The following is a 72,089-nucleotide window of genomic DNA, read 5'->3' as shown; positions in this document are numbered from 1 at the left end:
TTGTTCATTGTCTCACTGAGGAATTTCTGTTTACCATAAATATCAGGAAATTAATATTATTATTTGCATACGACTTACTTAGAAACTATAGCTTTAATATTTGGAGATGGTTGCCATAGGAGATTTATCAAAGAGGAGAGAACAGAAAATGGATGCTTCATCATGAAGCAGCAACTGGATTCAGCAAGAACGTCTAATTACGATTCCTGTATCTGAGAAAGATGCCTATAATGCACTTTAAGCCTTCATCATGAATTTATGAAATGCCCATTGTTACTCTTGTGATCCAAGCAAGTACTCATATTCACCACCAAGACAAGTGATGATGATGATGATGATGGGTTCTTGTAAAGCGTCTGTATCCGCCTCAGCTGGGCGCTCATGGCGCTTGCTCAAAAATAGGAAATATCTCATAAATTTCAATGTCGTCAAACAGTGCTTAGGATCATCATTCAGTTCAAGCACTGTCCTAGTAATGCTACAATTGAGTTATTATTGTCTTTGGATAATGTTGGAGTGGGGAACAGAAAGGTCTTCAGGTAAGACTCAAAAGTTGATTGGGTCTCTGCTCTCCTGATAAATTGGGGAAGGCTATTCCACAGCTTTGGTCCAGAGATGTAGAAGGCTCTGTCACCCCAGGTTGTGTGGCTGAGAGATTCCCTCAGCAATGCTTGAGCTGCTGATCTGAGACTGCGTGTTGGTCTATGCTGAGATAAGAGCTCTGAGATGTAGGGTGGAGATTTATCGTTCAGCGCTTTAAATACAAGGACCCCAAGTTTATAAGCTAATTGGTGTGCTACAAGGACCAAATATTCGAAGCTAATGGGCTTTTATTTGTACGGGTGTGACATCTTGTGCTGATCACTTGGCAATCCAGGAGTTGCTAGCGTGGACTATACTCGCAAGAAACGCAAAGTCTCTATACAAAGTCAAGAAGAGAGCAAGACTTGGATGGAAATAATGAAACATTCAAGCAGTGGGATCCATGTAGAATTGACTCATCATTGTACAATATGAGTGGGGTAACTGCTCGTGACAAAACTCAATATCAACCAAGCAAGAAGTGTAGGGAAGGTCATCATGGTTAATACACATAATCTACATGGAATTTTAGAGGAAAGTATCACTTATGTGTTTCCTTGAATATTTATAAAATGTCGGATGCTTATTTGCATAATATGTAAATTACACTTCAGATATTAAGCTGATTATTAATGTATTTGCCATTCTTAGTGATCAAATCATATTGATCTAGACTGAAATGTTTTCATAACTGTTTTTGTGAGAAAAATCAAAATTTCTGGATTTTTTCTATATAAAGATGCTCATATATATGCAAATGAGGTAGATTTATTTACGATTTTTTTATTTAAAACATAAATAAATTTGTACAACTTGTCATGGGCTTCAGTTCAATTCGTATTGATTGCACTTGATTTCCAATATTTGGATTATTTTTCTTATTTGTAATTTATTATGGCTAATTTGCATAAAATGCAAATTTTGTGATTTTCCCAAATGCTTGTATATTTAAGGACTTTTAATATGGTGTTTAGGAAACCTTCCTGTAAGGTATTGCCATATTCCAAATTCAATAGATAATCTACTTGCAATTTTTGAGGGATGTATCACCAGTGTGTTTTCTTGAATATTTATAATTTATATTATGTTAGATACTTTTATTTGCATAATATGCAAATTACACTACAGACACTAAGCTGAATACAAATGTATATAACGTCCTTAGTGATAGCAGCATGTAAATTCCAACATTAATGAAATTTTCAAGCAGATAATGAGAGAAAAATCACAATACCTACACATTTTTCCATATAAGGATGCTTATTTGCATATTATGCAAATGAGGTAGATTTTTTTGCACTTTTGACAAAAAACATTGAATACAGTTATTTATCATGAATTTTCGCTCAAATTAAATTGTTTTGGACACTCAATTTGCAATCTTTGGGCTATTTTCCTTATTTTTCTTACTTTTTATGGCTAATTTGCATAATATGCAAATTTCATAAATTTCCACTGCTTGGATTTCTTGGGACTTTTAGTATGTTGTTTAGGGGACCTTCCTTGAAAGCATTGCAGTGGAATATCTCGTGTTGCAATTAGTGGTGGGTCAAACCCTATATTGACTGGACTATTTGTAAGATTAAAGGTTTAAATGATAGCCCAATGCAATTCACATTATAAGCAATAATTTAGACCTTTAAACAGAAGGGCTAGTACGCTCACTGGGGACGATTGCGCTACTTTGTCAACTGGAACGAAATTGGGTTCACAATACATTTGATTACTAAATAAGAAAATATTCACCATATATTTTTAGCAAATTGGGTCGAGAAAATGGCTAAACTATTACAAAGACATGTCTCACATGAAGACATCATCCATTTGAGTTCAATTACCAGTAAAACGTAAACACAGTAGGAATTCTATTTTCCCGCGTATTTAAGAAGCCTTGTTGCTTCCAAGGCTGAGTTTGAAGCCGTGGAGGCATCTCATATTGTTAATTTTGACCGTTATATTGCATTCCTCTTGGACAAACACAAGACATGTAAATGTGCCAGAATTCACGGAAGGACTGTTACAAATTCACAAACTTATATAATTTTATGCATGCAGAGTAATATACTACTTTCAGTAGGATTTATTCGCCAATCCCACTACTATCCTATCTCTTTAAGTATATTTTCCAAAAAAGCAGATGTCATCGAATTCCCGAGGGATCCTGAATCAGTCAGAGCAGAACCAGATCGACAAACCATCTTAGTCTCAAAATTTAATGAATTGTGGATAGGCGTCCTTACCTGATACACGTTTCATGGTCTATGTTTTAAAAGTAAACAAAAAATTATTCTCAGTGGCATATCTAAAACGACGCCCCCCCCCCCTCGAATAAAAATGAAAAAAAAAAGTAAAATGACTCTACCGTCTTTCTTGTAAATTTTCAATCCGCCGTTGCTTGTCATGTATACTCTCTAAATGCAAAGGAGCTTATCTGGTCTCTAATCACACTCCTATAAGAGTGAGATGAGGAACCAATCCTGATGGAATGACATTTCAATCTTTCAAGAGTGAATTTCTTCCTTTTTCGGAGTGAAAGTGTAAAAAGATGCACATGTGCGGGTGCATGCATGTGTAAACACCTCCGTTGTAATTATAAGGTCACACCAACAGAACTTACTCTAAACCAAGTGATGATATATAATTGGTAATAACGTTAGACCTATTGTCGGTCTTGGTCCGGTTTCGCATGTGTGACTGTATATTCAGTTAAAAGCCTGATTCAAGAGCAAGGTGTAAATCTTGAGATTATCCCATTTTTAGGAGAAAGAAATCCTCTCAGAGTGGCAGACATCCATGGGGCACAGTACGAGCGGATTAATAATAATGAAAGCAAATATTCAGCTTCATAGATACTCTATCAGATGAAAATATCTAAAAATATGGTCAATTGTGTAAATATGGGTATTAGGCTGGCGTTAGATAACTTTCAACTCTTTCGAGGTAGACCATTCTAGCGTTATAGTCACACCAACGAAACCGACTCTAAACCGACCGATGGTATGTCATTGGAAAAATAGTGTTTGTTAGTCGGTTTCAATGCTGTGAATACTGCCTTGGCATTAAACAATTATCTGGAATTTCAAAAAGAGTTAATCATCACATGGTGAGGGAATGGATTGCTCTAAACTCTAGGGATCCCACAGGGAAGAACGTAAAGCAATTTTGCTTCTTGGAATTTAATTGGTTTTTAAAAGCTTTTCATAGGTGAGTAAGTAGGCGTGAGTCATTTTATTTTATTTCTATTCAAACATAATGCACATAAATCAGAGACAAATTAACATATGAATATTATTTCAATAACAAAAATCATGATAATCGATGATTGAAGACAGACTTAGGCATAATAATCAATATAACAGTATAAAGTAGAACAGTGTGGATATCGAATGAGAAAAGCAATGCTTGTGTCGATCCCAATTGTAACTGTAAAGATAAGTAATTGAGTATTTAATGTAGACCTATATGCGAATACAAGAAAGAAAAAGAATGAACGAAAAGGGTGGAAATCATATCGAGGTTAACAGTGTTATGAACTACAGGCCAGATTCAGGCTAAGCCATGCATGCATACCAAGAGGTCACTGCCGTGAAGGATATGTTGGGCATTTAGGGGAGAAAGAAGGGAATATGAAAAAGGAAGGAAAATAAAAAGAAAACGAGATAATTCACCCCACCTCGGGGGGGGGGGCAGGGGACATTCAAAGGTTGCTTTACACCTGGCATACACTGCAGTCGAGCTTTGTTCATAACCGCAATGACATGTTATTAAGTGACCGTAACGACCGTTGTGAACCGCAGTACTGCCATAATACAGTCGCATCAGACCGCAGTACAGTCGTTGGAGTAGACTGAACAAGAACCGTTCCCAGTATTTCTGAGCAGAACGGTCTTGACAGTCACTTTACCGTCACTGATCATCTCCGACCGTCTCAGTAGTGAATAGGCCTTATCTGTATGGCAATTGCTATAGCATGATTGTAGTTTTCAATGTTGCGCATGTCTGGTACTCGGAATGTAACTTACGTAAACATCGGTATTAACAGGTGCACAGAGTATTTTATAATATACGACCGTGGATCGACGCATTCGTGATGATGTATTGGAATGTTTCGTATTTTACATAAATTTTTGATAGCGTTGGCGTGAATAAATTATGTCGGAAAGAGAGATGGCGAAATGAATGCATTAAGTTTCAGCATTTCGGTTGTATTCTGCACTGGTTGTTGTTGATGGTTAGCTTGTTACCTGCAGATTTTTTCTGGGTCAAATCGCGATGTTTATCGAAAATAAAGTGTTTTAATTTCTTTCTTTTTTCATAAACTATTATTCAAATTCATTCACCATCTTTGTGTTTTATCTAACATAAGCCACAAAATTCTCCAAGAAGGTGCTTATAAATGACATGCATACCATCGTGTGATATATAATATACTCAGTGGCGTAATGAGCCAAAAAAAATAGGTGGCCATATGCCATATCGGGAAAAATTTCTAAAAAGTTGTGAGCGAACGAGCAAAAATTTCGACAATTTTCATTACAAAATCCAATTTTGTGATAGACTTTGACATAATATTCAGAAAATAATATATGTTACCCTTCTCTCTTTAATTTAATCTTCTTTCCTTTTCTCTTTTTTTTTCTTTGTCATGTAAATTTTTGGGGGTAAGAGCCCCCCACCCGTCATCCTGTAGATATGCATGGCCAATATAAATCTTTACCATGAAATATCAACTTTCATCTTTTATTTTAAGTTGACCCACATTTCGTTTGCTATGTTATCTCTGAATTATTATTGTTTAGTATGAGGTTTATGTATACATGTGTTTTTATTCTTGTGTACGTCACCTTACAAGTCCAAGTTTATAGGGGGAGAAAGCCTGGGGACCACAATACTTTTATTTTACTTTTTCCTTTCCCGGGCAACCTGGAGTGGTATTGTAGGCATTATTGTTCCCTCCCTCTTTGTTCTCATGTATTTGTTTTGTACTTCCATTTGTGTTCAAACGCTGAATAAAATAATGATCACAATGACAGAGAAAGCTACTCGCATGTGACGTCACAAAATGAAATACTTAAAATGAGCAACTCTCTCAATTTTTCAATTAATATTTTTTCTATATTTTACTGCTCTCATTAAAGAAACTTATCGGTATGGTGTACAACCCCTTTGGAAGTACTTGGTGATCATGAAAGTGCATACCGCCCCCCCCCCCACACACACACACTCATCATAACACCCACAGACGCACACATACCTTTTTTAACTCAACGTTGGGAGATCAGCCAAAGACCCATTCGGTATGAGTGCTGTTTTAATTGCAATTGCTTACTTGGGAGGTTTCACGCATGCAAAACAAATGATAATCTATGCACGACATAGCAACGCACCTGGCTAGCTCATTGCATAATCCATTTCAAGTGTTTTGTTCTATTTTGGAAACGCCCCCCCCCCTCTCTCTCTCTCACTCTCTTTCTCTCTCTCTCTCTCTCTTTATGGCCGCCATTCATCTTTAAAGGAATTAATGACAGTGAATTAATCGCAAATCCATTTTTAATGGGATATCCTTTTAGAAACCAAATCTTTTTAGTGGTTTGTATCCAAATGGTCCCCTATAGTAAATGGTCTGATTGCCATTTGGTCCAGCCATCAATTGGTCTAATACTCGCCCGGGCTAATTGCCATTAGGTCTAATGCCCACTAGGTCTAATTTCCACTTTGTCTACTAACATTTTCGCACTCTGGTTCATAAAGAGCTCATTCTGGTGGTACTAGGCCTAAGTAATGAATATTAGACAAAATATGTATAGCCTAAGTGCAAATTATACAAAATGGGGCTTAGACCGAAATTGTTATCAGGAGAACAGGTTGTAGACTAAGATTAGATCATGAGATGAAACTAGATCAAATAGGTATAGCCTAACTCTGATGTATAGCCTAACTGATCATGAGCAGGCACTCAACTCAAGCCTAAAGCATCGTGGACTTAAAATAAAGTAAAGTAAGAGATGGTATTAGGTGTCTAGCCTAACTTCAAAGAACACAAAATGGCACTACTAAAGTAAGTGGGACTTAGACCAAACTGGTTAGTAGAAGAACAAGTTGTAAGAACTAAGATTAGATACTGTGATGAGACCAAATGGAAATTTGATAGACGGGGTTGGTGTAGATTAAGAAGCATTTACCTTTTTACAGTTGCTAGGATATATAGGCACGCTAATGACTCGTTAAGTTGATTGTTGTTCCTCGAATAGAAGCGATTTCATTTCGCTCTTTTCCGGGTTTATTCGACCACAAAAGATAACAGCAACAACCAATGTTAATCTTATTGATAACAGTCGTATTGGCTGTTTCGGGATTTCATAGGGTCTTTCTATTTCTTTAATATAAGCCTAAATCATCAATAGTTCGCAAACTATTTGCACGACATCGTATCCAGTGCGAATATTTACCTGTTGAAAAACAAACAAATTATCTATTAGATCTAAAGGAAACGTTGTTCTCGCATGTTACAATGACATTCCGTTCATTTTTAAGTATTGCACGAATACAATGCGTTAAAAAAAATAAGAATTTACAAAAAGAACAATTGCATCTTACCTTATCTCGAAAGGCCAGCAACTTTAAGTATCAATGTTAGGGTACCGCGGCTTGATGATTGATAGAAGATCTTAAACCAAATGCAGCGATCAGTCAATCAATGGAAATGTGCGTGTAATGTATTAAAGCCTTCGGGTCCCGATGTCGCTGCAGCCCATTCAAATGCCGAATAAAACATGCGATCATTAATCCGTACACTCCTTCGGCAATGTCGGCTAAATTTTCAAGTGCAGACTGTTCTAAACGTGCAATCTCAATTGAGAAGATGATAAACAAGTTTGTAGAAGAGCCTGGTGATTAAAGCTGCCTGCCTATCAACGATGTCAAACAGCTCCTTATCTCTCCTAAATACACCCAACCGGCGACAAATCACATGTAAGTCGGTGATTGCAAATGTTTGGCGTTGCCCCCGCGATCAACGATATTCCCTCTCTGATTCCGAGGACAAATGTCGTCTGCTACTTTTTTATTCAGAGCGATACACACAATAAGCATTAGAACTCTACATACACACGTATTGTGCACATGCAGACGGTATTGTAGCGATAACCAACAATCATTATCGAAATGAACTTGAAATCGACCGGGCTTTTATTTCTATTTCCCCTCCAGCGATATGGTCTATTGTTTATGAGCCAAGTTTATATCAAGTCATGCTTTTATTGCGGGTTGATTAAAATGGCCTTCAAAATGCATCGCCGTTTTCATATATTGCGATAATTTGATATCGGGTGTAGATGTTGAGTTGTAATTGAGTTTCGTTCTGCCGGTGAGCATGCGCATTTAACGCACTGCTGGGTCAGAAAGGTTTTTAAATTATCACAGCCAAGAAACAGGTACCTGCTTGCGAAGTGCATCTCCCCCTTCTCCATTTCTTTTTCTTTCTTTCTTTTTTCTTCTAAAAACTGCTCTTTTCAACAACAACAACAAAATCCGAATTTAGATTAACTTTATTGCATACACCCTTTTTTGTTATCTAAAATGATGTATAAATTCTTCTTCTTTGTCATAAATTTACAAAACAAAAAAATACGAAAAGTCATGTATCAGAGAAAACCAAAAAAAAATGAACAAAGAGTTCTCGAAATTTCTTTTAAATAAGTGATCTTAGAAGTAATACGTTATCATTTTGGTTTTTTTTTTATCCTTGTCCATTTCCTTTTACCACAAATACGTAATTAAATCATATTGAAAGAAATCTTAATTTCTTTGATTTATCATATTTTTTTCTTCTAAAAACTGCTCTTTTCTACGAAACAAAACAAAATCCGAATTTAGATGAACTTTATTGCATACGCATTATTTCTGTTATCTCAAATGATGTCTAAAGTCTTATTCTTTGTCATAAATTTACAGAACAAAAATACGAACAGTCATGTATCAGAGAGAAAAAAAAATGAACACAGAGTTCTCGAAAATATAAAATACAGATGTACTTTTTTTCTTTGAAGTAACGACAGTTGGTAATGACGACATACTGTAGCCATTTATCTTGTATCAGTTGCACAATTACCGTTCTAACTACAATTCCAACTTATTCTGATTTTTTATCCAATGGCATAAATTTAGATTTCAGAGCTGTGAAAACGAATGATTGAATAATACTAAAACCCACAAAACAATTTATATAATTCATGTAATTAGAAACTTTAACAATCACTATCCACCAATCGCAAGAAAATTAAAAAAGAGAATCATTATGTTCTGTATGTTTTTCGATTATTCTATCATTACAAAATATTACAATCGTTTACATACGTAATTAAATCATATAAAAAAAATATCATGAATGCAAGCTACAATCATAAACTGAATCATGTTTAATATTCTGTTAATCCATGAAGAGAAAACAATTATGTATTTCGATCATCTCGAGTTATGTATCTTATATATTTTTATTTATTGAAACAAACCAGCTTATATACTGTACAACCCCCCCCCCTTTTTTTTTCTCTCTCTCTCTCTTTCCCTTTCTCTCTCTCTCTCTCATTCTTTCTCTTAACTTTCCTCTGTTCCATTCGTTTTACTTTTTCGCATGTAATTATGTCCAAAGTAAGCCTAAAGACCAATCCGCTTCTCGTACCTCTCTTTTCTGTCCTTTATATCTACCACCAGCCCTTACTGATAATGACTTGGCATGTCTTTACATACACAATGTTTTAGATAGAATAGTCATAGGGGTGTTTACCATATTTGTTGTGTGGTTCAAACTGTGTAGACAACCTGATATGAAAGGGGAAATTTGGAGGGAAAAGATCATAAGCTACGGTGCACTAACCACCATGATTTAATATCATTTTTCGTATTACTTATGTTAGGGAAATTGGCGAACAAAGAAGAATACTTCCATCCATGTCTGGGCCCCGTCTTACAAAGAGCTGCGATTGATCTGATCAATCTCAACTATGGAAAGCCAGCAACGCCCATATCTAAAATGCATGTTTCTTCAAATTTTCCAGATATGATGTATATTACATAAAATCATTGCTTTCTTGACAATTTGGTGTGTTTGCCTTTGTAAACAACGGACATTTTGCAGATTTCACGTAGAAAAAAAAACATTACACTGATGAATTTCCATAGAGTTACGATCGAATGGATCTATCGTAACTCTTCGTAAGACGGGCCCTGATGAATGAATTTCACCGTTTTTCTTGTGACATGTTTTTCCTTTATACCCCTTTAAAACATCCAACCTCTCATTCCTATCCTGAATAAAGATTTTTTTTTTATATTAGGATGAACTCCACTATTGGTCAAGACTCTAGTGTTCACACAAGCGATGGCACCCTCTCCCATAAACACATATTGCTTTTAAATTGAATTACCCATTACATTGCTCATAATATCCACTACTATATCGCCTCATCATTATGAGCACGCGTAATGGATGTTGCCTATTCCGCGAAGAAGCTACAAATGGGTGTCGGGATACATGTCCACCCACAATTCCGTCCCCGTGCGTGATGCATTCTGACATGAAATTTCGTCAAAGTCTAATAGATTCTTGCACTTTCTGAATTGCTTTAACCAATTAGGCCCTAAGTTAGTACAAACAGAACAAACACAAACTTGCATGAAACAAATCTGCATGTATGTAAATGGAGCTGGGATTTTCTTCTTTTTTTTACCAGCAATTAGTATATTTCTATTTTAACCATTTGGTTAAAATATTTTCAGGGAGTGTGGATTCCACGTCACGGTTACTCACTTTTTATCCTGATCAACACTGAGATACAAATGGGGGGTGCTCGATGCACTGGACTCCAGTGGTGTAATGAGCTAAGAAAATTTGAGGGGGCTAGATATAGCATATCGCGTAAAATGTATTTTTTTTAAGTTACGAGCGAATGAAGCGAGAGAACAAAAAATCAGACATTTTTATCACAGCAATCCAATTTTGTGACAGATTTTGACATATTATTTAGAAAATGATATCCTAGTTTACCCTTCTCTCTTTTTTTCTTTGGGGGTGGGGGGCAAGAGCCCCCAATATCCCCCTTCCTCCTACCCCCATCTGTACGCCATTGCTTGGTTCACGACCAAGAAAAAAGGAGCTATGGGAAGAAAGAAAAATGGTTGAATATATAATTTTCGGAATAATCTGTCACAAGAGTAGATATATAGATATACTGCATATAGATATATATTTGAAAAGGGTAACAAATTTGGTTTGCAGGCAATCTTTTTTTTGGACTCCAGTGGTGTAATGAGCTAAGAAAATTTGAGGGGGCTAGATATAGCATATCGCGTAAAATGTATTTTTTTAAGTTACGAGCGAATGAAGCGAGAGAACAAAAAATCAGACATTTTTATCACAGCAATCCAATTTTGTGACAGATTTTGACATATTATTTAGAAAATGATATCCTAGTTTACCCTTCTCTCTTTTTTTCTTTGGGGGTGGGGGGCAAGAGCCCCCAATATCCCCCTTCCTCCTACCCCCATCTGTACGCCATTGCTTGGTTCACGACCAAGAAAAAAAGAAGCTATGGGAAGAAAGAAAAATGGTTGAACATATAATTTTCGGAATAATCTGTCACAAGAGTAGATATATAGATATACTGCATATAGATATATATTTGAAAAGGGTAACAAATTTCGTTTGCAGGCAATCTTTTTTTATTTCACCCCCCCCCCCCATCCGCCATGTTGTACCCCTCAGACTGGTCGAAGAATAAGTTGCGAATGATTTTTGTTTACAGTTGTCTTCAACTGCAAGACTTTCTGAATCGGTTTACCTGTCCACAAAATCTTGCAACTCAAGACCACCAGCCCGCCCGCGCGTTTCCGTTTTACACCCTGGCGAAGGCATTTTCCGCAAAAATAGCCACAAAGCGACTAGTGAAGAGTCTACACACGTCGCTGGTTGCAGCGTGCGACACAGGCGAGTCCCACACCACCGCATGCAATCTGCACAGTTTCTGATCAGAGCATTTCATGTACAGAGAGCAGTCATATGAGTGAAATCCGAACATGCTTTTGCAGTTAGGTTTTTTCTATGAAAAGTTAAGAAAAAGGTTTTTTTCTAAATATAAATTATTAACTTAATGAATAGAATGACAGACAAAATAAAAATAAACAGATACATACAATAGAAAGAAAATTGAACTTTGATGGATTGATACACTTAGATGCCGAAAGATAGATATAGAAGACTGATAAATAGATAGAGACATAGATAGATAGATAGAAGTAGAGAGAGAGAGATAAAGACAGAGAGATGGATAGATAGATAGATGGGGGGGGAGAACTTGAGAGATGGAGAGATGTTATAGATAGATAGATATAGATAGATTGATAGATAGATAGATGGATAGATATAGATATATGGACGGATAAAGAGAAATAGATAGAGAGAGAAAAAGACAGACAGATGGATAGATAGAGAGAGGGAGAGAGAGAGAGAATCTGAGAGATAGATATTAGATAGATAGATAAAGAATGAGAGAGACAGAGAAGATGGGCAAATTAACAGATAGATAGATATTGTAGTTACATAGATAGATATATAAATAGATAGATAGATAGATAGATAGATAGATAGATAGATAGATAGATAGATAGATAGATAGATAGAGAGAAATAGAGAAAGACAGACAGATGGATAGATAGATAGAGAGAGGGGGGGAGAGATAGAGAATTTGAGAGATAGGTAGATGTTAGATAGATAGATAAATAGATAAAGAATGAGAGAGACAGAGAAGATAGACAAATTAACAGATAGATAGATACTGTAGTTACATAGATAGAAGATAGATAGATAGATAGATAGATAGATAGATAGATAGATAGATAGATAGATAGATAGATAGATGGGGGAGAGACCTTGAGAGAGGGAGAGATGATATAGATAGATAGATATATATATGGACGGAAAAAGAGAAATAGAGAAAGAGAGAAAACAAGACAGAATGATGGATAGATAGATAGATAAAGAATGAGAGAGACAGAGAAGATTAACAGATAGATAGATAGATACTGTAGTTACATAGATTGATAGAGATAGAATTTGAGAGATAGATTTAAAAATAGATAGATAGAAGATATACAGATAGAGAGAGAAAGACAGAAAGATGGATAGATAGATAGAGAGAGGGGGAGAGAGAGATAGAGAATTGAGAGATAGATAGATACTGCAGTTACATATAGATAGAAGATAGATAGATAGATTGATAGAGAGAGAACTAGAGAACTAGAGAAAGACAGATGGATAGATAGAGAGATATATAGATGTTAGATAGATAAAGAATGAGAGAGACAGAGAAGAGCGACAAATTAACAGATAGATAGATACTGCAGTTACATATAGAAAGAAGATAGATAGATAGATTGATAGAGAGAGAACTAGAGAACTAGAGAAAGACAGATGGATAGATAGAGAGATATATATATATATGTTAGATAGATAAAGAATGAGAGACAGAGAAGATTAACAGATAGATAGATACTGTAGTTACATAGATAGATAGATAGATCTATATAGATATAATTTGAGAGATAGATATATAGACGGATAGAGAGAAAAAGACAGACAGATGGATAGATAGAGAGAATTTGAGATCAAAGACTGAAATAAGTGAATGTTTACATACAAATAGAATCATAACAAAATATAAAGTAAACATTATAAATAAATATCAAATACAATACAAAGTCATACAGATGAAAAAGAAATGTATCATAAATAAATACAAAAGGCCAAAAGTACTACAAAGTGTCACCAAAGAAAAAAAAAAGCGGAATGAAAGATTAAGAAGAAAGAGGTGAGAGAAGGGAAAGAAATTGGGATAAGACAAAGAGAAGGGAAAGCAAGAGGGGGGATTTGAAAGAGAATAGGAGGCAACCCTCAGAAAAAAAAAACTCATTATGCAATACAAGACATTTAACAATGGTAACAAGTAAATAAAGTAGTAATTGAATCGAATCGAGCACAAAAAAGGGAAAAGTAGAGCTGAGGAAATAGACTCCCGAAGGAAGTCGAGGCAGTGTTGATATTGCACATGAGTAGATTAATAGATGGATAAAGAGAAATAAAAGAGAGACAGATTGATAGATAGAGAATTTGAGGGATAGATGTTAGATGGATAGATATAGATAGACAGATAGATATGTAGATAGAGAATGAGAGAGACAGAGTAGATAGACAAATTAACAGATAGATATTTCATGTAGTTCCATAGATTGATTTATAAGATAGATAGTGGATAGACAGATATGATAGATATAAGGATAGATATAATATGAAAAAAAGGTAATTATGTGTTTTATTTTTCAATATTTTAGCTATTATTCGTTTTCATTCATATAAACGATCATGTGCGATAAAGTAAAAAAAAAAATCATGAAGCCAACGTATATACACTACTCAAAAAAAGTTAAGGACCACTTTTTAATGTGTGTATACAATTTTCAAACCGTGTGTTGTATTTCTAGAAATACCCGAATATGGCTGTCTTGAATCTCCTTAAACACCCTGTAACAATTTCACACATGGGTGGTTTCAGTTGTTGCATGATGTCTCTCGCATTATTGCATATCCTGAAAAGTGGGCCCATTGTGAAGTGGTACAAATGTGGATTCAAATGCATTTTCTGTCTTTAGTCTCTACAATCAACAAATTGCTGACAACAGCAATGCCAAGATACAGCTGTCCAGGATGCCATCAAACACAATGAAATCAATTTCACACATGCAGTTCTTTCATGTCTCTTGCATCATTGCAATGTGCCCGTACAAAAGTGGCTTCCAAAGCATTTTCTGTCTTTAGTCTCTGCAATCAACAACTTGCTGACAATAGCAATGCCAAGATACAGCTGTCCAGAATGCCATCAAACACAATGACATCAATTTCACACATGCAGTTCTTTCATGATGTCTCTGGCATCATTGCAGTGGGCCATAAGACAAGTGTCTTCCAAAGCATTTTCCGTCTTTAGTCTGTACAATCAACAACTTGCCTACAACAGCAATGCCAAGACACCACCTAAGTGAAACAGATGTAGCCAGAGCCCTAGGGATGCTGGAAGCTGGCCTCAGTCAGCGAAGAGTAGCCAGAATGATGGGCGTGTCACACAGTGTCATTAGCAGAGCACATCAAAGACACCGAGAGACAGGGCTATACTCCGAGAGACCCCGCAGTGGCCGACCAGTTTCGACAACCCCTAGAGATGATCGCTACTTGACGAATCTCAGCCTCCGCAACCGCTTTCACAGTGCACGCCGCCTCAACAATGACTTCGCTGCAGCAACTGGAGTGATTGTTTCCACTCAAACAATCCGTAACCGACTTCACAGAGCCAATATGCATGCCAGACGGCCAGCTCAGTGTGTCCCACTCACCCCTGCTCACAGAAGAATTCGTCTCAACTGGGCCCGGGAGCATGTCAGATGGACCAGACAGCAATGGCGTAGAGTTCTGTTCACAGATGAGAGCAGATTTTCCCTTGACCACAATGATGGACGTTCGAGAGTCTGGAGGCGACCAGGAGAGAGATTTGCAGACCCCTGTATTGCAGAACATGACCGTTATGGGGGAGGCAGCGTCATGGTGTGGGGAGGCATCACCTACGCCAACCGTACTCGTCTCTACGTGGTCCCAGGGGGAGCAATGACAGGAGTGAGGTACAGGGATGAGGTCCTTGAACCTATAGTGGTGCCATTTGCAGAAAATGTGGGACAAAACATCATTTTCATGGATGACAATGCCCGTGCCCACCGAGCTAGGGTGGTGACCGAGTTCCTTGAGGGCCAGGGGATTGAGCGTATGGAGTGGCCAGCGAGGTCCCCGGACTTAAACCCGATAGAGCACGTCTGGGACATGATGGGGAGGAGTCTCGAGCAGCTCGAAGCCCATCCACTTGGACTGCAGCAGCTGGGTGTGGCTCTGGAGGCTGCATGGGATGCACTGGACGTCAGAGACATCAATCGCCTCATCAGCTCCACGAGACAGCGCTGTGAAGCCGTTATTGCTGCAGGAGGTGGTCACACTCGTTACTGAACTGCCTGAAAGACACTCAGACATTCGTTTTTACCACTTCATGTCGGTAGCTGATACCCCCTCGGGGCCCACTTTTCAGGATGTGCAGTGATGCGAGAGACATTGTGCAACAACTGAAACCACCCATGCGTGAAATTGATTACAGCGTGTTTAAGGACATTTAGGACAGTTGTACTGAGGTATTTCCAGAAATAAAACACCTTGTATAAAATCTTTATGTACGTTTTAAAAAGTGGTCCTTAACTTTTTTTGAGTAGTGTATATAGTTCAGCGGAACAACCAAAATACAGAGACTGAAGCTTTTGGTCTATAAGCTCAGCTGCATTTGCACGTATGTTCTGCGGATATCTTCGGTGCGGACTTTTGGATTGCACGCCCAGCTGATTATGTAAACAAACGTAGACGTAGACTCTTCACTAGTCGCTTTGTGGCTATTTTTCCGGAAAATGCCTTCGCCAGGGTGTAAAACGGAAACGCGCGGCCCGCCCCCCCCCCCCCCTCCGGTACGCTTATGCTATGTCACACCAACGAAACAGACTCCAAACCGACCGATGATATGTAATTCGAAATAATGAAATAGCTTTGATTGGTCTTGAATCGGCTTCATCGGTGTGACTGCGGCATTTATATTATTCGGAATACGTGATAGCTGTGATCGGCCTGGATTCGGATTCGTTGGTGTGACTAAAGCAGTGGGATAGATACATGTACATGAAGTCCCTATGCTTGCACCATAAGGGCAGGCAGGACACACTACATTGTGTTATTTCACTTTCAATAAATAAAGAGGGCATGAACCCTGTTTAGAAGCGGGAGTCTCATCGCATCTTACTTGATCACGTGATAGCTTTAAAGCTTTCAAGAGATGGTTTCAAAGTAAAGGCATTCTAGTTTAATCCTGTTCACAGCTATATATTGCTGTCGCTGCCTCTGGCGACGGTATTAGATGTTTATCTGCACCGATTGGAAATAATAACATAAAACAAACAAGCAAATAAATGAATATATACATGACTGGGCAAGAGGGATCGAGATGATCTTGTAGAGATTAGATCAGAGGGTATTTCTCAACGATTTAAAGCCCGTCGCATGCATACAACGCGATTCCTCTAGGACGCGATTTTTGAACAAATCGCGCTTTGCATTTTGCATTTTCCATTTGTGCATTTTCCCAGAAGTATTTTTTTTTAAGTTTGGCATAATGCTCAGAATACTAAAATCTCAATTCTGCTGTGTTGCAAGACTTGTGGTCGGAAAAAATCCAAATTGACTTCAAGTCGCAGCCGGGGATGACGTCATTACGCTTTTGATTTACATGAGCTTTTATTTCTACTTGCAGGGAGGCTCGAAATAGGCGAGAATTTCGAAATAAGTATTCATACCACTTTTAGGATCATTAAGATTTTCTAGGTTAGAATTAAGGCCTTCATATCAAATGCTATTAATTTTTTTTTTATCGGATCGTAACGGATCGTGTGCTGTGTGCCGGGCCTATACGTTGATCCCACTGTCGTGCGACCCTAATGAAAGCCACGATCATGACGATAGGCCTTTCGTAACTGATCGCGAAAATTTTGAACCATTCAAATTTTTTTCTACGATCAATATTATTACCATGACTGATCTGATACGATCTGACAAGATCACTACGATTACTCCATGATTAATTACGCCGATTAAATCGTGACAGTGGGAACTAGGTATTACGTGTGACTTAAATTCGCACTTAAATTCCCAGTGGGTTTTGGTATTAGACGCATCCCCGCATTGGTCAGATCAAGCTCAGATAGTACGCGCCCAGTGTATCAATCAATGATCGTGTGCAAGTTGGCACTTAAGCATGACTTAAGTCACACTTATGAGAGGTGGTCTTGCACGATTTTCTAAGAACTCTTCTTTCCTCTCTTTACTTTTTCTAACTCATATAGATTCAACAACAACAAAATTATGTTTTGGAAAAAAAGAAGGAAAGCAAATTAACAAGGCAACAATAGTCAAAACTGACTAGTTTGTCTATTCAAAATAACAACAACAACAACATCTCTTATTGAAACACCGCGAGAACTGTCGTGATTGACGTGACTCCTGAAATGGAATGAGATACAGATCCAATAAATGATTCAGTGGAAACGCACCTGACAGAGACTGAAAGTCAAGAGAAAGGTGTTGAAATCAATGTTGAATGATGGAAGAATGGCTCGTGCGGATTTGAAATGCCATTCAATGAGATAAACTCAAACAAATCCACCCACCAGCGTCACCATGGTAACTAAAAAGGCGGCAGTCAAAAGACACACGAGAGTCCTTCTGCTAACATAAGAAAAACACTGTCCCGATAATGCCAAGTGTTACCGTAAACATCACGCTGATTGCGTGGCGCGGCAATGGGAACATACTTACCCCGGACTTGTTCCAATACGGTCATTGTCATATGTGTATTTTAGGTTACTCAACCAAGTAACATTATTGAGATGCACCTAGGTAAAGGCGAACATTTCACTGAATCAAATAAAAACGTCATGTCTTATTTCTCTCCTCTAGGCTCCAGTAGGCATTCGATAAGCCATATTGGCTTTATTCTGCTTATGTATTTCATCATCCCTCTATATTTCTTCGTTTTTGTCTATCTATCGCAAGGTTTGCTTTCGTAACAATATGCCATCCTACTTCCCAGCCAAGCGTTTTATATTTCTTGATTTCGCGCCCTTTTCTCATCTCCCAGAGTGCACGTCAAGACACACTTACTTATCTACTGATCGATCGCTTTATCCATTGACCGTGATCGCGACATCGGCAGGAAATAAACTGCGCTATCGAAGAACAATGTGACAAAGGGTTTCTCTCCATCATTTTTAAAAAGAAGATAAAAAGTGCTACCATTGGGTAAAAAGATCTCTGGATACGTGACGGTCAGAAACTACATCACTGCACTATAAGCTTACACGTGGGGGCAGTATAGCGTACCCATGATTTTTTAAGGGGGTTCAAGCTGAATGAAATGTGGGGTATCAATATATCAATATATCAAATATAATTTTAAAAAAAATTGGTTTAAACAAATTAAGGGGGGTTTTAACCCCTGTAACCACCCTCTTTGTACGCTACTGTGTGGGGGTGTCGATCTTGACACTACACTGTGTGGGGGTGTCGATCTTGACATTACAAAAGAGAGATTCGAAAGGTGATAATTCACTACTTACAACCACAAAATGTACGAAATACTTATATCCTCAGCAGATGAGGCGTGTATAGTATACGTCAACCATTTTTAGGGTGATTTTTTTCATAATTTTAAGCAGAGCGTGAATAGTGAAAACTGAGCGAGCGAGGCAAGCAAGATATTCAAAGAAAAATCAACGTATTAGCATTTTTAAATAAGAGTAATATTCTCTTAGGTTTGGTAAGTAGGCCTATACTTTGATTTCAATACGTAATTTTCCGAGAGAAAAGAGGGTAGAAGCAAAGTATCAGCCAGCCAGAATGAGGTCCGTTCGGACACATAATGAAATTCGATGCAAATTATAAGTCATATGCTAGAAATAGATATTTTATTTATTATTCACATAATTATTTTATCAACAAAAATACCATATGGCCTACTCGCCGATATTTTGTGGTATCCAAAACCCCTCGCCCACAAATACCGGTATTTTGGCAGATATTCCAAAACCCTTCTAGACTGTGGTCCTTGGCGACTAGTAAACTGTTGATTTACTCATCAAGTCCAGGCCTGGTTTCGTGTTAAAACTTTGCATCGGTCAGTTGGCACCGCTCTAGAAGTAGCAATCCGTGTTTGATCTTCAAATATTAATACCAGACAAAAAAGAGATAAATATTTGATTCCAGTAAACTTTGTATTAAAAAGTTCAATACACGACCTAGCTTTTGAGATGTACATGTATAAACACATTATCATATGAATGCCGAGGGAAGCACTGGATGTCCATAGAACTGATCTGAAACGGCAAATGCATTAGTGTCCTCTTCGAAGGTTTTTATGAATTCAGGGAATCAGAGTTGCACTTGCCAAATCACGTATTTTAATTGAATGAATTTAATACATTATAAAAGTCATAATCTCATAGGTAGGCCAATACTATGAAGCGACTCTTGAAAGCATGGACTAATGTATCGAAAAGAAAATTCAGCTCTTTTACCCCCCTCACAATCTTGAATGTAATGCATCGACTCGTAATTATATACCAAAATCTAAAACAATATTTGTTTACATACATGTACAGATTAAACATTAGGCTTAACAACAGTTGTTTCTTGAAAAAGCTTTCGTTATGCAACTCTCTTTCCCTTTTTAAAATATTAAAACAATACTTTACTTAATTTTAGCAGCTTTGTTACCCAGCTATTGACCCCCTCAAACATCTGTTACTTATCTTATTTTTGCATAAATTCTTCATACCTTACTTATGTCACCTATGAGGGTTTTTGTGTGTTTTCCTTTGCTTTTATCATAATATGTAAAGTAGCCTCCACATAAGCATTTCATATTTTATGAGACTTTATCTCACAAGGTCACTATTAGCTTTGTTTTAAGTCCTCCTATTTCATTTATTATATTATCATACAGGCTTAATTTATTCGAATGTCATTTGTATTAGGTTTCGTTTTTGTATGATTTATTTGCTTTATTATTAGTCGATATACTTGATGTGTATATTTGATGTATATTTAGGTACTCATTGTTTATAGAGATGAAATTAATAAATGGGCTGAACTGAAATGATCTGGGCCCCGTAACACAAAAGTTAGCGATTAATCGCTAATTTGAAAGAGCAATTCTGATTGGTTCCTAGCCAGTCTACTGAGCAAAATGCGCATGCAACGATGAACTTGATAGGCCATTTTATTGAGCGATTAATCGCTGATCTTCGAGTCACGGGGCCCTGAAAAATACTCTCAACTTACGATAGCGACACACACCATCAACATGCTAAGGTTTTACGGGGGGGAAAAAAGGAAACCAACCAAAAAAATATGTGAACATATGTGAATGTAAACTGTCTGCTAATTGCTGAAAACAAATAAAATTTTCAATTGAAGAAAATAATGAAATTGAGGAAACTAGGACAGGAAAGCAAATCATCAAAATCATCTCGAACATCTCGAAATCGACCTTGATCGCCCGCAGACAAATAGGTCTATAATACAATAGCAATGATTACCCTACATTTGAAGATTAGCAGATTGATTGTGATCAGTTTGATAATGAAGTAGGAAATGTCTTTCGCAACAGACAATTAATTTCAACGACCTTGTACGACGCCCACGATATATATTAATGTAGACCTTTATACCAACTTCTTTCTTGTCTGAAAATATTTTGTTTTTTTTTCCATCTATCTTCTTCTTTCTGTCATAATTTATTTTCCTTTGTTTCCTCGGCTGTTTCTTATATTTCATAATTATTTTAATCATTACCCTCTGTCTTCTTTATCTCAATCAACATTTTGTCTTCATTCTCTGTTGTTTCCTCTTTTCGCTTTTCCCATTTTTGATAATCATTAAAATCCTCCTTTCTGTACTTTTACTTAACCTACATGTTGTCTTCATTCTCAATTTTTTCTCTTTTTCTTTTCCCCCAGTTTTTTATTATTATCAAAATCCTCCGGCTTTCAATACTTTTTTAAATCTACACTTTGTCTTCATCCCCTATTGTTTCTTCTTTTCTCTTTCCTATTCTTTTTTGAAATAATTATTGTAATCATTGTTCTTTATCTTAATCATCTTTTCTTCTGTTTACATTGGTTTCATCTGCATTACTGTAGTGTTACCTATATTTACTGTTTGTGTTTTGTTCCCAGTGTCCTATTTTATTGTTATCTTTGTTTCATTTTCTCTCCCTCCTCCTGTTATTTTTATTGTCCTCTTTCTATTTTGTCTTAATATTATTGTCTTTTTTCTCTTCCTTCTTTCCTTACTCCCTCTTCTTTTCTTCTTCTTCTACTACTACTACTAATAATAATTCTTCTTGCTCTTGTTCTTCTTCTCTTTCCCTTTTCCTTCTCCTTCTTCTCCTGTTCCTTCTTCTTTTTCTTCTTCTTCTCCCCTCCTTCTTTTTCCCTTTCATTTTTTTCCTTCTCCACTTCTTCTCCTTCATCTTCTTCAGTTTCTACTCACCCCACCCCTTTCCGAACCAACAAATATAATTTATATTATTCAAACTGTCGGGTAACGAAGCAACACCGCACTAAGCATGGCGCTGCGGCTCTAATGATGTTAACAAGGAAATTAAGGTAAAATTAAAAATACATTATGAAGGCAAATTTATAAATATTCAATACTTATAACCTGGTCGTCATAATGTAAAATGATAATGATAATAATAATAATATATAGTAATAATATGTATAATAAATTCTACTGACTGAACCCTACACAAAATGAATATGATCGGATAGGATATTTTCATCTAACTATGAATACACTCTAGTAAAAGATTCGGAGCGTAATGAAAATAAAATCGGAAAATGTCTGACTACACATACATGTAGGTAGAAAATATCTCGATATTGTGGTTGCCATAGAAATATGTATAGATTGTGCGTGGTTCTGTCAATATCAACTCAAGACGAAATTCTGCTTCCAGACGAAAGGGTAAATCGTTTTTATTTCGGGACATGGGCAGACGAAAGATAACTTTACATAATCTCTTTTAAAATGGAAAGTTAAAAATGGAATACACTAAGAGGGTGTGCGTGGGTGGTTATCTTATATACATAATTCTATATGTATGACCCCACGGAAGACCAGCATTACGGTGCCAGTCGAGCATATATGTATGTTTTATTTTTAATACGGAAATAAATACTATTTCTACTAATATTACTACTACTACTACTACTACTACTACTACTATACTACTACTACTACTACTTCTACTACTACTGCTGCTGCTACTACTACTACTACTACTACTACAACAACTACCACCTTACTACTACTACTACTACTACTACTACTACTACTACTACTACTACTACTACTTACTACTTCTACTACTACGACTACTACTACTACAACTACCACCTTACTACTACTACTACTACTACTATACTACTACAACTACCACCTTACTACTACTACTTCTACTTACTACTACTACTACTACTACAGTGATTATCTATTATTCATATGATCATCTATATACAATGCAAATGTTAGAGAAAGAATATCATCATACAGAATATACATAATAGACGTGATCTATTCAGCACGTTAATTTGTATATGATTAAAAATATTGAAATATGACAGTGAAGTAAAGTGAATTAAGCATTGAACAAAATATATATATCATCCTTTTCCACTTGTTCACATATTCATTAATTTGATTTAATTTTATTAATATGTTTCATTTTTCTATTCAACGAAATGACAGTGAGATTGTTTTTGTTTCTAAGTCTCTTTATTCATTTTTATATATTTATTCATTCTATTCAGTGTTAAAAAGACAAATTTTTATTTTTATTCTCTTTACTAAAGTATTAATATGTTTATGTATTAATTTATTCAGGTTTCCATGTCGTCCTGTCTATTTGTGTCATTTTGTTTTTTTTATTTATTTCTCAATTTTTTTATTCACGGACTTATGTTTTTTTTTTTCATCCATATTCACCTTATCTATGTCTTAAAATCATTTTTTCTGTAATATCTCTCCTTCTATTGCTGCTAAATATTAACCTTTAATATACGGAGTACTTTTCTCATACATCCACTGCAACTATAGCATAACCTTGACTTTCAAGGCAAGTTAATCGAATGTATTGAATAATTGCTAGCGAGCCACTTTTCACAACCAGGTATTGAATTAAACAAAAATCAATAACGAAGCCTATACAGATCGGAATGCGTGGATATAATGACCAATGATTATAAAAACGGTACAATTTTCCCACCTGATAATTCATGATTTAGCTGTTGCATCCCTTAATTACATGGCATTTCGGACGTTCGGATTGTTCCAAAATGCCTTCTTGCCGACGATAATTGCTTATATCATCAAGCGTAAATTAGTGAAATATGGTGACATTTAGAATGACATCACACGCAAATCAAGTTTAAGGTATGAGAAAGGTTATGGCATCATTGCTGGTAGTGCAGGAGAGAAACAGAGAAAGAGAGAGAGTTGGTGGGGAGGGAGGGAGGGAGGGGGAGAGAGAGGGGGGGGGGCAGAGAGTGTGTCCAGAAATTGACAGAGGGAGGACGAAAGGAATGAGAAAGAGAGAAAATGTGAGAGAAGGAGAAAGGAGGGAAATCAACGAAAGAAGGAGAGCTGGAATAATATATTTTTGGATGACAGTTAATAACATAAAAAAACATTTTCAAATGAAAAGAGGGCAGGAGAGAAGAAAGGAGTAAAACAAAACTTAAATCTCAGATGAATAAAATGATGAACGAGTGGTTAAAAAGAAAGGTCGTGAATTTTATTGTGAGATAAGTTTATTACCATCATAATCCTGACAGAAACTTTATCAAAACGATTGGTACAGAAACAGTATTAATAAATCTGAATGAACATTTGACTATCTTTCATAGTTTGCGAAAATGATTTACATTATTATATTTTAATTTTTTGTCCGTCGCATGAGATCTTGCACGTTCTATAGGTGATGTTGTTATATTTTGCTTAACAAAAAGATTTTGAAACATTTTTTTCTAAATATTTAATTATGTATTGTGAATCAGTATGTTATTTTACCCTTAAAAATTACATGTGAAATGATTTAAAAACCGAAAAGAAGAAAATTTAGGGTATTAATCATCAGGAACCCATTTTTCGCTATTTTACCCACAAATGTTTTGATTGGCAGACATATCTTTAAAGCTAACATTTTAGATAACAATAATGATAATAATTATACTGATTTGTATAAGCGCAGAAACTATGTGCATATATTCTACTGCGCTGTAATTGATACCTTATGAAATACTTGAGAACTAATTTAGAAAAGAGGAAAAAGAATGTAAGGGAATTAATTGAAAAGGTAGGTTTTTGTCTAAATTTGATTTTTTTTTTATGCTGATGGAGCGGATCTTATTACATATGGCAAACCAATCCATAATTTTGGGGCTGCGCAGGCGAAAGCACCATCTCCCAAAGTTATCTTTGTATTACGAGTGGGGATGTGAAGGAGCAATAAGCCAGTTCGTAGTTCCTTTCTGCGCATGATCAAAATATTCTACGCATGATCAGAGGAAGGTCATTTGTACTAAAGTGACATGGTGGTTTAAAATCTAATGAGATAAGCACCAACTTATAATGTCTTGATTATTCATATATTCTTTTGAATTGTGGTTTTCATTTACATCCACAAAAAACAATAATGCTTCCACGAACGACTGGTATTCCACAATTTGCCAAGTACATTGTGCAACATGCTATGATATGCATTCAAAGTAGGAATGCAACAAATGCCTTCATAAAGTGTTCATTGGTGTGCTATTCTAGTCACCTGGTCTATTCAATTTCTTCATAATGCTATGTAAGGCAAGCTTACGTGATATCTTGCTTTGAAATCTGCATATCATAATGAAAGAAATGAAAGGTCATTTGACCAAAATTGTCCATGAAGTAACTACGAACTGGTCTATTATTGTGCAGGCTGTTGAGTGTGTCTGTGAACTTTTCTTTGTAAAAGCACAGAAATATATATAGCTGGGGGCTTGGCCACTTCGCACCTTGTATACAATTAACAACATCTTGAAAGATATTCGCTGGCGAACTGGAAGCCAGTGCAGATCTTTTAAGATAGGCGCGATCCTTAAAAAATCTAGGTTAGCTACAAATCAGCCTTGCACACGCGTTCTGTACTCGCTGAAGACGCCCGATTTGAGACGAGGGGAGCCCATACGGCAAACTGTTACAATAATCTAGCTTACTAATAATACATGCATGGACAATTGTTTTCATGCTTTCATCATCAAAGTATTTTTGTATATGTATGAGGTTGTATATCATATAAAATGACGATTTACACACATTGGTAATATGTGTTTTCTTATTCAGTTGCGAGAATAAAAAAAAATACTCCAAGATATCTTACATTAGAATTTGGTTCTATTACTAGCTGAACTGCCAATTGATATCCCGTCAAAATTAAGCTAACTTATTCAATTGTTTAGATGTACCGATATCAATTTTTTTTCTGTGTGTCATCTGCGTAGCAGTGGCAAGATACTTTGGAAAATCAACTATTCATATTTGTAATTTGTTAACTTGTATATAAAGTGGCCGAGGTGGTACCCTTGTGGGACTCCGAAATGTACTAAGAAAATCTCAGAAACATCCATTTTGATCTGTTGACATTTGTCAGTTAAATATGATATTGTCCAATCAAGTACAACACACTTAATACCAAAGTGTTTGTTTAGTGTGTGCAATAAGTTAGTATGATCAACAATATCGAATGCGCTACTAAAATCTAATAAAAGTAATACGGTGAATTTCTTGTCATCCATAGCCACAAGAATATCACTCTTAATTTTTAACAGTGTGGTTTCAATACTGTGATACTGTCTGTAGGCTGACTGATTAATTGGAAGAATAGAGTTGCTGTCAAGGTGATTCATTATTTGCGTATATGCAGCGCCTTCCACAAGCTCCATGCATAACTAAGATTATACTTACAGGCCAAAGATTACAAAAATTTTGTTTCTAAACCAGGTTTTTTCAATAATGGTTTAACTATAGCAGCTTTCCAGAGCGAGTGAAAATGACAGATGACAGAGAGATTAATTAGAGGTGTGATGATGGGAATCAGTGTGTCCTTACATTATAAAAGAATCTTTGTGGGCATTCTCACCAGCAGCTAGCTGCCATACAGACATCGATTGTCTCTCTAAACACAAGGCCAGTCCCACCGCCACGGAGACCACTTTGTGGATGATGAACAAATTGATTTTCGATGGGAATAAGTTCACGCAAAACTGCGGAGTCATTGTCATTAAGCCACGTTTCTGTAATGACAAAGTCAACTTTGATGTCACAGATGAAATCGTGAATGAGGACAGTCTTATTACACACAGACTGTGCATTTACAGAACAAAGCTGAAGATTCGAAGATGATGATGATGGCGACGATACTGGCTGCTTATCACGCGTAGAGTTCTTTCTACGGCCACCTAGAGTTCCTCGCGGTGTTTCCCTCGTTGAATGCCATATGAGTGAATTATGTTACAAATGTCCGATGGAGCATTTCTCCTGGAATTCCTCAATTCCAGAAGCATAGCTGAAGAATTCTTGATCGTGCATTAGCTGTACGTCGAAGTGATGTGGGCGATACTTCCCCATCTTGAATATTAGGTCAGGGAACATCACCTAGTTGCATTGAGAAGTTCCAGTTGAAATGATGAAGTGCAGTTTGAGCAGTATAGGATTCTCCTCTTTAGAAAGTGCTTTCTTGTGAATAGTCCATGATGAAAAGGGTGCACAGAAGACCATTCACTTCAATGCACGAATCCATTCAAGGAAGCACACAAACACAGAACAACAGAGACTCTCAGATTAAAAGACTTCATTGTGCTTGACTTGTATCCAGATGTTCAAGTTCATTCAAGCAGGAACAATACAATAGATAATACTACTTACACAGTAAGGCATTAGAAAACATTGTATACTGAGTGCAGCACTAGCCAACTTTATCCAAGTTGGTACATCATATACAGATATTGACTGATGGGGTGTGTAATATAAACATTCTTTGGACCGCCGGATTTATATTTTCCCGAGGGAAAATATGATCACGAGGGAAAATATAAAACATTTAGGCAGTCCAAAGAATGTTTATTTTACACACCTAATCCAGTCAATATATGTTATATTAGATAGCCTGAAATGATGGAGATTATTCATCTAGACTCTAATTTGTAAAGAAACTTAACGTTAGACCTAGGCCTAGATTAAACTAGATCTAGATCTATTATAAGCCTTAGAACCAACATTAAATATATAATGTACTTACCAGATCCATTCCTTGCAAAAATTCCCATTCCAACAGAGATAAAGCCAAAAGCAAAAATAAGGAAAACAGTCCTAGTTGTAGTCTAAATTCCAATGAAATTCCAATTGTTCCAACTGTTCAACGTATAACAACAAACACGAACGCAACATATTTACATAGGGTACGATGTAGTACTGTCTACTTGTTTATTATGTTTACAGTACACTGATGAAAGTGGTACTGTACGACCCTTTTCTGGTCCACATCCAATTTGTTTGATACAAAGTTCATTTGAGGCGAGGACTGTGAGTCCGGTCCAGGTCCAGGACGCAGGGCTGACCGAGATCCATGTTGATTCTGAGCCGTAACATCAGATGCACAAAATTGGGGATGGGTTTTCCTGAGGCTGATCTCTCTGTTGTCGTACCAGGACTTGGTCCTGGACCAGGACCCAATGTGGATCTCTGTAGATCCTGAAGCTGAGCCATAACATCAGGTGCAGATTCTGGTGGTGGATGAGATGAAACAGGACTAGGTGGTGGCCTGCTGACTGTACATGGTGGTCCTGATCTTTCTTTTGCTGGACCAGATCCAGGACCAGGACCAAATCTAGCACAATTAGACCTTGTACTACTTGGACTAGAAAGCCTAACTTTCGAATGACATTTCTCTGACAAGCATAAGCTCATTTGTCGTTTGTGTCCTTCGTCAACTCGAGAGTAATGTTTAAGACTGCTCTCACTTTTATGTCCTGAAACCGTCATGATATGCCTGGCCTCAAATCCTTGCTCATCTAACGTAGTGATAGTTGTGGCTCTAATGCAATGGTTTGTGTAGGGCCTTGACGTGTTAGCTTCAATGCTAATGCTTTTCATTTTGTTCCCCAATGCATTCTTACCAACAATATTTTGTTGGTCTTGTTCTACTGTCCCTGGTCCTGGACCGCTTCCAAGTTTGACATTTTCTTGAGGCGCTCTTGATTTTGGTCGTTGCCAAAAATGTGGAAAATCACGATTCAGATGCGAAACATATTCACAGAACGACTTGACGGGACAATTTTCATCCTTCGTCTCATACATCCGACCACATTGGCTCCTTGAGTCATCATCTTTGTTTCCTCTGTGATTTTTAGTCAGCTTATCCTTCGCAAGATAAACATATATCTCCTGTTGGTCGAATCTGTAGCAATAGCAAAGTCGTCTGTCCTTAGATCCTTAGATTCTCCCTGCCTCTGTTACACAGGTGTAACATTAGATTCACAAACACAGCATTCTGGAGACCTCTCGGAGTAGAACGGTCCAAGGCTCGCGAAGTCATTATTTTTTTTAAAGTCTTCTGCACTAATAGGATCCTTGTGTGTAATTGAACCCTTTCCTTCAGCTTTCAGTTTATGGAGGACTGCAGCAAACATGTCGTTTGCACGTCCAAATTCAACACCGTTCACAATGTCCATTGCCTTTGTTTTTGAGAAAGTGCCTCTGGAGACCATAGCGTATTGTGATCATGGAACTCTTTGCGTAACATTGGCCATTTCCCCGCCGCACCTCTGCGTAGAATGATCGAATGCACTCGCATAACTCTTGCTCCGAGTATTCCGTCTCCACTTTTCCAAAGTCAAGAGACTTTGCCCTACAATAGCAACTGAATATATCTATCGCCTGTTTCACAACATTCTTAGTAGATTTAGAATCCTTATTGTCCAAAAGCTGGTCTAATTCCTCATTGCTCATTAGCACAAATCTAGGCTCCATTTTGAAGTATTGTTGAATTAAACTGGGACTGGACCTGGACCGGACTCACTGCACTAAGTACCACATCGCTTTTAAATTACGCGGTACTCGGCCCGAAAATTTATTGCAATATTGATATCGAGTGTTGATCGATTGCAAACGATAGCTACTTTAGTCCCACCTATGCTATTTTCGTGTAATTGGTAACATCTAATCCAAGTGAGGGCGCCAGACACGTAGAAAATATATTCATGGACCAGCTGGTCAATATTTTCATCGAAGGTGGACCGGCTGGGAAAATACACTGATTTCGATCATATCACGTGACGCGCAATTGACCAATCGCACTTGGCTATCTGTCTTGGCTATCTAATATAAATAAATGAAAACCAGTAGACAGGTCAATATACGACCAAAAATAGCCTTACCCGGAACAAATTGCAACAAATGATTTTTCAACGGTATTTTGTACTATTTGACCTCAGGAATAACATACTAAAAATCTACTAAAATCCGCATCCGGGAAAGGGGTTATTTTCAAGATGGCGTCCAAGATGGCCGCCATTCACTGAAAATGGATACAACTGACGCATCATCCACCCTAGAATCCTATTTCGGTCCATATTCCATGGTCTGGGGTACAAAAATTGATTTAGGCTAGAAAGAATTATAAGCCCTCCAATGTACCAGGCAAATCCAAGATGGCGCCCAAAATGGCTGCCGTGGGCTAAAAATCCACAATTCATCTAAATTTGTTTTTTATTCAATGGTTTTAAGGGTGAAATAGTACATTGAAACAAGTTACAAGGACAGCCAGTGGTCTGGTGTGTCCAAAAATCCAAGATGGCTTCCAAAAATGGAGTTTAAAATGGCTGTTGCTACTTAAAAAACCGACATAGTTTGCTCAATGTCCAGAAATATGATTTTTTTTTCTATACCATGGTTAAATGGGTCAAATAATACATTGGGACAAGTTACAAGAAAAAGTCAGTTGGCTGGTATGTGCAAAAATCCTCGATGGATTCTAAAAATTGATTCTGAAATGGCTGCTTATACTTAAAGCGGACATAGCTCATTTCATTTTGGACTGGGAAATGTGCTTTTGATGTCTAAACCACTGGTTTCAAGGGTCGATTAATACATTAATATAAGTTTTTTTTCTATACCATGGTTAAATGGGTCAAATAATACATTGGGACAAGTTACAAGAAAAAGTCAGTTGGCTGGTATGTCCAAGAATCGAAGATGGTGTCCAAAAATTGGTCTTTAGAATATGCTGCTGATACTTAAAGCGGACAAAGTTCATTTCATATCGGCCTGGAAAGGTGATTTTGGTGTCTTAACCGCTAGTTTCAAGGATCAATTAATACATTAGGGCAAGTTACAAGGACAGTCAGTGGCCTGGTCGGTCATAAAACCTAAGTTGGCTTCCAAAAATTGATTCTAAATTGACTGCTGCTACTTAAAACGGACATAGCTTATTTCATATCGACATGGGAGATGCGATTTTGGTGTCTAAACCACTGGTTTAAGGGCCAATATAATACATTAGGACAGGTTTTAAGGCCAGTCAGTGGTCTGGTATGAACAAAAATCCAATATTTTCATTTCATTTTCATTTATTTATTCCAAATTCTCATTAAAAAACATACTACATACTTTCTGATCAATAGTGGCTTCCAAAACTTGATTCTAAAATGGCTGTTGATACTTAAAAGTGGCATAGCTCGTTTTAAATCTGCCTGTGAGATATGATTTCGGTGTCTAAACTATGGTTTCAAGGGTCAAATGATATATTAGGACAAGACAATGGCAGTCAGTTGCTTAGTATGTCCAAAATTACAAGATGGCTTCCAAAAATGGAGTAAAAAAATGTCTGGTGTTACTTACATAAGGACATAGTTTGTTTAATATCTGTCTGGGGAATATGAGTTTGGTGTTAAAAGCATGGTTTAAAAGGGTCAAGTAACACACTAGGGTAAGTTACAAGACCAGTCAGTTGTCTGTATGTTAAAAAATCCAAGATTACTTAAAAAAATGGGGTGTAAATTGACTGTTGCTGTTTAAAAGTATGCATAGTTTATTATAAATACACCTTGGAGGTATGATTTTGCTGTCTATACTAGAGTTTACAGGGTCAAGCAATACATTGGGTTAAGTTGAAAGGACAGTCAGGTGTCAGGTATGTCCAAAAATCAAAGATGGCTTTAAAAATGGGGGTCTTAATGACTGCTGTTACTTAAAAGTGGATGTAGAACATTATAAATACACCTTGGGGATATTATTTTGGTGTCTACACTAGGGTTTCAAGGGCCAAACAATACTTTGGGACTGGTAACCATGATATGCAGCAATCCATTTTGCCTTAAAATCCAAGTTGGCTTAAAAATGGGTTCTAAAGTGACTACTGTTACATAAAATATCTACCTGTTAGAAATAATCTTGGTGCCTACACTTAAATGAATGGGGACAAGTTATCATATTGATGAGTTGGTAACAGCACCCATTTTGATGAAATTTTAGAATCCATCATGGATTCTTTGACAAAATGGGGTACTAACCATCCTTGTTACTTGTCCGAATGTATTATTTGACCCTTCAAACCACAATTTGGATACCAACATTATTTCTTGCAGATGAATATTGTAGAACTCTGACCACTATTGAATGATATGAGTCGTTTTAGATTCCTTTTTGTAAAACCCTCGTGTGTTTTAGGCAAACCGGACAACTGCATATCAATGTAACCAGTCCAAACGTATTGTTTTAATCATGAAACCATAGTGTGGACACCGAAATCATCTCCTAGGTGGATTTTAAATGAACTATGTCCATTTTTGAAATGTAACAGCAGTCATTTTAGACTCCGATTTTTGGAAGCTTTATTAGAATTTCCACATACTGGACCACTGACTGTCCTTGTAACTAATTTTCTGCCTTTTGAAACCATGATATAGGCAACAAAATCATATGCCCTTGACGAATAAAACATAACTATGTCCATTTTTAAATACCATCGCGGCTAATTGATACTATTTTTTAAGCCAACGTGGACTTTTGGACATACTTGACCACCAAACGTCCTTGTAACCTATCCCAATTTATTATTTGACCCATTTAACCATGGTATAGGCACAAAAAAATCATATTCCCGGATATTGAACAAACTATGTTGGGTTTTTTTTTTAAGTAGCAACAGCATTTTTTACTCCATTTTTGAAAGCCATCTTGGATTTTTAACATACCGGACCACTGACTGTCCTTGTAACTTGTCCCAATGTCTTATTTGACCATTGAAACCATGGTCTAGACACCAAAATCATATCTCTCAGGTGGATGTGATATGAGCTATGTCGATTTTAAGGATTAACAGCCATTTTAAACTCAATTTTTGGAAGCCATCTTGTATTTTTCGACACACCAGACGACTGGCTGTCCTTGAAACTTGTCCCTACGAACCACTTCATCTTTAAAACAATCGAATGGAAACCAAATTAAAGCCACTTAAGTAAGTAATAGATGAATTGGGGATTTTTTAAGACTACGGCACCCATTTTGGGCGCCATCTTGGATTTTCCTGGTACCCTGGAGTGCTAATATTCACTCTAACTTGTATAAATAAATTACTTTACCCATTGGATCATGTAATATGAATCCAAATAGGATTCTAGGGTGGATAATGAGTGAGTTATATCCATTTTTAGCGAATGACGGCCATCTTGGACGCCATCTTGAAAATAACCACTTTCCCGGATGCGGATTTTGGTAGATTTTTAGTATGTGATTCCTGAGGTCGAATAGTACAAAATAACGTTGAAAAATCATTTGTTGCAATTTGTTCCGGGTCAAACCATATATTGACCCGTCTACAGCACTTTCCTGACTGAAACTTGTCAAGTAGTTCCTCAACACTAATACTACAAAAGAATGGTACAATAATAATTAATTTAAAACACCTAAAATAAGCAATCAGAAGCTCTAATTGGAGAGCAAGCAAAAGCCATGTGCAACATGCTAGTGTGCTCATCCAAGTTGGAAAATGAATTCGATGTTCACGTTCAACATGTAAATGTTTAGATTCATAAAAACTTGATAGGCCTTTTTCATGCCTTTTTATAGTGACCTTTTCGTAAATGGCATTTTAGAGAACATTCTCCTTTTATGGAAAGGAGTGCACAATACAAGGAAATTATCTTTATTTTGTAGTGGATCTCATTCTATTGTAGGCAATATAATTGCTGAAAACGGAACACTCTAATACAAGTAGAGTCCTGCCCTAAATTAACTATTTCTAATTTTAACCTTAAAGTCCTTGTAAATTGAAAGGGTATTAATTTCTAGTTTCGTCCTTTCCGATGACCATATGCCAATCTCAGTGTTCTTAAGATTTTAGAAAGCTTTACTGCGGCGTGAGTTTCTATCAACATCATGATCAAGAAAGAGTTGACGGAGGATCAAAAAACGAGTGTGTGGGGTGTGAGGATTGTGGGTGTATTTACGTGTGTGTGTGTTTTGTGGATTGATAGATGAGTGCTTTTATATCAAATTGATGGGTTTTTTTTTCTTTCTTTTTTTCCCTCAAGAAGCTACTTTATTTTCGTTTTGTCAATTCTTAAATTTAAAAAACAAATCCCGTTTGGGGGGGAACTGATTTTCCTTATAATCGACAACGTCATTAAATGAAAGGATCTTGAGACCGCACCTGCACACAAAATGGACATAATTATTTTCAACAACATTATTAAAGTATACCACTTTTAAATGGGCATAAAATATTTATAGTCAATTGTAAACACTTAAATTTAAGTGCTTTTGTCATCAATCGTCCACATTGTCGTCATCTGAAACTATAAAACTTTTCAATAAAGTCCATACTCGGCAACATTTCACCTCTTGATTGGCACTGTTTTCTTCTGCAAACCAATTCCACAGAACTTGAATCCTCTTGAATGATGCAATAAAAACGTTAAAGGTTGTTTTGTTCGTTTCTTTCTGTCGTTTTTCACAGACGGTATATAAAAGCTGCCACTGTATCACTCAAGACACATTTTCCCTTACCTTACCCAAATAGCGGAAATGTCAAATTCGTGACTTTCCATGCCACACGCCTTGAGTCACCTGACAACATACGTGTTCAAACCGTGAAGCGAATGTGGGGAAACATTGGGAAAATGAGAACTCGCTCTATCCACAAACAGGCGCGTTCTCATTACTCCTTCCTTTCCTGAATTAACTTCCAAAGTGTTGCAATGACTGTGGTGTCACACTGGGGGCAATCTCATTTATTTCATTTGAACATTTCCTTCCATTTCGAACGTTAACTTTTAATGGGCGTGAGGTATTTATCCTTACCAGTCTTTTCCCTCTCTCGTATCACATTTCCAGTAAAATACGCAATACATCAGGTGAATCAAAAAATCATCTCTGTCCATTTTATATGTATCAATACAATAATATGCATCTGGGGTTTTATATTTAGTAATTAAATGCAATATTGCCCCCGTATTACATTTAGTTTGCTATATACAATTATGATAATATTAATTCAATTGATCCAAATTATTAAATGATGATGATGAAGATGGTGATGATGACGACGACGATAATGATGATGATGATGTTCTTCATGATAATGATGAGGATGACGGTGACAATTATGATATGATCTTGATCACAATGACGATGACGGTGATGATGTTAAAAATGATTATAATAAAAGTGATGTGAATATGCCGTCTATGGTAAGAATGACCGGCAATATTCAGCAGAATTCCTTGAACTTTTACACCCTATCGTTTTGAAGCAGATCATATCGCGAGTCTGTCTGGAGAATGGCGCCAACATTAAGAACATTAGCGTTAAAAATAAAAATCACCCGTCCGGATATAAAGATGTCGTCCCAATCAAAATAAAAAAGAACATTTGATCTGATCAGAGAGATATTAAACCCTTCTATCGCATCTCAAATTTCATGTTTATTCATCTTCACTGTACACTCTCTGGTGTTATTTCAGTTCACTTTCAATGTATGCTCAGCAAATCGGATATCGCCGGCCCTGATATAGACCTACCTGTAACAATAAGGAAAGGCTTGAATAAATAATTTGTTGGATTATTATTTTTGTTGCATAAACGTACAATCAGGTGCAATCATATATAACGAACCGTTAATACGAGTGATACTTATTATTAATCGATGTATTTATAATTGAAAAATAGCATGGCCGAAATTATTTATATGGTATGCTACCATGTGTTGCGTATAGAACACCTTGAATGTCAAGAGTGCCAAACATTTTCTGACAAAAAGGTTAAAGGTCATCACCATTAAAAAACAGAACAGGAGGAGAAGCAGGAGAAGGAGGGCGAAGGGGGAAGAAAAATCAAGAAACTATTGTTAAAGGTCAAGTTCACCCCAGAAAACGGTTGATTTGAATAAATAGAGAAAAATCAAACTAGCATAACGCTGAAAATTTCATCAAAATCGGATGTCAAATAAGAAAGTTATGACATTTTTAAGTTTCGCTTATTTTCACAAAAAAGTGACATGTACAACTCAGTGACATGCAAATGAGACGGTCGATGATGTCCCTCACTTACTATTTCTTTTGTTTTTTATTGTTTGAATTATACAATATTTCAATTTTTACAGATTTGACAATAAGGACAAACTTGACTGAACCATATAGTATTAAACAATGTTAGTTCCACATGTTCAAGGAGGAATTAATCATTGCTTAACTTGACAATGAGGAGAAAATATTTCAAATTTCATATAATAAAATACAAACGAAATAGTGAGTGGATGATGTCATCAGTTTCCTCATTTGCATACCGAACAGGATGTGCTTATAACCGTTTTGTGAAATTAAGCGAAACTTAAAAATGTCATAACTTTCTTATTTTACATCCGATTTTGATGAAATTTTCAGTGTTATGCTTGTTGGATTTTTCTCTTTTTATTAAAATCAACTTTTTGTCGGGGTGGACTTGTCCTTTAATGAAAGAACTTACGACATTTCAATAGAAGAAAATGATCAGAAGATCGACAGGATAATGAAGATAGACAAAGATGAAGAAAGAGGAAGAAGTTTTGTCCTAGAACAAAAAATCACTGATGCGGAAATATGAGATGATGACTGTATATAGGAAAATCAAAGGAAACTTCCGTTTCGCTAACCCTTAGTAAATAGATGAATAAGATACACATAGCTCACAAAAGAAGATCTGCAAGCAGGGCTGGACATCAGGGGTGTCATTTTTCGTTAGAAGTTGCGACTTTACCGACGTAACTTTGCTCAGTAAAGAGACACTCCCACCCCCTCCCTATCTCTCATCAAGTTCACCACTTAGCGCCATAGGCCTGTTGATCTTATTCATCCATTTTAATTAGCAAAGACAACAAATGAATTTTTAGTTATATCATCGACTCATCGTAGTTCATTTCGTTCTGTTTTACCCACGCAAAGTCTTGCGCGTGACGAATGGCTATATTCTACGACGAAACCCCGGGGGATAATCTTTGAAGTTTTCCCGCGCTTCGAGAAGGTGAGAGCGGACAAGATAGATCTGAGTTTATTGGATATGACCTCAATTTGTGAAAATACTGATCACCATGCGACTAGGCTGGAGGGGAGTGCGATTGTTTTTAAAGGTATAGGATGGGAGAGGGTGATAATGAGAACGCGTGGATAATACCTCGTTATGTTGTAATCCTATCCGATAACTATCGAGAAAAAAATGGAAAACGTCGAGCTGGGGGTTATGACGTACGGGGTTATGACGTACAGTTCAAGGGAACCATAGTCATATGTTGATAATAATGAGATTTTCCTAAACGGATTCACAACAGGGCGTAGCCAAAGTTTGATTTTGGGGGGGGGGGCGGGGTTGGGGCAAATATGTAATTGATCGAAATCCTTGGGTGATTCCAGAAGGGGGAGGTTCATTTTCTTTCTGAAAACAAAAATAAATCTTAATCAACAGGGCTAAGCTGCAAAAATGCATCAATTTACTGCAATGGTCAGCCACACAGGCCTTATTATTTCGTGACACAATGTCTTTTAGGGGTCATTAGTCCTTGGAAGGGGGGCACGTGGCTATACTGAGTGCCAGTGCATACATGTACACGACACAACTATACAGTTTAGACCTGATGGCCGCAGTCACTGACTGATTTTTCTCAAATTAGTGGACGTGGCTTCTTGAAGAACAAAAATGATGAAAATGTTTGTAATGTCACTTAGAATTAGTCAACTTGATTTGAATTTCAAATTTGAAGATATCTACTACTTGAGCTGTGCCATTTTATATTGGGGCATCATCCTCCTCATTTATCACTTTCATTATCATTGCCATCATCATCAACACCATCACCACAATCACTTTCATCATATTCCTCACTATCATCATCAACATGAGTATGAACATTATGATCACGCAATAACTACTAGTAAACCTACATGAAACCGAACAAAGTGAAACAAACAATACAGATGCTGTATTATCATGGTCAACGTTACAATGGAAAGTCTATGGCAAACCTTAAAATGAAGTTTAAGGAATCATACAATCTCTTGATATTGCAATTCACACAAAGTAATGACAAAAGACCATAAATCAATTATTAATATCATGATTTATTACAAATATTAATTTCATTTCATCGATTGCGCTAAATGTACATGTAAGAAAATACAAAAATAATTCTAGTACAAAATATTCAAACATATTTCATTTCACTTAAGTTTGAAAGGACAATAACTATTTTTTTTGGTCTTTTACAAGAGTTGGAGAAATTATGACAATAAATGCACATATATAAACACATGAAATAAAATATAACTGTATTACCTACAGTCTTCAAATCAATTGCACATTATGAATAAGTATTGAATAGATTTTACTCCAACTACATCAAATATGAAACAAAGGTTACAATCACATCAGATAAAAAAAGCAATCAAGAAGATTTATAAATGAAAGAAATTCAGAAGAAACAAATAGAAAAATTTAAAAAAAGGATATGAGACAAAGAGTTGTTAAAAAAGTGAAAGGGCTGGATGTTCAACACAAATAAAGAGATGATTAACTGGGACATACATTTATTCAAAGAATTAGAACCACATAACAGACTTGAAAATATATCAACACGTTTATAACTTGGTGAAAGTCATTATCTTTGATAAGTAAGTGATTTTGGTCTAGACAAGAAGTGGCCTAGTTATTCCTTTTAAAAAGGTAAAGACAAGCAAAAAATCATAACTTACGATAACGTGTAGGTATAATACTAATGATATTAAGAGGTAGCACATGATTTTTAATGCAAAAAAATATATATGTATTAGACTAAATGAGAATTAGACTAAGTGGGTATTAGAACAAGTGTAGTGTTGGTTATATGTCAATTAGTCTAAAGTCATAGCTAGTAGACCAAATGAGTTTAGCTCATGTGGTGTATTAAACTATCTGAAAAGTAGACCAACAGCTTGTAGACTAGGTGAATTTATAAAACAGGTTCAAGGAAGCAGCCAATATTGAGTGTGTATACAAGTCACATGTCCATGCTGTAATTCAATTTAATTTAACCTCCCAGCCGTGCATTTTCTGTACAGCCCTGTGCATTTTAGGTGCATCAATTTACCCATAGCGCTTTAAAAACTTGAGATGCTACCTGAAATACAGGTTCTTTCGAAGGAAAGGCTATTTGTGTTGGCGCTTACTTGGATGCGCATACTAGATACGCCTGTAATGTGTTATAATAGAAAGCTAATACTGGTGTGACCTCTTTATCTGTGCGATCCCTCAAAAATTTAGAGGGATTTGAACAACCTTGCCACTACAAATTTATAATGCCGACCCGTTTTATAAAACAAATAATGCACTTTTTTTTTCATTTGTGATGTTATTGACAATGCAAGCATTCCGGGTATTCGCAATGACATACAAATACCCTCGAATGGGCTGCATCGCCACAACACACTCAACAATGTGCATTATTTGTATAGTTTACCCTCTAATCAATGCAATCTACTGAGAAACACTGAACGGTGAAGACATTCCTTCATAGCTGCTGATCTTCTGGGCAAGGTCTTTGGATTCTCCAAACACCCTGAGGCGATAGGTACCCGGGGTAGCGTCTACCGGAATGTCCCAATAGGCGGTGACTTCACTGTGACCAAGCAAGGTACTGGTACGCGTCCAAATGAACCTGTTTAGCAGAAGAAGAAAATGGAAATGAAATTTCAAAGATCAAATCAATTGCAGGAACACTCAGAGAAATAATCATTGGACATTGTAGGAAGCAGTTGTTTTTTGCAGATTTTCTGTTGTGGCAACTCCTGTAGAAAACTCTGTAGGACAGCTTTCTGCTGCATAACGTCAAGCTGGTTTATCCATTTACACAGGAATCATTTTAAGTTTATGGTGGCTGACTTTACAGGTGACAGAAATTACCCACAGGCCTTTTTCCATCAGAGTGAAGACAATGGTCAAACAGAGATGATTTCACAAGTCCAATGCTCAAACCACTACATCACACAACCCAATTTACCATCAAGTAATGAGATAATCTATTTACATTTAAAACATAAGTTGCAGAGACCTTCAAGAATTTAACAGTATATAATATGGAAGCATTTTAATTTCTGCATATTTTTCAAGTCATTATTTGGAAAAATTCAACATAAATCAGATATATATTTCGTTTTTTTAAAATATGTCACAAATCAAATTGCACAATGACATTCAGAGAGAGAATGTTACACACGTGGCGGAAAACCTTGCTTCTGCTTAAAAGTATTTTCACACTCCCTGATATTCAAAGTAATCCCTGACCCATTACAAACCCTGTAAGAACAATCTCATCACATACCTGGTGCAGAAATCAGCATCGGTGTGCACAACGCTCCATGACTGCTTGGTAGGATCAAGGTATTCCACAGTCATGAATGTATTACCAGTCTATGGACATAAAGATAGAAATTATATACACATTATGCAGAAGACTATGTGTTATAAAGAATGAAGTACAACGCACACCAGCTTTCAGTACACAACCCGATGGGATATGAACGTGCGACATCAGTACCTTCGGACAGATACTGTCCAAAATTACCCATTGCATGGCCACATAGTGTACATCACAAAATGATTCCGCAGATGCATGTTCAGTGCTTCATGGGTGATATAAAGGATTGCATGGAATAGAGACACATGGGACTCGTTTCATATAGAGTTACAACTGTTGTAACTTTGCCATTGTGACAACTACCATGGCAAAATGGCTCAGCATCCAATCAAAATCAAGGTTACCAAGGTAGGTGTCATAATGGCAAAGTTACAACAGTTGTAACTCTTTATGAAACAGGCCCCTGGACCAGGTCTTACAAAGAGTTGTGATTGATCGCATCAACCTCACCTAATGACGGCCAGCAACGTCAACATCTAAAATGCAAATTTGATCAAAATATTTTCTAGATATGATTTATAGTCATACTTTCATCATTCTCTTTAAGAATCAGTGTGATTCTCTTTGTTTACTAAAGAGATTGTGCAAATTTCATGCAGAATAAAATTAGGGTACACTGTATGGATGGATTTCTATACAGTTGAGATTAATTGGATTGATCATAACTCTTTGTAAGACGGGACCCAGGTCGTTCGGTGCGTCTGAAATATTGCACGATCTGTGACATCAGTGATGGAAGAGTGCACTATGCCATCATTGATATCATGGCATAGCAGAATTTCTTCATGGGCACTTGTTTTCAATATCATTCACATCATGCCAAGAGTATGTTTGGCCACATGAAACTATTTGAACCAATCACTATACAGGATTTAATTAATGTAGGATATGATATTTCTTATCACCCAAATTCACTTGGATTTGACTGAGAAACAATTCTTACTAGATAGATAGAGAGATAAATGGTTTATTAATAAAAATCAATACATCATCGCGGCTAAGGCCGAATTGCAATGTATTCACAAGGTAATAAATACACAAAAAATATTCAAACAATAATACAGATAATTACCAAATAAATAATACGGATAAAGAGTATGGTATTGAAAGCTACTTGTGTTGTGAGAGAGAGATGGGAAGGAGGAGAGGCAGATAGAGAGAGAGAGAGAGAGGGGGGGGCTGGATAGGGATAGAGAGAGAGAGAGGGGGGGTGAAGGGTAGGAGTGGAGCAGAGGGTCAGAAGGAAAGAAGGTACAAACATTATGAAGGAGGTGAAAACATGAAGTTGTAAGGCTGCAAAATTTTACGTAAGAATAAACAAATTTTACGTAAGAATAAACAAAGAAGAATTTAAAGTAAAATATCATCCTTAACACATATGATATTTCTGATATTTTCCACATTTTCAAATTACTATCCAACCAAGAAGCTAACTTACTCTCAGATTATTCCTTGGGTTACCCGCTTGAAAGACAGCTTGGACGACAGAACCCTTGAATGATACAAATAGAGAATAAAGAAGACAAAACAATGTCAGCATATGAACATAACATCTCGGAAGAAGAAGGGCCTTCGGAATTACGCATACACTATATCAATTCCCAATCTTGTCAAGGCAGAAAGGTGTTAAATGTCACATGTACTGTGCAATTTGCGTAGCGAGCTTCAGCTAATGCCCTTATGCCAGCCACGCAATAATTGAAATTGCCTGCACATGGATCCTAAAGCCTTTCTGCCAGAGAGGTGACAATAAGGTCTTACAGGTAAAAAGAGCTTTACACGTTGAAGACTCTGCCTGCATACTGTACATACAGGTTGGGGTATATAGGAAAGATGAGTTAAGGCATAATAAGCTATCTTCCATTGTTTAAATACAACTAAATATAGATGGAGATCATGTGAGGTAACATTTCTATGTTCTTTTTTTTTTGGGGGGGGGGGATTATTAGGAGCATTAAAAAGTGAACTTAAAACTGAACATGAATTTATGATGAAAATCAGTGTAATTTTCTGGGTTTTTGTTTAAATCGAACGGCTAACGAACCACAACTGTAAGTCATAACGTAATAATGTACGGGTCGTGTGGTCCAGTGGTTAGAGCATTGGACTCATAATCTCAGGGTTGTGAGTTCGAATCCCAACTCTGCCATTGTTGCCACTTTGATAAAAAGGCCCGAGAGTAATTTCTGTCGTCTATAACGTCAGCCATTATGACTGATTAATCTAGACGTAAAATGTTTCATAGGTAATTGGTTATATACCAGCTTGGCGTTTACTAGCAAAATGCTGTCCTGCCGAGTTCCTACGGGAGTTACCACAAACAGAAACAGAAACATAACAAAAAAATGGTCCCAGGGAAGTTGTTTCAACTAAAGCAATGCACATGGACTCTTTTGTATATATAGGGGCTACTTTCACATTTTCAAGGAAAACTATTCTAAACCATTGTGTACATGCATATTACCATGCTATACCATAACTCACCCTCTTAAAAGATGTGCTTCCGACATCTCTTAGGGTTTCTCCAAATTTCTTTCCAATGGGAGCTTCATCGAACAGGACAGGAGGGAAAAAGGACACCTGTTCTTCCAGCAAACTCTTCGGAATAGGACCTTGAGGTATGGGCTTCCCCTGTAAAAGTAGAGTGAATGATTGTCAGTATTTCACATCATTATCATTAACATCCTCCTCATAATTGTCATCTACGTACCTTTTCCTCTCATCATGTTCAACAGCAGTTTCATTGACATTTTCATCATCCTCATCATTCATCCTTGTAATCATCAACATCATCATCATATCCGCCACTATCATCATTACCAACATCATCTCCATCATCATCATAATCAAAAGCATCTTCATCATCATAATCAATATCATCAAAAGCATCATCAACATTTTTATCATGATAAACATCTAGCAATCAATGGATTAAAAGGTAATGAAAGAATAAATGACTGCTATGGACGACTGGATGCATGCATGTACATAAATAATGTTTTAAGTGTACAATTGAATATGTGAATGAATCAGGGGTGTGAGTGGTCACAAGTAAAAAAAAATCGAAAAAAAGCTGAAGAGTGTTGAACAAGTCTGAAATAGAAAGAGCTCCCATACCTTTTGTACAGAGGAAAGCCAAAAATAAGCTGAAATTAATCTGAAAAAAAAATCTGAAATCAGATAAAAATCCGAACTCTCACACCCCTGATGAATGAATTGATGAAGAAAAAATGAGAGAATATGAAAAGGAATTACAAGAAATATGTTGAAAGACATAAAATTATAAAGATATCAATGAGTTTATAGAAAATCACAAATAAATACATAATACAAAGAATATATATAAGAATAAATAAACAGACGAGTATGAAATATATTAATGAAGGAAAGAAAGAATAAATCAAGTATTCAGTGTATATAAAGTAAAACAATAAACATCATTATATATTCAAAAACAAGCTAAGGAAATGCAAAAATTGACTGACCTGCATGACATAAGTGGTCAGATTTCTAAACTGGTTGATATAAGCTTGTAGTGTGTGTTGCCCAAATATCGTGGAAGCCCCCTCATATCTCTGAACCTGGAGATTAGTATAGAAAGAGAGAGAGTTGGTTGTGATGATGATGATCAATATAAACAGGAAATACTCTGAATGTTTTTTCTATGTGTATTGTCCCTTCCTGTACCGTGTAAATTTTCTCTTATTTCCTTTTCGCAGCGCCTTGAGCACATAATCAATGTGGATTTGGCGCTTTAGAAATACTCTCTATTATTATTATTATTAATATTGTCCTTAACATGTCAAATTCATATTTTGAAAAACAATAAATCAATCAAATACGTCTACATTTAAGCACATGTTATTGTAATCTCAACTCCGACCAAATAGAATGACGTCATATTATTCAGGTCGCTGCGAAGCGCAAGGAAGCCCATTATTGACAATCATAAATCTGAGTGTTTGTAAAGCAAAATAGCTAGTTGGTAAGCAGGGAAATTTGCATTCTTGTGCTCTGGATCTTCACAACGTTCCAATAATATATAGTAGTTTTGGCTCCCGATATCGTCTATAATCGTATTCTAACCTGATATTCCTCATACGTCACAATGTAATCACTGTACGTATTGGTCAGTCCTGCTATCACAGAGGTGGCATTGCCTGAGGCTCCTTGAGCTTTCATTTCCTGTGAAAAATACAAAAAAAAAATTAAATTATCAATCTGATGTAAACTTGCATGGCTGTATGTCCTGAAGACGACAAGACCACACTTGTCGAAACGTCAAGTGTGGGTGGTCCTTCTCAGGTCCAACTAACTAGCCCAAGAAAGATACATGGTTTACCGTGAAACCTACTAAACTATTCTTCTTCGCCATGGAAACCTTCAGAAGTTGCTGATGTAATAATTCATCCACATTGAGAGTTTAAACACGATAGAGTATTCATTTTCATTAATCATGAGAGTCTGAGCAGAAAATGCTCATGTAATACTAGTACACTTTGCAGAGCTGCCAACCTGAACAAGTACATTTCAGTATTTTAAAAACTGAAAATCAGTATTTTGGTGAGGAAATCAGTATTTTCAAAGATATACCATAGGACAAAACATAAAACTGAACGTTAGAAATCAGTATTTTGTATGAAACCATCAGTATTCTTCTCATTTTTCAGTACTAAATATTGAAAATCAGTACTACTTGGCAGCTATGACTTTGTATCTTTTCTTACAAAAGTTGCTCTGGAAATATTATCATAACTATTCGTTGCTACGTGATGTGAAAAAAAATCATAAATACACACACACTGGGGTGATTTCCAATCAAACATGGCCCCATAACACGGAGCTTGGTGATTAATCGTAAGGCTGAATTTAATGCTTGATTACAACGCTCATAACATGCTATTAGGCGTACAAATCAACTAGGAGATGTATCTATGTCACAGGCCAAATGTTATCATCATACCTTTGTAACAGCATCTCTCACTCTCCTTCCTGACATTGTTCTGAAAAAAAGTAGTAAGAAAAGTAAAGTTGCTCTCATAGGGTGTTTGTCATGATGGATAAAGATACATTCCAATAGTGGTAACAATTTAAAAATCACTTCAAACAAAATTCAATAAAATGGAATTTAATTGTCTATGTATAAAAATTTATTAACTACATGTATGGCCAAAATGTTTCTGGAAGAAATTGTGTAATTGCTGAGAAATGAGCAAACAAAGCATGTTATCCCAGCCACGTTCCAGGCATTTTCCCCAGCAATTATAATTCACTGTCCCACTTGTGCCTATATCTGTGTTTGTGATCTTCAGTGTGATTCTTTTTGTCAATGTTACAAATTCACATGTTGCCTCATGAGTAATACATATTTTGTTGCCAATTTACTTACGTGAATTCCCCAGGTACAAAAATGATTGCAAAATCACAAATGCGAAGAATATGTGTGTCAACATTAATTCAAATTAATACAAATATTTTGTTGCCAATTTACTTACGTGAATTCTCCAGGTACAGCAATGATTGCGAAATCACCAATGCGAAGAATCTGTGTGTCCACAATGTGAGGTGACCATGCATATGGGAAGTTCATCTGCGTGAAGAAAAACAGGTGGTGAATTTTTAAAAGATTAATACATAGTTTATCTACCAGGCACTGTACATACTCAATAGAACAATTTTCAAATTATATAAATGTATTGTTGCCAAGTTGAAAATGACGGAAGGCATTTTATTCCACAGTTAAAATAATATATACAGGTAGTTACTATAGTTTTTACATATCATATTTATATGTACATTTTAGTCTAGTATTTCCTGCTTCTCATACAACCTGTCAATCAAAGGTTTTTGTTTTCTTTTTTTTATAATGTTCTGCAATATCATTTCTTTAGTGAAGCAGAAGCTAGGTTAACAAAGGGAAAGGGAAATTTATTTGTTGTGTTTATGCGAGGGTTAAATATCCCAGATTAACAATTAATTTTCACAAAGCTAGCTACATCTAGTAATTAACATGGGGAAAATATTTTGTTTTGCTAATGAGACCCCTAATCTTGACAAAAGACAAAATTTGATGTTGTGTAACAGTTTCACATATAAATGCCTATAGAGAAGACTAAATGGAGAAATACATGTATGCCGTTTGTAATCGTTTTGCAAAAGGGCTACAGAACAGCTACAAAACAGCTATAAAGAGGAGAAAAAAGGGCAATATAACAATAACAAAATGGCAAGCTCCTTGCTTATAATCATCACATTATAATGTAATTAAGCAGAACTATTATGGTCTTAAACTCTTAAGAACATGACCCTTGTTACAATTACCTCTCCAGTTGCAAGTAGAATTGGTTTTGGATGCTGACAGGCAACTAGCTCAGGTGAGGGCTTCGTTATGGCATCCCTTACCAGGTTCCAGAACAGGTTGCCCTCTGTGTCTCCTAAAGGTCAAAGGTCACAGGTCATGAAAGTTTATCAACAAGGCATTACAGGAAGTTTCCAAAATTGAATAAGGATATTGAAAGGCAATTAACTCAGGTGAAGCTTCCATGCAATACTTCAGTTTTCAATTTTAATTTTTTTTTCTTTTCATTTCCAGCAAAAAAATACAATACATACATGTATCAATAAATATAACAATTAAAGTAAAACAGTGCAAGCAATATACAATTATACTTTTAAATCACAACTTGGAAAGTAATTATTAGTATTCATTGCTATAAAAAAACAACCTATGTCGATAAATTGGCAATGTTTCGCTGGAAAGAGAGAGGTCCACTGAGAAGCTAGGCTTGTATATCGTGGACACCTCAACATTGTATAAAGCAATAGTAAAGGTTAAATATTATCATTTTCATTTCCGTTTTACCTTGCGTAAAATCAAAAGCCCCTGGTCCATCCGTTGTTCCTGCCGCAAAGCTGAATCCCATAGAGGGCTTGCAGGTCTTACCCTGTAAAAATGAAATAAAAAAGGTAGTAAGATTAACTCAGACTACTTGTCTGAGTTAATATCACTATCATTTTTCTTCATTGTATTGTATGCATTACATCTTGCTTTTTTAGAGATGTAGATATAAATGCATTTGACATTTGAAAAATTGAAAAAGCATCCAAGATACATGTAAGACATATGACTTTCTCAACTTTGTCCATCTCTTTTTTTTTACTTTGTTGCTTATAGTGTATTTGTATTTGTTGTTAAATTTCTTCTCTTCATGACTTGTATGTTATACTTATGCTAGAGTTTTGCCTTGAAGGGCTTACGGCATATGCGGCTCCCTTCCACATTTTTTAATAATAATAATAATAATAGTACAGTTCTTAAATACGCATTACACCTACAGGTCTCTATGCACAAGGAATGCGAGAAATGAGGTTAGAATTGTAAATTTAAAAATCAGACATCAAATAATTATACATAAGATCAAAGAATATTAAACTTGGATTGGACCTACATGTGACTAAATTAAACATTCTGAAAGAGGTGAGTTTTTAATTGAACTTTGAATTTCTCAAGCTGGGTAATATTTCTTGATGTCGGTGGTATAGAATTCCATTGTGCTGATGCAGCTTTCTGGAAAGCCCGATCCCCATATGATTTGGTCTTGACAGTAATTTCAGAGAGAAGATTTTGTGAGCCAGAACGGAGATTACGCTTAGGTTTATGAATTTGGACAAGTTCTTGAAGATAAGCAGGGGCAATAACATGAATACATTTGAATGTTAATATGAGAAGTTTATATTTGATCCTTGATCGATGGGTAGCCAATGAAGGTCAGATAAGATGGGGTTTTTTTTTAAGTATCATGTTTAGTTTTTTACATTCATACACATATTTGGTGAGTATTGCTTGCTTATGTGTGTAATTTTTTTTTAATAGAAAGTGGAAAATTGATTTTACTTTAAGTTAATTCAATGTGCATTATACAATTTTTTTAACTGAAAGAATGGGTGAATGAAAATTTTTCAGTCTTCGGACTGATTTTCTGTTGTTTTTTGCATGCGTGAATAAATAGCAACATTCTACTACTTCTACAATAAACCTGTTGAGAAGCTACTCAAGTGTGTTGACTGAGAGGCATGCACAGAAAAGAAACTAAGCGAACACATCGTCACTAACTTGATAAACTTTGGGTTGGACATAGAACTTTGCTGCATCCAAACCTATGATGGAGCAGGAAATAGGGTCAGGGTGAGGAAAAGCTGCACGTCCATGCTTCTGAAGACTTCACAGAGGGGCACTGTACGAGTCATGGTTTTAATCTACTGGTATGCATAAAGGGTTCCTGAAGTACACAACATGATATGCACTATGACAGCATGTGGTTATTTGTTTTCCAAAAAAGACTCTCCCCATGGCAAAGAGCCTTGGAAGACAGCATCCTACCAATCAATGAACATAAAGCAAATTACGAAGGAGAAATCTCTGGGACAAAGACAGTGACAAAGTTCCCATCTGGTGAGCTCAGCTTTAGCAGAAGTGATGATTATTCCAAAGACAACACTCACGACACAGCAGAATATTGTGCTAAAATGGAAGGATTCATTGCACGACGCAAGAGGCACACAGATTTTCTGGGTTCTGAGAGTCTATACCAGCCACTGTTACACCGTCTCGAGAAGATATCTACATCAAAATGGTGATAGAAACTCGATCAAAGCTAAAGAAGAGACAAGTGGTATGTTGCACAAAACTTCCATCGCCAAATTTCAAACATTTCTGTATTTTCGATTCAGCTTCAGTCAGTCTGAGCACAAACTTGCAATGGAGCTACGTGGACATCATAGCAGTCTGCAATCAGATCAGCCAAGTCGAAGAGGAACTGACAGAAGCATGTAGCCCCACACAGCTTGAAACTCCTCACACCATTCTCTGGTATTTTTTTTCTAAATTTCTTCTGGACTTTTGTTTTCTTCAGTAAACAAGATGGATTGTACATACATCAAGATGCTAAAGACAAAATTTGTGAGTAATATTAATTTAGTAATGAGTAATATTAATTTAAGGTTTTTTCAGGGCTTTGCATTAATCGAAATAAATCTGAAATTGTGGCACTAGGTTATTATAAAGCACATCCTCCAGACATATCCTTTTCTGGATTAAGATTTTCTAATGGCCCATTTAGATTATTGGGAGTATATTTTTCACCTGACTTAAAAGACATATTTGAATTGAATTTCGTTCCAAAGCTTAAGAAAATAAAAAATGTTTTAAGAGTATGGAAAATGAGAAATTTAACTCCAATAGGGAAAATAACTATTTTGAAGTCACTCGGCCTTTCACAAAATATATTTCTATTGTCTGTATTACCAAAACCTCCAGAAGATTTTTTGAAAGAATTAGAACATTTAATTTACTCTTTTATTTGGAATGAAAAACCGGATAAAATCAGTCGTCTTACAATTATTGGAGACTATAGTCAAGGTGGATTGAAAATGTTACATTTACCTTCCGTAATTTCTGGCTTGAAAATTGCGTGGGTTAAACGTTATATGAGCACAGAAAATAAAGGAAAATGGAAATGTTTTTTCAAACACAACTTGGTCACCTTTGGAGGAGAATTGTTTTGGACATGTAATTTAAAATACGATGATCCCAAAATATTACAAATAAAAAATAAATTCATTCGAGAAATCTTAATTGCTTGGAGTTATTTAACTTTCTCTCCTAATTTATCTGAATTGAATATAAAGAATCAAGTGTTATGGAATAACTTATTGATCAAAGTAGATGGGAAAGTTATATATAAACAACTTTGGCTTAAAAATGGGATCATCAGTATTAAACATTTAATGGATGAACAAAACAATTTTCTCTCACATACAACTTTTTTACAAAAATACAAAATTAATTGTAATTTTCTTGAATATTATTCATTGATTTCTGCAATACCCAATGAATGGAAACATTTTCGTCAACATCTTGTTGAGAGTAGAACAACTCAAGAAGATTTGTTGTATAATTTAAATAATGTTTTTAAGGTATGCAAGTTTATCCATAGAATTTCTGTTGATAAAATCTTAAAGTCCCCTACTTTGCAAACAAAATGGGCATCCATTTTAAATGAACCGGTTAATAATTGGAATAGATTGTATATGATTCCCTTTAAATGCTGTCTTTCAACAAAACTCCGCTACTTTCAATATAAACTTTTCAATCGGATAATGGGGGTGAACAAATATCTTTACGATATTGGCTTGTCTGAATCTAATTTATGTACATTTTGTTCTTCCTCTGTTGAAAGCATTTCACATCTGTTTTGGGACTGCCCTGTAACTCAACAATTCATTCAAAACTTCCAAACCTCTTTTTTTAACAATGACGTGTATTTGAATAAGAATTTATTTTTGTTTGGTTGCCCTGACGCTCAATACTCTACTGTAAACCGTTATATTCTTTACGCTAAATATTTTATTTTTTCGACACTTTGTAAGGGAGATCGGTTGTGTTATAGTTCTTTTAAGAACGTATTGAAACGCTATTGTGAAATTGAAAGGGTTCTTAGTCAAAAACATCATAATTTTGTTTTATCAATAGATAATAGTATGCATGTACAGTTGTTGTAAACATGTTTGCTTCATGATTTTTCTGTAAATTGAATTGATTTCGTGTTTGATTTTGAATAAAATCTTTCTATGAAAGAAAAAAATATATATATATATTAATCAGGTCAAAGAGGAATTGGTGGAAGTGCAGCTCCACATAGCTCGAAGCTTCTCATACTATTCTCTGATATATTTTGTGTGGGTGTGTGTGTTCCTTGTGGACTTTGTTTTTCAACAAACAAGATGGAGTGTAAATATATAAGAATTACCACAGACAAAATCTGTAATATTCATCCATACGATAACTTTCAAATTTGTTAAACCAGAAAATGGCATGTTGTTTGTGACGTTTTTCCTTGTGTAGTGTATGTATAGACGCATTTGCTTGTTTTTTCTAGGCTCCTAAGATAAGCAGTATTTTACTTCTGATAGGTTTACCCCATTTAGAAATGTAAAATAAATGAATCAATAAACAAAAATAGTCCAAGACCTCTTTCAAGGGTGTCTAGAAAAATAATGCTGAATCATCTTAAATCATTCATCTTTCTTATTAATAATTTTACCTTGAAGCTCGAGTTGTAATGCACAGTGACATCTGTCATGTTTACATACTGGTGCACAAAGCCAACAGGACCAGTCAGCATTCTACTAGCACCACTGTAAAGCTCCTGCAAGCAAAAAAAAAAAAAACATAAATCATGTTGTCATCTTGAGATTCGATGAGGGAAGATTGCAATTCATGACACAATATCTTTGTGAAAAACAACAGACATTCATGAAATATAGCTGCATATTAGGGATCAGCCAATTATGTATCTAATCCAATCACATTTCATAGGGGTAGATTACTATTTGCTGACTCCATACGTTGTGAGAACACAAATTATTATTATAGGGAAGCATATTTTGGGATCAGCCAAATATACTTTACTATCCAATCCAAGCCCATTTCATGAGGTTAGATTAATATTTGCTGACACCAGATATTGTGAGAAGGAATAGAAATTATTATAATAGCGCTGCATATTTGCGCATCAGCCAATTATACTGTACTATCTAATTCACTCATAGATATTTTACCAGATGATGAAGTTTTCAGATCAGAAGAGGGCTAAATAGAAGTTCCTTTCTTACCATAGCTTTCTTGTACTGGTTTTCACCAATGATCCTTGTGCTGTCAAACATGTCATTACCCGGTCCAAATGCAATACACTTCTCATTCTGAATGGAAAATAAATAAAAAGGCTGGTGTGACGGTTTCATTACAAGGTACCCAGCTGTTCAAGAAAACAAAATTCCCTGATTTTTCCCTGATGAAATAAAAAATTCCCTGATAAATATTTAAACCCATTCCAAATTTCACATGTTTTCTAAGTTGTTGCAGTGAATAACATCTATTTTCAGTATAAAAACAATAATGTAAAACTAATTAGTACCACCATAAACAAACATTCAATGGATGTTGTTTTGATATGCAACAAAATATAACAGAGTCTGACTGACTACCGTGCTTTCGACCTGTGGGCTGATCATAATTCCCTGATTTTTTTTCCCTCATTTGAGGCATTTCCCCCTGATTTGAGGTATTTTTTATCAAAGTCCCTGATTTTTCCCTGACTGGAAAAAAGTTAAATAATTTTCCCTGATGGGCTGGGAACCCTGCATTACCTTTCCACCACAAGTGCTCCTGTTCCGTTCACAAGGGAGTCCAGTGTCGATGCAGTGGGCTCCTTTGGTGTTGGGAGATACATCCCCAAGGTTACTAGAAGCAAATGCTGCTACAAATTTGCCCTTGGTGGTAAAGGAGGAAGATTGAGAGAAAGATATCACAAAATTCAAAACAGTTTTATTATTAAAAATGGCCCAATAAAGAAGACATGAAAGAAGCATAAGGAGAAGTGTTGTAGGAGGTTTGGATTCATTATGGAGGATGCACTTAATTAGGCAATCTCCTTAGGGTTTGGGTGATACATCAATGTTACTCGAATAAAACACTACTATTAACTTGCCCTTAGTTGGGGGAGGGGGGGCAACAAAGAAAGACGCTACCACAAATTACATGTAAATAAGGTCTTATTTTTAAGGTATAAGCAACAATTTTCCATATTTACTTCAATTAAGCCAAGATATTGACTTAGGTCATTCCTATATTCATATACTCCACTGTGTCTTAAATCATTATTTTATCAACTGTATTGTGTTGTTGGTGTTGCTTATACTTCGGTCACATTTGCTCTACGGTGGCCGTACGGCGAGTCGAAAACAGCCGTTTTATTCATTTTTATTCTAACCACCTATATGTAGCTGGTACAAAAAAAAAATTAAAACGGCTGTTTTCGACTCGCAGTACGGCCGCCCATGGGCGGAAATCCCAGGGGGGACGTGTCCCCCTACCAAAAATAGTAGGGGGGACACAATATCAAATGTCCCCCCTACTATTTTGGGTCTTTTATGATGGAGAGAAATACATCATTCACAATCGATATAATACATGTATTTTGACTTTTTTTTTTTTTTTTTTTGCTTGTCAAATTTTCCAGCCCCTGGTCCCCCCTATCTTTGGGGACAGATTTCCGCCCATGCGGCCGCCGTAGAACAAATGTGACCGAGGTATTACCTTGCCTGGTAGAGCACCGGGATTGAAGTGTTTCTCCATGAGCTGTGAAGCATAACCCCTATTATCACCACTGATCAACTTGTTGGTGTTGTTCATACTGGTTCCATGGACTGCAAACCAACTGCACAAAGAAATTATACCAGTAAAAAATTTCATTAATAATAATACTGATGATGATGATGATGATGACAGAGCTGCCAAGATGTATTTTGCATTTTCAGTATTCTTATCCCCCAAAATCAGTATTTTGACAAAAAATCAGTATTTTTACCGTGTGAGATAAATATGCATGCATAATGGCAAAGTTCGATCACTTCTTACATTTTTTATTTCAAGGGTGCTTGAATGTCATTCGCTCCTGCACGGCTCACGGAAAAATCACATTCACAAAGTGTGCATCTCGCACTGAACTGGTCCCTCTTTGACGCAATGATACACTTCCATCGTTTGCAATATTCCTCCTTGAAATGTTGTTTGCGTGATTGAGCTGATTTAGAAGACATTTTGATGATTTCCACGATAAAACCTCAAATGAAAAAACAAAACACCACTGGCACAGTGCACAGAAGAAAACGATGCAATGCGCGATGCGATGCGACACACGTTCAATCAACGATGTCGATGTCCCATGCACACGTACACACACACGTGTATATATATTGGCAAGTTGGAGCACCTATTTACTTTGGTCCCACACATAGACAATTGATGCTTCAAGCACCGCACACATGCAGAAAACATACACACATGGATATACGAAGTCAGTTGCGAGTGACGCGGGCTGGCCGCCATATTGTTTCCGCCCGAAAGCTCCCGGATGCGTAGTGGGGCGAACAATACCTTTTCTTCTCTAATTTGTTTTTTTCCCGTATTTTATCATGAAAAAGTGAACTGCCGTATTTTAAATTGATTTCCATATGAAATACGGGAAAATCGTACTACTTGGCAGCTCTGTGATGATGATGATGATAATAATAATAATGATAAAGGCAGAGGTCACACCAGTCATCATTGGTTACTCAAGAATGGTGAAGAAGGGAATGGAATCCTGCATAACCAAGATCTCTCCTCATCTTCGGATGTACAACATTCAGAAGGCAGCTATCTTGGGTACAACCAGATTGATAAGAAAGACTTTCGGACATTAGTAGTGTAAAGTTCTTAGTTGCACTTGAAATTACTTGGAGCCTTTTGTTACAGCAAAGTTATTCAAGAAAAAATACGGACTTGATCCTGTTTAGAGGAATAATAATAATTATAATAATAATCATAATAATATATACATCATTGAGAGCATTGCTGAAATTAGAAGCACATGGTACTGCACCATCAAATCAGTTATACCATGCCAGAGACATGGCCAAGGGTGTTCAATCTGTTTCAAAGGTAACAAATGTGGGTGATTATTCTTATGCCTGTGCAAAATGATGTGGTATACATGTGCATGTAGGTTTCATGAGATATTGACATGAATCCTTGTTATTTGATAAAGCCATCCTCATCTAAAAAACCATGACTGGTTATTCTAATGCCCAAGCAAGAATATGACTGTGTATTATTTGTTTTATAAGATAGTGATGTGGATCCTTGTTATTTAATAAACCATCCTCATTTCAAAACCATGACATTTCAATAGAACTAGTTATTAGTACCAGGCACCAAATTTGTCTATTTGCTGAAATAAATGCCTGGTCATGTGACATAATTCAGCCAATTATTTGTTGAGGATCAATATATAATGTCACAATAAATAGTAATAGCCAAAACACAGTTCTTTTGTTTGTACACGCTGTGTGTTATTACCCCAGCTTTGGCAAGGCTTCCCTCGTCAGGTGCTCAAGCATTCAAGGAATTCGTTATTTTATTTCCTACCAAGTACTCAATTACTACACCTAGGCAGAGAATGGCGAATATTGATAAACCCCTTGCCAAAGGAAATGTGTGCAGAAGTGGGATGTAAAACCCCAACCTTGTGGTTTAAAATCAAGAGACATATCCAATAGGCCACAAAACCTGTAATATGTGGTGACAGTTATTTCACTTGACTGCAAGGAAAACATGATAGATTGTTATTAAGCCACCCGACGACTGACTTTTCATGATCCTCTTCAATATACTATGATGTAACCGTAATGGACGTTTTTTGTTTGACATCATTGCTAAGTTCATACCTGTGAATGGCAATGTTCGAAAGAATATCGCATCCAAAAAATTAGGTGTAAAAGGATACAACCTTTTCAACTTACTTTATCATTCCTATGTCTACCCCATTCACATCCACAAGTTTGAGCACTGTCATCAGCTTGTCCACATTGTATTTATACCTGCAAAGAAGAGATACCAGGGAAAAAAACATACAAAACTAAAACAATGAAAAATCATAAAAAGGCAACTTTTTTATTCAATGCATGTGTAATCTACAAACACTGTACATATGTTGAGGTGTATAAAACACCCAATGATGATACCATATAGACTTAATTGATGTTGTACCTATTTGCAATGTATTTGTCAGTATTTCAAAACATTCCTGCATGAAATAAACCTCATTGATATCAACAGATATCTTTTCAAAATGAATCTACAAATCTACAAATAAGTTAATGTTATCCAGTTCCAAAATAAGGTTATCTCACTTATTCTTTAAACAGAAAAGAATGTCAAATATTTGTCAAATTCAGAAACTGGGCAGAATAAAACCTTTATTTTCTTTTTCTTTGCCTATATGTAGTGACTGTGCTTGTTTTGTTTATTCTGTAACACAATATACATTGTGATAAAATATTCCCAATAAGTTCCAGTTACACTTAAATGAACTCTAAATGGAAAGCAAATTAAGGCATGGACAGTCATTAACCTAATAAAAATACAAACATCTCTTTAAGCTGTACATGTATGCCAGTCCCAATACCCAATGATACCACAATGTCACTGGATACATGTAGCTGTTTAGTATAACTCTAAATATAGATTTCTTAGCTATAAGTATTATTATTGTTTCAGTTTCTCTACTTCATCAAACTAGCTGTGCTTTAGTCCAAACCGTAAAATAGTGAAAGTGAAAACAATCCATCCTGATTACTCTTAACTATAAATTCAGAAGAAGCACAGGGAATTCTGATGGGAAGGGGCAAATTTTCAATTGAATAATAGGGTTAACATGGGGTACACAACCTAGAATTCCCGTTTTGATATACTCTATTGTCTTCTCCTTTTTCTCCGTTTCCCTCCTTTTTTCTTCCTTATTTCTACTACTTGAAAAAAAATCATAAAGGGGAGGGGGCGCAACTGTAGCATTGCTCCTGACTGAATTATAAGATCATGCCTATGGTAACACAAAGCTGGCAAAGGAAAAGGGCTTTTCAAATTATTCTAATCACCATATCACGTCCTAATACTTTCAGTACAAGAATTTATCATCTTAGAATCCAAAGTGATTGTTAATGTTATATTACAATTACAATTTATAATTTCAATAGGAACTAGAAAGAACTGAGTATTTGCTTCAACCCTAGGTCCTGCTTTAAAGATTACCAATGAATTGCAAGTTTCAAACGATTCTGATTTTGAAACTGGAAATGAGTCTGTTGAAAAAAGAGCATTTTTTTATGTTTTGGTCTCAATTATGTATCACAGAGCCATTACAGATGTAATGAAACATTGTGAGCATATTATATACAAATAATTCCAAAAATATCAGTAAAACTAGGTTATACTGTACATGTACATGTACATACTAAACATGAATGGAATCTATTAGGTATCAAACATAGAATATCATTACATGTCAATATCGTTTCTTACATTTTTACTATATAAACATATTTCACACATTCACATTGGACTTTGCAAACTTTAACTTTAAACCATATACATAAAGCACACGTATAATAAAGTAACAAAATTAATTTTTCATTGAATTTCAATTCAAAGGACCGTTACAAGAACCAGAAGGTAATATGGTACATACATTTTCTCAGACATTTCACTACATAAACATACTGAATTATAAATTTCAGTTTTAGATATTTATTTTCAAAACCATTATTTTGATACAGACCTTGCTCGTTCTTCTGGAGGGTTGTTTTCATAGGCTGTCGGACTGCGGTTGATATTAGAATCAAGGAGTATGCCCTCATTATGAAAGATATTACCTGGAACCATGCTTTCATGCGCTCTCTCAATACTCTGAAAACATATAAAGCAACATGTTATCAGCATAAATGTAAAAAAAAATGATAAAAGCAGGCATGGATAATTATTCTGTAACATTTTGAAGTTATCTTTATGGTATCTAGAGCTTTGACTTTGCTATATTCATAACTGATTACGAACAAAACTTTCTAAGCGATATCGTGTTGGATTCCATGGTATAGTTAATAAAATGGTCATTGACAATAATAATAATTGTATTTGACAGCATTTCTTAATGGATATCCAAAAAATTGCTCTTAAAAGGGTCAATATTGCACTCATCTACAATTCATGCATTATTGGCCCTAAATTGTGGAATATATCTGGGATCCCATTCTGAACCATACAGATACATGTATTGCGGGGGGGAAAATATTTTTTAATATTCGGGGGCTACTTTTCACACCTAATGCCAAACTCTGCAGCATTTGATAAGTTTTAACATTGCACTGAATGGGAATTTTCAGGGGCTCTTTAGAGCATTTCAGGGGCAAAATCGCCTCAAGCCCCTGTGTAATTTTTCCCTGAGATAGTGTATCAAAGTGTGACATCAACGATTTTCTTTATGTGCCTTTTCAGGATTTTCATAACCATATTTTGGTAGAGCATAGGGAAAACCTTATATCCAAATGAGACATAAAGTGGTTTATTATAGCTAAAGATGTGCCTAAATGAAATAACAAATGCATGTGGGTACCAATGAATCATTCAGTGTTAGTTGGTCCGGTTCGTATCAACAAGGCCAATATATACTTTTTTTCAATGGGGTCAAATAGATATTCATACATGTACGGCCACATCTTGGGCATGTTTTTCATCATGTTTCGCAAATATGGCATCAAAAACGTTTTTAGATAAAACAGTTTGTTGTTACGTCATCGGTTTGGTAGTCTATTTATACCATGTTTCCCTGCTAGCTAGAAATGCCGGGAGCATTATTCACCTTCACAATACCAGCTACCATAACTTCAAAGGTTTCCTTGATGAATCCAAGAGAAGTCACATCAAAGAGAACAAACTGCAGGAATCCAGCTGTTCCAGAATGACTGTGGGTTCCGCTGATCGCCACGTTGGTCTCGTTGTAAAGGCCTCCATACTTGGTCTTCAATCTTGAGATTACCTTCAGGAAATGAAATTCAAAACATCACAAAAATTTGATAAAAAAGTATAATGCTAATATTGCAACTCAAGGGTAGATCAGTATTTACCTGGACATCTTGTGTTCCACAGAAAAGAATAATTCTTTGAAAGATATATTATCTACTACATGTACATGTAGTATAAATAGAATAATAAAACAATCAAGTACTAAGTTTTAGTTTCATTCCATGTCTATTTCAAACAATAAAATACAGATTTTCATCTTTTTATCTTTTTTTCTTAAAAGACTGTCTGCAGAGATACTGATTATGAATATTCTGAAACAAACTATGAATATTCTGATTACTTGTATTGCCTTAGTAAAATTAGTCAAAAATATGTTTGCATGTTAAAAACATACTTGTAATGTAAAAATAACATGAGGTCAGGTAGAATTCAGAGTTCAAATTCAGAATTTTTATGTCTGATTTTATTTTAATGCATATACATGTAACCAAGAGGATTTCATTTAGCTTTGTTTGTACATTACCCTGTTCTTGGGCTAAACCAGCTACCCCCAGTTTCCCCCTCTTCTAACAAAATGGGAATAAATTTCCTAATGAATTTTGACAAATTTTGTGGGGGCATCGTGGTCTAGTGGTTATGACTCACGTCTTTCAATCTGAGGGATGTGGGTTCGATTCCCAGCCATGATGTGTTTTCCTTCAGCAAGAAAATTACCCCCACTGTGCTGCACTCAACCCAGGTGAGGTGAATGGGTACCCGGTAGGAAGAAATTCCTTGAATGCTTCTGCGCCTATATGGCAGCACAGCTAAAGTTGGGGTAATAAAGCTATCATTATTCTTATTATTCAATAAAACATGTAAGTGTTGGATTCAGAATGAATTTTTATTGATAGTGTTTGAATTTGAGCTCAAGCTTATGGGAATCAAAATGATAAAGAATCTGATCTAAAACTTAGAAGCATGCCCTTATTGTCTCTACAGGGGAATTTACCACTGACTGAGCTTTGGTGGCTTGTTGTTAATATTGATCACTGTTGCTGAGTTTTGTCAAGCCATACTCTGAACAAGTCACACCTCTCCCGAGCATACTTCACTTACCTCTAACGTAACACCTTGGTCTTGCATGCCCGCATCAATGCTGACAAACACAAATCGTTCCTCTCCCTTGCTGTCGGCGATCACAAACGCTCTGCTGAACTGACGAATAGAGATTCCACCTGCTGTCTGTGATGGGTTAGCATAGCCCATCTTGGAAAAGGAAAGTCCAAAACTAAAGCAAATTAAAATTTACAGAAACATCGAGCTCCATCTCCAACAGATTAAATTATAACTTAACTTAGCCTTGGCTTGGGCATGTTAGGAAGCTAGCCTAAGTATAGACCAAAAGCTTCGGTCTCTGTTATGTTGGTTGTTCAGCTGAACTCCGTTGGCTTCACTCACCAAATACAGAGACCGAAGTTCTAGCGCGATCTGTACAGGGGACTCAATGGCCATATGTTTATGTACTTAAGATCGGATAAAACGGGGAAGTGAATTTGCGCGACAGCCGAGGTAAGTCACTGTTTTTGTTCCTTTTAACTCGATTTTTCACCGTTTCTTGGCAATTAATGCCAAGAGGGAATATCAATTTGCATTTTGGTCGCATTAATTTTCAAAATGTTTATTGATTAAAGACAAAAATTGAAGAGCCCCGACGGGGGGATTTTGCATTGCAAGTCCCCTAATGGTGGCTGCACGCTAGCGAGCCGTCTGTGTATGAGGAGAACTTAAAAAAAAAAATGTTAAAAAACTCCTCAAAACAGACGGCTGCCAGCTGTCTAGCCTAAGGCTAAGTAATAAAGTAGCTTACTCCAGGTGTGGAACTTGAAATGACCCACTATAAAAAAGCTAACTTTCTGAACCTCCCCCCCCCCCCCTAAATCATAATGTGTACCAATACCATCCCAGACAGAGGAAAGAAAGAAGAGCTTGTTCAGTAAGAAGTACCCGAGCCCCAACGCAAACAGCTACCCTCCTTCTTGGCCACACGGGGACAGCGCGGCAGTCGCGCTCCCTGCCTTCCCGTTGGTTTACCCGATTCTACACCACACACACTCTAGTCTAGTTTTAAGTCTAAGTCCAACTTCCAACTCCAAATTAAAAACTGATCAACGTTACCAAATTTGCATCTGCAGCGGGCCCAGTAATATCTGCGATTCCAGCACCAAGTATGTAGTTTGCTCCTTGTGAGTAAGAGGAGCCGACAGTGGTAGCAATCACCAGGATAAAGAGAAATATTGACGACATTTTGCGTTTTTTGGGGTGTTCAGTCATTAAATATCATGTGATGTATGCCGCAAATTAACTAGTGATAAAGCTCAGAGCGCATGCGCAACACAGGGAAACTCCCCTCCTCCTCTTCGCAAGTCACGTGCTTTTGTTTACAAAATAAAGGTATCACGTGCTTTTGTCTACCAAAAACCGTGAGACCCAAAAAGCCTTTACAAACACAAATTGTTTGATGAATGTGAGAGAATGGTATTTTTTTTATAAGTCATCCGTTAATATCGGAGAAAGACTTACGTCATACAAGTATCGCTAAATTTTACAATTATATTAGGCTACCAAGTGCATAGCCAAATTTCTCCCGGCATACTCTACATGGGCAACTTGACTACAAACTCAGATTATAGAACACCCCCCCCCCCCCCCACTAAAACTCATCTTCCATCCATTCCATTTCTGTCTGTTCCAAAATTATGAAAATCTGCTATGTATTATGCCTTCGTCGAACTTAGGAAAAATCATATTGTGCATACGGCTTATTGATGAATAAGAATAATTATAAATCAACTTGAAATGTAAATACTTTCTATCAAAATTTAGTCTGTGCAGCTGTGTTATTCATGTTGGCTGTGTGTCGCCCACTTTCAAAGGACTCGAGGTGTGTTGAACCGAATTTATCAAAAACTATCATCTGGTCTACATGAAAGGAATGTAGTGGATTTAATCCCATATCCCTGTTATATAAGACGTATTTTTAAAATGGGACCTTGTTGTATCTTCTTGCAACTTAATAACAAAATATTAAGTTAAGCGGGGCCTGCAAGAAGAATCAAGTGCTAAAAAAAGTGGCTAGTAATAATGTTTTACCTCTTTTAATTCATCAAAACGACGCACAGTGGGCCAGGAGAGAGCAAAAGTGCGCCAAAACTGGTTTTTGGTCATGAAAAAAAAATGTTTTTTTCATGTTCTAAGCAAAGATAAGAACCTGTAGAATGTCTCCGTACAATATTTCTCCATGAAATTGATTATTAGTCGTCCATTTTATTCAATATTACCGGAAAATGACTCTTTACGGCTACCGCATGTGTAAATGACACGTTTTAGATATTTCACTGTTTTAACAAAACGGATTGCTTAATGTATATCCAATTCACGGTGCTCTTTGTTGAATGATTGTTTTAAGTGATAAAAGATTTTCAAGATAAAATGTAATTTTGGACGAAACCATTTGACAATGGGGGGTTTTAGCAATTTTTTTTTCATGAGCATTTCTTTTACAAATTGCTGCCGATTGCTGCGCTATAAATACCATGACGGTCTTTGTTATAGTTCATGCTTTACATTGATACCAAATTTAGCTGCATATACGTACATTTTCTGGAGATATAACCAATTTCCAACGACACGTTCGCCGTATTTATCACAAAAATCGTTCAAAGTTAGTGTCCCATTATGCGCGTGCCGAACGTTGCGGGTGACAGGGGTGACATTGAACATGTAAAACAAATCCCAGTCGCGTGCTGGGAGATAGAGAGAGAAAGGAGGGGGAGGGAGCATTGGCGGCGGAAGCGAAAAATTTTAGACAAGTAAATTTTAAAAAAAAGGTTATCAACCTAAAATTTTAGGGGGGACGCAGGAAAAAAAATTGACAAGCAAAAAAAAAAAAAAAAAAAAAAAAAGGTTATCAACAAAAGATTTAGGGGGACCGTCCCCCCCCCCACCTAAAATTTTAGGGGGGACACGTCCCCCCCCCCCCCCCGCTTCCGCCGCCTATGGGAGGGAGACGGGTAGGGGCAATCCAATGTTTACATTAAATGGTTGAAATGACCATGAATGTCTGGCTCAAGTGTTTGGCTCTTGTGACTGGTATCTGCCTAAAATATTTTCGTCAAACCTACATAAAGACAAGCTTTCATTTCCACTAACTATACAGTGCGTATCAAAAAACGGGACAGATTTGAAGTCTTTTAAAATTTTTGTTTTAAATTATGATGTCTATATTTTGGTGTTAATAGGTACTCTGAAGTCTTATATTTCAAATGCCATTAGAAAATTAGTTTCGTTCATGCTTGAGCGAACACGGAATGTTTTTGTCTGGGGTTAAAAAGGAGGCTTGCGCCAAAAATCTAAATGATAAATAATTTATGATGATCGGACTTCTTGCTAATCAGCAGACTTCCTCTTAACCTTGTCATTATCTTTGCCATAATTTTCAAATTATGCGGTCAAAATTCATTTTCAAATCTATTTGCTTGCATTGTTCTGTTGTTGTTTCTTTCTAATATGTTCTCTTTTAGCTTTAAATATTCCTTCTTCAAGCAAAAACAATTTTTTTCAACCGAAGTATGGGAGAGCGTGTATTTTTTTTTCAAATCCTTTCATTGTGTGCTACAAAGGTTATGGTGCCTTTTGAACAGTGCCATACATATGGGCGGGGGCTCGGGGATGCTTCCCCCCCCCCCCCCCTCAATAGAAAAAAAATAATGACCAAGAAAAAAAGCGGAAAGGAAATAAAAGGAAAGGTAGAAAGTAAAATATTATATTATTTTCTGAATATTATGTCAAAATGAAAATACTCCTTTGCATTTTTTTTACAATTTCACTTTGAATTTTACAATTCCGGATTCATGGTAGTGCGCCCTCTTTAAGCGATACTCAAGTCACCAATTGAATTGTTTGTACCCCGAGCACATACTTTTCTTGTTTGTTTGCCTGTTTGTGTGTTTGCTGTTTGCTAATATGCTAAATTATTGCTGAAATTTCTCTAAAACTAGTTTCTGAAAATTTGAAACTTATTGTAATGAGAATTAGAAACATGTAATATCTTCTCAAATGTTAAAAGCCAATCAGAAAACGGTATTTTGACGACGTCATCAATATTTGAAAATACTTTTATTGAATTCTACGGTTGAAATTACCCCTGTCTACCAACTTTAATCGTACAAATGTGTGAATAATGGGTTTTGGCGCACTTTGGATTCATTCTGGCCCACTGTGCGACGTCTCTGAACGTTTAATAGATTACCCTGAGTAAATATATATAATTGTTATCAATTATGATGTTATGATCGATGCGGTGTCGCTAATATAATTTTTTTTTAAACGTACAGTCAGTCGAAATGGTACTTTTGCCCCTCCTCCTCCTAATCCGCCATTAAAAGTGAGTTGTGTTTTCCTGTAGTCCATATTTTAAATATTTCATTTTTCAAAACTCTGTTGTACCCTCAATTTGAAAAACAACTGATATAGTACTTATTCCAAAATCTAAACCAAATTGCAGAACTTGCGTCCGATTTCATTAACTTCCTACTTCGCCAAACTTGCTGAATATTTTATATGTAAATGGCTACTTCAAGATATTGTAGAGTGTTTTGATCCAAACCAGTACGGAAATTGACCAGTACGAATCACTATTTGATACAATTTCTTCATCAGATATGTGCCAATGCTGATGAACCCAAGTCTCTATCCACTTTTATACTCACTGATTTTTCAAAAGCACTTGATCGCATCGACCACAACATTGTTATTAAAAAAAATAACATTCATGTGAGACCATGTATTATATCATGGAATGTGTGTTTGTACGAGTGTCGTCAGCAAAAGGTTTAATATTTTGGCTAAATCTCAAACACTAAAGTTGTCAATGCTGGTCATCAAGGGACCAGACGTGGCCCGATCCTTTTTATCGTCATGATTAACGATGCTTGCAATAACTTTGAATAACCTGATTATAAATATGTTGATGATTTGACTATTGTTGAAAGTCGTAAAGTTCCATCTCAGTCTGATATACAAAATGCAATCAACGACTTGCATCAATGGTCTTTGAGAAATAACATGACTTTAAACACATCTAAATGTTTTTCTTTGGTTATCACATTTATGCAAAATGATGTTGAAGAAAGTCAATTTTTCATTGGAAATAATAAATTAAGATTTGTTCATGAATCAAAAATACTAGGTGTTCTTATACAATCTAACCTTAATTGGGATAGCCAGGTATCAGATCTTATAAAAAGATGTAATAGAAAAGTGTACATGCTTCGTTGCCTTAAAAAGTATAGACTCCCCTTAGATGACCTTATTCTAATACATAAAGGATACATTCGCCCAATTTTAGGTTACGGAGTACCGGTTTATAATGGTAACTTATCCAAAAGCCATGCACGTACTTGCCTTAGAAGATATTCAGAAACGTGCTTGTAAGATTTAATATACTTGGATGTCAGCATGAAGACTGTGCTAACGCATTGGAAACGTGCTATATTTCTTCGTTAGAGGAAAGACGAAAACAGTTATGTATTGACTTTGCCCGTTCTCTTGCCAAGCATCCACAATTTACAAATAGTTTACCTCTCAGACGGCAATGTAATAATGTTTTAAGATCACAATTAAAATATCAACGATATAAATGCCTAACTAAACGTTTCCAACGTAGTTCTCTTCCATTATATACTTTGTTAACGTTTTAAATAATATGTAATCAATCTTACTTTGTTTTACTTTGTATGTTAATTGACGATTCCCAGTTCAATTACATCGTTTGCTATCATTATTTTACTATTTTACTATGTAAATATATGGGACGGTCTTATTGTTTTTAAATCTCACTGCATTTTACCAGCTACCATCTCTAAGTGATAGGATATGGTGTGTACATGTCAAGATGTGATGAACGTGATATGTTCTTTTTTTCTCCTTCTGGTTTCTCCTCTCTTTCTCTCCTCTCTTTTCCATTCTCTACATTTATATCCTTAACACCTTCACGACTTCCATTTTTATTCGTCTAGTTTCCTTCTTTCTTTTCGCTCACCTACCACTGCATTATTCTTTTCAGTTCTCCACTGACACTCTTTTAAGATCACATAGTTTACATATTATAGGTTTGTGTATCATTTCAGAAAATGTTACGATACTTTGTATGAGAACTTTATGCAACTGGCATGTTTGTAAAATTGATCACAACTCGGACTTTGGCTGCGATGATCTTTTAATAAACCATTTTATCTATCTATCGATCTATCATCTGAACCCAATAGACCCCGATCTAAATTACTTGCTTAGGATTATTGTTTCCTTACAGATCGAGCATGCGATCTTAAACATACAGGAGTCATGCCGAATATTTGTTTACAAATTAAAAAGGATTATTGTAGTCAATTTTGGGTGAAGTCAATCCGAAAAATAATCAAGAGAAAATCAAACAAGCACAACTCAACTGACAAAGTCTTCAAAGTCGGATGTATAATCAGGAGGTGATGGTACACCAAAATTTCGCTGAATTTCACAGAACAGATATACGCATGTATATACACAGAACAAGCGATGAGAGTTGATAATACCATACATTTATTGTTTCAATTGTTGTAACAGGGATCCCAATTATAATGTAATATCAAATGGGTTTATCTAATTTGGTTATGGATCTTTTTTTTTTACATTTTAAAGAAGCTCTCGATCTATATAATAACAATAACTTTACAGACTCAAAGTGGAATTAGACCATGCATGCTGTGCATTATTATAATAGGAGAAAATTTAAATATCTGGATATATCAATTATTACCTTTCCTGCAAATACTGAGTGTGTATCGTCACCACTTCACTAATTTGCAAACTGCCTGTGCTATGCATGCACGTTTTGTGAAAATAAGGAAAAACTTATACAAGTGTTAACTTCCGATTTTGATGAAATATTCATCATGTTCAGCCTTATACATGTTTGATTTCTCTATATTTATCAACTTGCTATTGGGGATATCAGGAATCTACCACCTGGACATCCACCCCCGGATCACCCCGGAGAGCCTAATTGGCAGAGATATAAATTTCGAACCGCACAAACGGACTCATGCATGCCTGAAATGCAACATGAAAAGTAAACCTTACGTGAATATAGCAATTTATTATTGACAAGAATGCATGCACTTAATCATAAAAATAAATATTAGAGATTGAGAGTAAACAATTGCTACAAAAATCATAATTCATGTCTAATCTGGAATTGACAAGAACTGAGTGTCTAAAACAAAACAAGGAGTAGTGAAAACAACATTGTTACTATGGTGACACTCCCATGAACAATATCGCTCGCTTTACTCGTTGTCATGGTTACACCAGGGTCTACTGTTGCTAGGTTTTGGCCTGGTCTCAGATTTCTACTGTCGACCTCGCCATGGAAACAGCCCAAGATGTACGGAAAGTCCTCTGTGATATGGTAACGGTAGTTACCGTCGACGTAACGACCGTGACACGCATCAAGATCCGCAGAATACAGTTCGTTGCCGTTCTCGTCATTCGGGCCGTAGATGGGAAACCCGTCCAAAGCCACCCCAATGATGGTCGATGGCACACCGTCCTGGTCACTGAACACGCAGAACGGACTACTGTGGTAATGGTAGATCCCGTTGGGTGTTGGGTGGCCGTCACAGTCATCGAACGTCGGCTCCTCAGTGATCACGGCGTCGGTTCCCTCGTTGGAATAGGGGTTGAAGAGGGCGACGCCATTGAGCGCCAACCCGACCGGCCCCATCGGCAACTCATACTTCGCATTTGACGACGTCGGATTCTTCGGAATGTAGAACTCGAAGTCCTGCTCGAGGATGTCGTCGACATCGGGAGGGAGAGCGAAGGGTCCGGCGGTGTGGTCGGGTATTCCGTTCGATGTCACCACAAGGGTGTCGTCGTCGTGTTCGGCGATAGTGATGAATCCTTGAAGATCGGTGTTCGGGTCGATGTGGGTTCTTGCTCCGAATTCGTTGATTTCCTCATCGGTGAGGCACGATACATTGGGGGCGAGAGATGTGAAAATGAACAGACACCATACTAATATCAGCATGGTCGATTTACTCTGTAGATTCTGTATTTGCAAAGAACGTAAATAGAGGATTAATTAAAATTTCAAGCTATATTCAAAGGCCTTACATTATTTAGAAGAAAATGTGAGCCCCCCCCCCCCCCCCCGATACACTCCTATCACGTGACAGGCGCGGGCTATAGGCCTATAATCATAATTCATTTGAACGGAAAACAATACAGTGTCGAAGTGTGACATCAATGTTCACTTTTTGCATATCACCTTTTTTAATACCATATTTTGGTAGAGCATATGATGTAAACTTAAATCCCCAACACCGGACTGGGTTGGAATCGGTCCATGGCCGGGGCCCCAAGATATGACCTCATTAATACATAATTAGCCTCATTTAGAACCAGGCCAATATACACTGATTTCAATGGGGATATCATGTAGGCCTATGCATGATGTCATCTAAGGCCCCAATGGACCGATTCCCAACAAATTTTGGTAGTGCGGGGTTTAATTTCATCATGCATTTCCAAAATATTGTATCAAAAACCCTGAAATGCCCTTTAAAAAATGTTTTTTTTGTGACGTATCCATGCCAAAACACTCGATCTGTGCAGTATTGTCGAGCAGGCCGCGGGGCTCGAAGACATATACATAACAAATTATATATGTACGATTCCCCCCTTTAAAACCATTATTTACAAATATATTTTACGCGATTACAATAGCCAGCAGTCATTCCGATCATTGAGTCATGACAAACATGCCGCTCCCAGGCCCATGCAGGCGGGGCTTATTCGTACATGGTACAGGCATGGACCTATCCACGGAGGATTGTGCTGAGCACACATGACCCCCCAGTAACAATAGTTAATCCTCCGTGGATACTGGTACAGGGCTCCCCCAATACTGCAATATGAATTCATTCCATTCGGGGGGGGGGGGGGGTCAGTCAAATATATTGCTGTACACACGCGTGACAAAAAAAAAAATCGTTAAGGGTATCAAAAACACATAAAAAAAAGGGGTAGTTTTGAAAGACTGGTCAATGGTCAATCGCAGGGTCAAACTTATTTATTGTACACACTAAGAAATAAAGGTTCAAAATTGAACCCCGAAAGGTTGATATGCAAAATCAGCACCCTATGGGTTCAAAAATTGAACCCCTGATTGGGGTTCAAAAATTGAACCCCAAAAACTGCATCCCTAGGGGTTCAATTTAAAATTCAGGGGTGCAGTTTTGAACCCGCAGGGTGCAAAAATGAACCCCAGCCAGGGGTTCAAGTTTTGAACCCCAATCAGGGGTTCAATTTTTTAACCCATAGGGTGCTGATTTTGCATCAACCTTTCGGGGTTCAATTTTGAACCTTTATTTCTTAATGTGTATGTTTTTTTTCCAAAGCTTTTTTTTTAAAGACTATAGCCATCGTGTTTAGGGTATGTTCCCCCCCCCCCCCAAGCTTTTTCCCCGAGGTATTCTGGCGACAACTTGTTTAGGGGCCAAAATGTGTAAATATTAAAAGCCCGCGAAAAACTTGTTTATTTTGCACACAGAGAAAAACTCGTCTAGGGGTGTTTGGGGGGTGTTTAGAAATAATTTGGCCACGCGTGTGTACATCAGCAATACATTTGACTGGCCCCGGGATTTCAATCCAATTATTGGGAATTGAAATTAATTTCATAAGCAACAAAAATTCAAGAGAAATATAAACGCATACAACTGGTAATGAGAAGTTAAATAATAGTAGAAATGCAATATAAATTCACTTACCATTTCTGATTGTGTTCTTAAAGATTTACAAAGTAACTGAAATCAATAATCGAGTGAGAATTTGATGATCATTTGAAGTTGCTCCTGACAGATATCATTTGCTTTGCTCCGTAAACAAGACCTCAAAATTAAATGAACGAAGCCAGAATCTGAGATCACAGCGAGATGCAGTCCCTAAAATATATAAATGTTACGTCGGACTTTGATCATTAAGATAAAGGAGTGTTTTTTCTTTTCATCAACGGCGCAAGACCGATTCAAGAACATAGAAAACGTACGGTCTAATGCCCTTCATGACGAAGAGCAACCAATAATTTTTTATCGCAAATTGGTAAATCAAAACAATGGACCTATCCACGGAGGATTATTCTATTGTTACTGGGGGTGCTGAGCATTGTCACAGCTAGCACCCCCAGTAAGTCCAGAGGCGTCGATCCGGGGGGGCATGGGGGCGATCGCCCCATCGATGAAAATATTGGGGGGAAAAAAACATTTAAAAAAATTATCGTTTTGCCCCCCCCCCCCCAATAATTCCGCATGTGCAAAAATAAAATAAGATTGTAATGTTACACAGAAATCAGCAAGCGAGATTGAGATACACAACTCGTATTTTATTTTAAATCGTGCTCAAAATGTCCGCTTTTCAGATTGGATAATAAAAAATTCAGCTCGCGCTTCGCGCTCGCATCATTTTTTGTGGCAAAAACTCATACTTTTCATGATTAAATAGGTGAATAGAATTAATGTCCCGTTTTCAGTTCTAAACCTCAAAAGAACTCCCGCTTTTGTTGTTTTGTTGGATATATATCTTGTTCTTCTTTTCTTGGATATATATATATATAAATGTATATCTTGTTCTTTATCAAAAACGTCCATTAAACTGTCAATTTTTTCAGATCGAAATATCTAAATTTTCAGCTCGCGCTTCGCGCTCGCATCTATTGTTCTTTTAGATACCCATCTTAATTATTGGTACCAATAATAATTAGAATATCAAGCTTTAAGGTCAGAATATAACACAATTTCAGCTCCCTCTCAGCACTCGCATTATCTGTGTAGTGAGATATGTATCCTCCTCATGAGGTACCTTTTTCCTATTTTCAGGTCAGTATAGTATAAAATTTCAGCTCGCGCTTCGTGTTCGCATTAATTTTTTTGGTGAGATATGTGTCTCATTCTCATGAGTTATATACATATATATATATAGGCAAATGTGTGTGTGGGGGGTGAGTTAGTTTTGTGTGATCGAGCGCCTTTGGAAAATTGATTCATGATTTCGCCCCCCCCCCCCCCCCATCTGAAAAATGGATCGACGCCCCGCCAGTAACAATAGATAATCCTCCGTGGATAGGTTCATGGCAAATCGGCAGTTTTTATCGTGGAATCTGTCGCTTGTCCTGGGGTCCGTTTCAGAAAGAGTTGCTATCAATCGCAACTCTAAAAATCATGCGCAACTTGATTTTCAACCAATCAACAGCGCGCATTTGGGACTTGCGATTGATTTTTTGGCTTACGTTTCCAGGCCCCAGGGGCCTGTTGCAGAAAGAGTTGCGTTTAAACGTAAGCCAAAAAATCAATCGCAAGTCCCAAATGCGCGCTGTTGATTGGTTGAAAATCAAGTTACGCATGATTTTTAGAGTTGCGATTGATAGCAACTCTTTCTGAAACGGACCCCAGGACAATCGACATTTGCAATTTTTTCGTCAGCTCCAAAATTTAGGACGAAATTCCGGGTAAAACAAGTTTTCGACACATTTTCAATACATTAGGCCTGCTGCATGTACGTGTTCGTGAATCCATGCAGGGGAGTTTCATGAGACCAGGCGCGGATCCATGGGGGGGGGCCGAGGGGGCCTTGCCCCCCCCCCCCCCCCACCTTCGGCTAAAAAAAGGAAGAGAGGGAAAGAAAGAGAAAAAAGAGGGGAAGAGGGGAAAGAAAATAAGAAAACGAAGAAAGGAAGAGGGGGAAGAAGTGAAGAAAAAAGAGAGAGGAAAAGGGGGGAAAGAAAAGAGGAAAGGAGAGAGGGAGAGGGGGAAAGGAATAGGAAAAAAAAGAGAGAGGAAGAAGGAGGAAAGAAGAGAAAAAGAGAGAGAGAGAAAGGGGGAAAGAAAAGGGGAGAGGAAGAGGGGAAGGACGAGAATAAAAAAAGAGGAAGAGGAGGAAAGAAAATGATGTTCGAACCAAAAGGGCGCCGAAATGATGTTCGAACTGGGGCGCCAGATTGATACTCGAACTAGGGGGGGGGGGAGGGGGCCGAATCGATGTTCGAACTAGGGGGACGCCAAATTGATACTCGAACTAGGGGGGCTCAGAATTGATGTTGGAACTAGGGGGCGCCAAATTGATACTCGAGCTAGGGGCGCCGAATTGATATTCGAACTAGGAGGGCGCCGAAATGATGTTGGACCTACATGTAGGGGCGCCGAATTGATATTCGATCTAGGAGGGCT

General features: G+C 36.6%; 2 protein-coding genes across 2 annotated transcripts; both read right to left on the bottom strand.

Moving 5' to 3' along the window:
- Nucleotides 1-37,844: 37,844 nt before the first annotated feature.
- LOC129282175 (uncharacterized) lies at nt 37,845-61,159 on the bottom strand. The gene is made up of 19 exons (XM_064112749.1): nt 60,949-61,159; nt 59,890-60,039; nt 58,628-58,804; nt 57,551-57,678; nt 55,737-55,814; nt 53,491-53,611; nt 52,542-52,664; nt 52,008-52,094; nt 51,437-51,541; nt 47,197-47,278; nt 46,656-46,768; nt 45,830-45,924; nt 45,298-45,337; nt 44,421-44,519; nt 43,820-43,915; nt 42,819-42,965; nt 41,773-41,826; nt 40,239-40,327; nt 37,845-39,575 (listed from the first exon to the last, which is right to left on the bottom strand). The coding sequence occupies exons 1-19, from the start codon at nt 61,102-61,104 to the stop codon at nt 39,395-39,397; spliced, it is 2,121 nt and encodes a 706-aa protein (XP_063968819.1). The 5' UTR covers nt 61,105-61,159; the 3' UTR covers nt 37,845-39,394.
- Nucleotides 61,160-64,928: 3,769 nt separating this feature from the next.
- LOC129281390 (uncharacterized) lies at nt 64,929-70,015 on the bottom strand. The gene is made up of 2 exons (XM_054917333.2): nt 69,639-70,015; nt 64,929-67,918 (listed from the first exon to the last, which is right to left on the bottom strand). Exons 1-2 carry the CDS (start codon nt 69,639-69,641, stop codon nt 67,082-67,084), a joined length of 840 nt encoding a protein of 279 aa, XP_054773308.2. The 5' UTR covers nt 69,642-70,015; the 3' UTR covers nt 64,929-67,081.
- Nucleotides 70,016-72,089: the final 2,074 nt, after the last annotated feature.

This window comes from Lytechinus pictus, chromosome 18 (assembly GCF_037042905.1).
Source record: "Lytechinus pictus isolate F3 Inbred chromosome 18, Lp3.0, whole genome shotgun sequence".
NCBI classification, from domain to species: Eukaryota; Metazoa; Echinodermata; class Echinoidea; order Temnopleuroida; family Toxopneustidae; genus Lytechinus; species Lytechinus pictus.
The sequence above is the reverse complement of the archived record's forward strand: the minus strand, read 5'-3'. Positions and strand labels throughout refer to the sequence as shown.

Bases quoted from the DNA above. Each gene is read 5' to 3' on its own strand.
- LOC129282175 (XM_064112749.1), bottom strand. From the start codon at position 61,104: ATGACTGAACACCCCAAAAAACGCAAAATGTCGTCAATATTTCTCTTT. The intron at 55,815-57,550 runs GTCTGTATCAAA...TCTTCTTTGCAG, and splicing joins CCTCCAGAAGAACGAGCAAG to GTATAAATACAATGTGGACA. The intron at 52,665-53,490 runs GTAATACCTCGG...TTTACCACCAAG, and splicing joins CCGGTGCTCTACCAGGCAAG to GGCAAATTTGTAGCAGCATT.